Raw genomic sequence first — 71,565 nt, 5'->3', positions numbered from 1 at the left:
TAAATGAACATGGCTCATAGGTCCCTTGCGCATTTCCATACCACCACCCCCCCCCCCCTCCCTTCTATCTTAAACCTTTCCCCTTTCTCTTCAGTCTACAAACTTGTTGTGGTCGATTGCGTGCGAACAGACGACGTCCACGGGCCTGCCCACGCTCGAATGCAGAGCCGATGGCATACGATTCTATCTTCACCATTAACATGAGAGAGACAGAGCTTATACCACCCGAAAGGTGTGCATGCTTCACTCATCAGGATCTAAAGGCAAGGACAAGGCAAAAGAGACACAGAAAAAAATCCTCACGGCTACACATGTCCTCTAGACGCGTTGTCTATGCGTCTCGCTCGGTATAACAGCGGCATATGGCAGGTAAGCAGTACAAATGCTGCTACCTGATACGCACACATGTTTATCGAACACTACTATTCGGTTCGACTCGGTAAACTTCACGAGGATGTCGGAACAAAAGGGCGCAGACTTTTTCATGATTTTGTATGACTTCGGCTGTTTTGGACTACGCGTGTAGGCGCTCGCATTAGGTCCAAGAATGAAAATTTTAGTTTTTGCTTTAATAAGCACACACATTCAACTATCCCAGGCCAGGAATGTGAATACCATTTTTCGTGTGAAACAGCTGTCTGCTTTCGGCACACATCTGCCAAACAAGTATATGGGCCCCCAGACAAGCACAGGCACGTTTCATCCAAGCCAAATTGAAGAGCGCACACATCGATATCGATGGAATCGTTTCTCAAATGAAACCTCTATCCGCTGGAGCACCGTTGCTTGCTAGTCAATTTTTCCTACTAATTTTAACGGCAACGAGCCAGTGTATTGATATTGTGTTACGGGGTCTTTACATTTTTGTCTGTGTATGATGTGTGCTTGAGGCTGTTGTAACGGGTTTTCGGTGGTGGTTAGCAGCATTCTGTGCATTCGATTTTAGCAGCAAGTGTCTCTACGTGGTTTGGGTGTCTCGTGCACCGGCATCCACACCAGCAAAAAATGACGGTTTCTCGCTCTGTCCAATACTTTGCGCCAACGATGATGAGGTATTGATTTGAGCTGTGCGCGCGTGTCGCAGCGTTCTTTGCTTGCGACTTTGGTAAAAGTATTGGCAGATTTCTTAGAATGTGAATGTGTTGAATGAATTTAATGTGCTGCTTTGAGTAGTATGGGGCCCCCGGCTTTCTGCAGCTGTGGGCCCTCGACAAAATACATTGAGTGAAGCGATGGGAAAATTGATGGGGGTGGGGGTGGGCTAAAATTGAGACGAAGTCGAACATCCACAATGACGGGGCCCCCTAGATCGCCGGGGCCCCTGGCGGCCGCCCAGTCCGCCCACCGTTTAATGCGCCACTGACGCGGACGGAGGTCTTCTAAGCCTAGAAGATCGGCGTGGCGGTTGTATCGGCTGTCTGATGCTGGTCTCGGATGCAGCTGATAGAGGCTGTACGATCTGCTGCGTTGGGAACCTATCGGAAGAAAAATGTTGTGATGTGCTGGACGGATCGTTGTTCCGTTGAACGGGTATCGGTGCCTTTGGTGTCGGGGCCTTACAGGTATTTGATTGGCATGTCGACGATGAGTGCGATGTCCATCGGTGATAATCTCGTACATTAGGCTCCCGATCCGTTTAGATACCGTTCCGGTAATCCACTGCCTAGCATTGCGCGAATAATGTTTCATGTAGACAGCATCTCCAGGTTGAAACTGTCCAGCTGCTGGCGGTTGCTGATCATCACGTTGGTCGACTTCGGTATGTGTTGTTGTTGGGCGTATCAGATCTAAGGGAATTCTAATGTTTCGATTAAATAAAACTTCAGCTGGCGTGTGTTGATTCAGTGCAGGGTGCGGAGTTGAGCGATGAGTTTGAAGGAAGGTGTCGAGAGCCGTTTCAGTGGATATTTCTTCTGATTGGATTTTCTTCAGGGCTCGTTTCATAGTATTCACAAAGCGCTCTGATTGCCCATTAGACTGTGGATGAAACGGCGGTGTTTTAATATGCTCAATGCCACTTTGCTTGCAGTAATTTTTAAACGCGTCGCTAGTAAATTGGGATTCCCTATCGCTGACTAGTTTTTCAGGCATGTCAAAACGTGCAAAGATGCTTCGCAGAACCGATATACAGGCGTCCCCCGAGTTACGACCCCCTCGAGTTACGACGATTCGCAGATACGACGATTTTTATTTTGACAGTTAAAAGTTGTCATTGACAAGAAATTGATGTATTTTTTTGAATTTTTGGGCTGATAACCGTTATACACACTTTTCCAAAGATTCCACAACTCCCCTATCTTGTATATTGTAAATATTGTGTACGGCTTTTAAAATATAATTATTACATTATCGAACATTATTTTAAATAAAATACACGATTTCATAAATTCAAACTCTTAAAATTCGGTTATAAACTTTGTATTCATAGATATTCGACATACGACTTTTTCGATTTACGTCTTGCTTTGTGACATTTTTTCGGTCCCAAATACAGTTGTATCTCGGGGGACACCTGTAGTAGCTGTAGTGGTTGTGGTGACTGTCTTCGTAACTTCAGGCCACTTTGAGAATGCGTCAACCACGATACTATTTACTATTTGTTTCAGCCTGTTCAAAACAGCGGGTATAGGGAATGTTAACTGTAATACTATTCAGGATTGCTTCCATGTGGTAGGAGAGTCTCTTCTCATCGTGATCAATCAGTCGCTGGAGGAGGATATTTTTCCGGAGACTTAGAAGGAATTATTGATAATACCTATTCCTAAAGTGAGCGGAGCTGCCAGTGCGAAAGAGTTTCGTCCCATCAATATGTTGCATGTACTCGAAAAGTGCTGGAATTGGTGGTTAAGGAGCAATTGGTCCAGTTTCTAGCTCGAAATGGCCTGTTGATTAGTGAACAATCAGGATACAGTCTGTTCCCGTGTTACGCGGTTTCTGCGTTCCCGGCGAATCCGCGTAACTCGAATATCCGCGTATGTCGAATTTATCATTTTTTGAATAAAAATACTATTCAATACTCAGAGTTTTTGATTAAATTTAGTACTTTTATACACTTTATCATTTATTTGATATCGTGTGATCGGTCGATTTGTGTGAAAAATTCTAATATTTCTGGCTTTTAAGCGGTTTCAATTTGTAAGCAAAAATGAAATTTTTACGCAACTTGAAGCAAATTGTACTGTTTTGACATAAGGTCTGTCAAATTTAGAAAACCGCGTATCTCCGAATCCGCGTAAGTCGAGAACCGCGTAACTCGGGAACAGAATGTATCGGCAAGGACACTCTTGTGAAACTGCTTTCGAATCGTGGTATCGATTTTCGAAATCGATAGTTGCCGTTTTCTTGGATCTAAAACGAACATTTGAGACTATATCAAGACCGTTATTGCTGCAGACTTTAAGGCGTTTTGGTATTGTGGGGAAAGAGCTCAATTGGTTCGAAAACTATTTAAAAGACAGAAAAGAACAGAGCCTATAGAAAATACCCTTGGAGTTCCGCAAGGAAGTGTTCTTGAACCAATTTTGTTTATAATGTATATCAATGTCATGAAACAGGTTTTGAAGTCTTGTGAGATCAATCTTTTTGCCGATGATACTGTTTTGTTTATCCCGCACAAAGACATCAAGCAAGCAGAGTCTCTGATTAATTTCGATTTAAACACTCTGGATGGTTGGCTTAGGTGCAAAAAGCTAGCATTAAACGTTAAGAAGACTAGTTACATGGTAATGACTGCTGGTGTATTAGACAGTCCCCCATCCATCGTGATAAATACGGAACCAATCGAAAGATTCCATCAGGTTAAATATCTGGGGGTTATTTTAGACGACAGATTGAAGTTCAACACTCACATAGACTGGGTCATCGCTAAAGTGGCATCAAAGTAAGGGGGTTGTTAGTAGGCTGGCAAAAGATCTCGATTTTTTTGGGATAGTTAACCTCTACAAGTCACTGATTTCACCACATTTTGATTTTTGCTCGTCGATTCTGTTTCTTGGCAATAAAGGACAAATTAAAAGGCTTCAGAGATTGCAAAATCGTATTATGCGGTTAGCTTTAGGGTGTGGCCGATGTACGTCGTCTTTTGTTATGCTAGATATTCTTCAGTGGATGTCTGTAGAGCAGAGGATTGTGTATTAAACCATGACCTTTATATTTAAACTTTTGGGGGGCCTTTTGCCAGGGTATTTAGGGGAACGCATTGTTCGAGGATCTGATGTTCATCGGCACTGTACACGCAGAGCAAATGAGCCGAGGGTTTCCAACTTAAATTCACATGGTGCCAGAAACTCTTTGGTTTTCAAGGGGATCCAATTATACAACCCGGAGAAATCAAGAATGCGAGTAACTTCCCAGACTTCAAACGTAGGTGTGCGGCATATGTTAAACAAACTGTGTAATGTCATATTTGTGTAGAAGTCCTATGTCACTATGTTATGTACAACTGCACTTGTCATCATGAGCTTGATGATGATGATAAGATTTTTCTTGATATATGAAAACAAATTAGAAAAAATACATAAGAAAGAGACAACATAAGTTTGAGACACGCGCGCGTATAAGTGGACCATCGGATTTAGTTTAGGAGAGTTTGCTGTCTGCATGCCTGGGAGGTCACAGCGTGATTCACTCATTGATGATTGTAAGTGGCCAATTCCAGATACATTAGGTTCTCCATCGTTGGCACCAGCGGAACTGACCATATGCATGTTGCAGTGTGTCCTGATAATTTCCAATACATTAGGTTCTGCTGCTTCGGAAGGTAGTGCCCTGGAGCCGGTGTTGGCACCGGTGGAACTGGCCATATGCATGTCGCAGTTATGTCCTGATGTGTTCGATAGAGTTGACCCGTTTTTTCTAGATGAAACTACGTCGGTGTGTGTATGACTTAGTGGATTCTTTCGAATGACGTCCGATGCCACCACTTGCTCAAAAATTTTTTATTTTATTCAAAAACTACCTTAGAGTAATATTATCGTACAGATACTTCCGTCCTTCTGTCATCATAATCTGTGTTGGGGTAAGAGGTGTTACTTATCATCATAAAAAATAAGCTCCGTCTACTGGTCCTGCATTCTATATGCACTATTTCCCATGGTTTGGTGGTCTTTGGCCAAAACTTTGGTTCTAGTAGAGGCGGTGATTTTGCGACTGCCATGCATGATAAACAGCTGGAAACGCAGTCGGCTACATCCTCATCAATATATGGCCAGTATAAATAGCTGCGAGCGACGGACTTCATGCGTTGAATCCCTGGGTGGTCTCTATGGAGATAATGCTAACACCGCATGCGTAGTTTTCTGGGGATTCTACTCTCTCTCTCTCTCTAAAAAGATCACAATCACCTACGGTCGACAGGTCATCCTTTCTATTATAGAAGCGTGCTAACTCCATTCCATATGACGAGTCAGACGGCCAGCCTTCTTTGATGTATTTGTGCACCTTCCATAGTAGGGAATCTGTGCGTGTCCCTTCCTCTATGTCTCTGCAATTGAGAGGGAATGTATTAATCATGTTGAGAACTACGGATCTTACATCCTCTTCTAGCTGGAGGCTGGCGATGACGTATTCTGTCTCCGGTTTATCGTGATTTCTTACAGGGTTTCACACTTTATCTCAAGACCGCGGGACCCCTTCTCGAATCTGTCTTAGCCAAAGCCAAGATTGTGGTATGATGCTTGAAATTGTTGATGATACCTGAAAACGTTGATGATACCTGAATTCATCGGATGCAATGCTGAATCTGCGGCACATCTCTCGAAACACACTGGTCCGCGCCGACATGCGGTCGAATATTTTTTTACACGGATAACCTTTGTGTACATCAGTCTATTAGAAACACTCAATTATCATTTTCGTTTTTTTACCAAAAAAAAGACAATTTAATAAAATGAGTGAATGCTTGTTTGTTTAATTAAAATATTTACAAGTGTTAAGAAAGTAGTTTGAACTGTTTAAATAATCTTTTCTGGTAAAAACACGAAAAAATAATTCACTGTTTTCAGTACACTGATGTACACAAAGGTTATCCGTGTAAAAAAATATTCGACCGCATGTCCTCGGCACGGACCAGTGTGTTTCGAGAAATGTGCCGCAGATTCAGCATTGCATCCGATGAATTCAGGTATCATTAACGTTTTCAAGCATCATACCGTAGTTTTGGCTTTGGCTAAGACAGATTCGGGAAGGGGTCCCGCGGTCTTGAGATAAAGTGTGAAACCCTTTAAAATAACAAGTGCGGTGGCCGCGCACCAGCCGCACCGAGCGCCCCTGCCGAGAGCTCCTGCTCGATCGGCTCGCAAACACACTCTAATCGTGCGGCGCTCGGCACACACTAAGCCTTGCGCTGCTTAGGGCGGTGGCAACGCTTTTTCGCATGCGATTTTATCGAACGGCCTGTCAAATTTTTGTATGGGATTTGACAGATAACGTCGGACGACGAAATCGCACGTCCGACGTTATCTGTCAAATCCCATATAAATCGCGTCCGATAAAATCGCAACCGATGAGCGTTGCCACCGCCCTTAGTGTGTGCGACAGTGTGCGTGACACACTGTCGTCCCCCTGGACGTTGACCGGTGGCAGCGCAACTGCCACGGCAAGTCCAGGTGTCGGCACGGCTGCCCACAACACAAATCAAATGCAATGCCATCGTTGTGGGTATATGGGACATCTCGCCAAAGACGAGAAATGCCCTGCCAAACGAAAAACGTGTAGTAAATGCAGCGGCATGAACCATTTCGCTAAGAGGTGTCGCACTAAAAACCCAGAACAAAGGACTTTCGAGGGTACCAAGAAATATCGACGAGAGCCAACAGAAGCTGGAAATAGAGAGTACAAACATGACACAGTAAAACATATTGATAACAATACTACGGAATACGTCTTCCATCTCACGCCATATGATAACAGCAGTGAAATGTGTTGTAAAATAGGTAGTATCCCTATAAACGCTATGATCGATTCGGGATCAAAATACAACTTAATCAGCCAAACTTTCTGGGAGCAACTAATGTCCCAACATGTTGTTGCATCAAATCAACACCGTGATGCCACAATTACACTCAAAGCATTTGGCGGACAGGTACTGCCGCTCGTAGGTGTGTTTACTGCTACACTCACTTTAGGCTCAGCAGAAACTACTGCCGATTTCTATGTCGTGAAGGGTGATGGCAAAACTTTAATTGGGCGTGATACGGCTACTCTCATGGGAGCGTTGAAAATTACCGTTCCTGTAGATACGGTTGACAACGAAAACCATAAACTGTCGACCTTGAAGAATGTTGTGGTGGATATACCCATAAAATCAGGTTCAGTAGCTGTCGCTCAGCCATACCGTCGAATGACGGTTGCCCTGGAAAAACTTGTCGATAAAAAGCTGGATGAACTACTGATTCAGGGAGTTATCGAGCAAGTAAATGAGCCATCTAAGTGGGTATCACCTGTAGTAGTTGTCCCTAAAGGAAACAACGATGTTCGCATATGTGTAGATATGCGGCGCGCTAACGAGGCAGTTGAGAGAGAAAATCATGCACTACCTACTTTTGAGGACTTCTTACCACATATGGCTAAGGCAAAAGTATTTTCCCGTTTGGACATTAAAAATGCTTTCCACCAGTTGATTAATGATTGATTGCGATTTAAATACTTTTCGTTAGCCTAATCTATTTGAATTACGTTGCTTATAACTCAATCGAAATATATTATATCAGAAACTAATCCTAATGAGTTTCATTTTAGGTAGAAATTTCAAAACAATCTCGGGGGATTACTACGTTCATCACACGTAGAGGGTTGTTCCGTTACACCAGACTTATGTTTGGGATAAACTGTGCACCAGAGCTGTTCCAGAAAACTATGGAACAAATTCTTACAGGCTGTGAAGGATGCTTGAATTACATCGATGACATTATTGTATACGGATCGCATAGAGATGAACATGACAAAAGACTGACAAAGGTTCTCCAAAGGCTCAAAGAGTGGAATGTGATGCTCAATGCAAATAAATGCGTTTACTGGGTATCAGAGATGAGAATTTTAGGGCATGTTATATCTGCAGAAGGAGTAAAACCAGACAAAGATAAACTAAATGCGATACGAAACTTCAGGGCACCAAAATCAGCAGAAGAAGTTCGAAGTTTTTTAGGTTTAGTAAATTATGTAGGAAAATTTATCCCTGATATGGCCCAGATATGGCCTGACCATTACAAATCCATTACGACAGCTAACAGTTGAAAAGGAAAAATTTGTGTGGAAATCAGAGCATCATTCAGCGTTCGAGAAAGTCAAATCGTTTATGATAAGCCCATCAACACTAGGTTTTTTTGATATTGGAGATAGAACACAGTTAATTGCTGACGCAAGTCCTGTTAGGTTAAGAGCGGTATTATTACAGATAAATTCAAAGGAAATACGAGAGTAATTGCATACGCAAGCAAAAGTCTATCTAATACAGAAAAACGCCATGCACAAATTGAAAAAGAGGCCCTAGCGCTTGTTTGGGCAGTAGAACGCTTCCATTTTTATCTATATGGTCGTCAATTTAAACTTATAACAGATCATAAACCATTAGAAAAAATATTTAGTACAAAATCGAAACCATGTGCCAGGATCGAGAGATGGGTAATACGGCTGCAATCTTACAAAGCATCTGTTATTTATAGACCAGGGAAATCCAATATTGCTGATCCACTTTCATGCCTCGCGATCACGGAGACCGTAGAAGGTAAACCATTTGATGAGTTTTCTGAACAGTATGTGGCATGGATTATTTCCAATGCATCACCAGTAGCGCTAAAGCTTACAGAGATAGAAAAAGCTTCAGGAGCCGATGGAACTATTCAAGCGGCTCGTCAGGGAATCGAAAAGAATGAATGGACCGAAGATACTTCGACATTCAAAATATTTTCTACTGAACTATGCTTTGGTAACAACATACTGTTGCGAGGAAACAGAATAGTTATGCCTGCTTCATTAAGAGAAAGGACCTTACATCTAGCCCATGAAGGTCACCCAGGTATGAGCATTATGAAACAGCGATTAAGGGCCAAAGTATGGTGGCCAAAACTTGACTTACAGGTAGAACAATACGTCAGGAATTGCCGGGGATGTATGCTGGTCTCTGCAGCGCCCGCTCCAGAACCAATGAAGCGAAGAGAATTGCCATCAGCACCATGGCAACACGTAGCCATTGATTTTCTAGGACCTCTCCCATCAGGCCATTCGTTGTTAGTAGTAGTCGATTATTTCAGTCGCTATATAGAAGTAGAAATTATGAAAAAGACGGATTCTATACAGACTATAGGACGGTTAAACTCAATTTTTGCACGATTCGGACTACCTCTATCTATTACTCCAGATAATGGGCCGCAGTTCTCAAGCGAAGAGTTCATACAGTTTTGCACCACCAATAACATTATATTGATCAGTACCACCCCCTACTGGCCGCAACAAAATGGTGAAGTCGAAAGACAAAACCGATCCCTTCTTAACCCAAGAAACATTTCCCATACCTTTTACACTTAAACATGTCTTAAAGCATTCTTTACTATGAGTATACTAAGCCACATAGTTTTAACATGTCTTTTGAAGATGCTTAACAGTCTTTAAAGTTGTTAAACTTTTAAAACGTTCTGAAGTCGCTTAAAAGACTGTCTGTTAAAACTAAAATTGATGTTTTGATGGCTGGCTTTAATCAACCTGTAAACGCATTCTTAAGCACGTTTAAAGACTTGTTACTTGAGACTATGACACTTATAAGATTGTCTGTTGAAACTAAAATTGGAGTTTTGATGGCTGGTTTTAATCAACCTGTAAATGTATTCTTAAGCACGTTTCAAAACTTGTTATTTGAGACTAAGGCACCAGGATCAATTGATCTTATTAAATGCATATTAAGTCTTGGCTGAAGGGAACATGGAACAGGCTATACCGGTTTTACTTGAAATACGCTATTAACGAAAAATGTTGATAAGCTGAGTATTTCTAACTTCTTCGTAAATTGTATTCTGGGATTTTCAGCCAAACAATATTTAAATTTATTTTCCTTTTGCTTGTAGCGGGTGGTTGTATCCCCTGCAAAGATTATTCGATGTATTTCTAATTTTATTAATAAATAAAAATGGATAAAACTGTACGAGGAGATTCTTAAAACTTATTAGTCTGCACAAGCGGTTCCTATAGCTATGTACTGTTTAAAAAGATCTTAGCCACACATATTGCACTACAAATCAACTGAACTTGTGATCCGGAAAGTCCTTTTGATCTTAAGCCAATGGAATCCATTTTTATTAATATGATTGTTCATTTGTGTGTGCAATATGTGTCAGCCATGTTGATATTTTGATGAACAAATTCTTAGTTTACATGACAAATAGAAAAAAATGACAATTTCCAAAACAACCTTCACCTCATATTTATTACGACACTCCTTTTGGTGTAAATTGAGGTCGTTTAAAATGAATCTGTATTTTTTAATAATCTATTTTCAAACTAAAAAGCTGCATATTACTGAGGCGCTTTGATATTTTTCAAATTATTATAATGTATTTTAACAGTGAAATTTTCTTGGCATGTATTTCTGCTCGTACGCGAGCGAGATCATCAGAAAAAATATCAATACAACATAAAAATACGCAAATAACTCTCAACCATTATTATGACTTCATATCCAATGCTTCATTGCCATCTCAAGAACATATCCATAGCAATATGTTGTTATTTTACTAGTTTATTTGCTCCTCACGTTTTAATGGTCTAGAAATGGTTTTAACTAGTAGTCTTAACAGAGTTCTGTAGATGGGCCCTTTCAGTCTTAAGTTAGTTTTATTTTAGTCTTATGAGGTCATACACGACTTTCAAATGAAAAACGAAGGCTTAATGAAATTTCCGTAGCAACATCGTCAAAACTATGATAAGATTTAAAATGTTCCTTGGGAAACGACTTGTCATCAGTCAATCAATGAATGCAAATTGGATCGAAGAGCTTAACAAATACCTATTAATGTATCGATCTTCTCCTCATTCAGTCACTAAGAAAACACCGTCAGAGATGCTTTTTAATTATAACATAAGAGATAAATTACCATCTATATTTAATCCAATAGTTGAACATGAAGAAGTGGCAGACAGAGATAAGGAAGCTAAACACAAAGGTAAAATGTATTCAGATAAACGAAGAAACGCAAAAGTTAGCTCAATATGCTCGGGTGACGAAGTTCTGGTCAAACGAATGTGTAAAACCAACAAACTATCATCTAACTTTGGGATAAAAGTTTTTAAGATGGTTGAAAGGAAAGGAGGAGATGTATTAATAGCATCAAAAGAATCCGGTTTGAAATACCGGAGGCACGTATCTCATTTGCTTAAATTTTCTACAGAAGAAGGTAACCCCCTTGCACCAGAATCAGTAGACAACGGAATGGTAGATCCAACCCAAATAACCAAATTGTCCTTGTGGGTGTGGGGTGCCCAAATAACCAAATTGTGGGTGAAAACCCACTGTAAAACCACTTCAAACCCACGTGGGTTTGTGGTGGTCGATTCAGTCGTTAACCCACCAAATTTTAGAACAATCGGAGCTGCCAGTTCCGATCGGATGTATTTATCTTGCCCACCCTTAACCCACCTTTTCCAAAAATGCTTCAAGGGTTGGCTAAGGTCAATATGCTGAACAGGATTTTAACTCTTCGATTGATTACATTCATTCACTTACATCACTGCACTTAAACTTCCGCAATATTATTAGTCTATAAACTATGGACTGACCAACGAAATGGAAGAGTTCGATCGCAAGTAAACAAACACACATATACACATATTACACATGAATGTTTTACAACAAACCAACTTAAACATGTTGGAAGTCATGCCGAAGAACCCTGTTCCTATAAACCCTGTTCCTCTGAACGGTGTTTCCACGCCATAATATGGCTAAGACATTGAACTGTGTTTTAGCTGTCATCGAGCCGCGCTGACAGCTTCCGTGTGTGGATAAAACAGATGTGAATAAAACGTGGATTTGCGCAGCAGAACAAATTGGTTTGTCCTCTTTTGTTTTACTCAGCGAATGATTAACATTGACTGCGTTCAACAGGTTATGGGCCCAGCAAGTTGACTCAAAACAAGAGTATTACATTCAGCTGAAAGATTCGGCCGAGAAGAGCCGGATAGTGATTTCTTTTCACATTGTAAAATCAGTGCTGCTACGACGTGAAAAAATGAGTGAGACAAAATTCACAATCGATAAGCTAAATGGGAGCAACTGGCAAACATGGAGTATTCGGATAGAAATGCTTCTGAGTCGAGAAAATTTGTGGGATGTTGTAGAATCACCCATTCCCCCAGAAATCGAGCGCACCCCGTTTTGGAAGACAACAGACCGAAAAGCAAAGGCCACAATAATATTACTAATCGACGATAGCCAATTACCACTGGTGAAGAATTCCGTGTTTGCACACGACGTTTATGACAAATTGAAAACATACCACCAGAAAACGACACGATCTGTTCGAGTATCTCTTTTGAAGAAATTATGTGCGACAAACCTGGCAACACAAGGTAACGTGGAAGATCACCTGCGCATTTTCGACGATTTATTCGACCGCCTCGAAGCTGCAGGTACAGCATTAGATAAAGATACAAAAGTGTGCATGTTATTGCGCAGTTTACCAGCCTCGTATGATGGTTTAGTTACAGCGTTAGATAGTCGTTCAGACGAAGACATATCTCTTGAAGGAGTAAAATCTAAACTTATCGATGAATATAATCGTCAAATGGAAAGACGAGAAGGTGAATCTTCTAAAACTGAAAAGGCTATGCGATCTGCTGAGGGTAAGCCATTCAATAATCAATTAGGTGGTGGGGTACGCACATGCCATTTCTGCAAGAAACCAGGCCATTTCAAGCAGAATTGTAGGAAATTTTTGGCTATCAAGAAAAATGAAGAGCAATCTACTAGTGCCGGTAATAATTCCGGAAGAGCAAAAGCAGCACAAAGCGACTCGCGAACAATAGCGTTCACGGTGGGAAGAATAGAAAAGTCGCATAGCTGGGTCATCGACAGTGGCGCTAGTGCGCATATGACCAATAATCGATCATTTTTTACATCATTAGATGAATACGAAGGTGGATTCATCACCATGGCCGACGGTAACAAATCACAAATTCGTGGCGAAGGAAAAGGCATTATACAGGGCATTGACGGTTCCGGCAAAATAATGCAAATCGAAATGAATGATGTTAGATTCGTACCCGGGCTCTCGACTAATCTTCTTTCTGTCGGGAAATTAGCACAAAAGAACCTGGAAGTGACATTCAATGAAAAGGGATGTCAAATTGTGAGTGCCGGTGGTGCAGTGGTAGCTACAGGATCTATAAACTGTGGGTTATATTTTCTAGACGAGGTAGAAACCTCGATGACTGCATTACTGGTAAAACACAAAGCAGATTGTCAACATCAATGGCATAGACGGCTTGGGCATCGTGACTGGTCAGCGATTGAGAGAATGTATAGAGAAGATCTAGGAACCGGAATAAGGGTGAGTGATTGTGGTTTAAGAATAACATGTGAATGTTGCATGAAAGGTAAATCATGTAGATCTCCCTTTCCAACCGTCTCTGACAGAAAATCAAACAAAATTCTTGATTTAGTGCACACCGACGTATGGGGGCCATCGAAAACTGAAACACCCAGCGGTAACCGTTACATGATGCACATTACTGATGATTTCAGTAGATATACAGTTACATACTTAATGAAAAACAAATCTGATGCAGTAGAAAATATTAAAGAATATGTACGATGGGTAGAAAACAATTTTGGACGTAAGCCTCGGGTTATTCGTTCAGATGGTGGTGGAGAATTTAATAATACAGAGCTACGTAAATTTTATAAAGAAGAGGGTATAAAGCCACAGTACACCACACCATATTCACCTCAGTCCAATGGTGTGGCTGAACGTAAAAATAGAACTATCACTGAAATGGCTACCTGTATGTTGCTGGATGCAAACATAGACAAGCGTTTCTGGGGAGAAGCCGTTCAAACAGCTACCTATCTTATAAATCGGCTTCCGTCGAGAACTGTTCCTAAAACACCTTATGAATTGTGGTGGGGTCGAAAGCCAGATTTGAGCCATATTCGCCTTTTTGGAAGTCAAGCGTATGTACATATACCCGATGTAAAACGAAGCAAGCTCGATCATAAAGCCCGAAAACTAACGTTCGTTGGATATTCCTTAGAACATAAAGGATATCGTTTTGTTGATTTAGAAACTGATGAAATCACCATAAGCCGAGATGTTCGTTTTATTGAAGATAAAGAAGAAACTTCGGAAGAAGTTAATATTGAATCATTCTTGGAGGAGCCATCAGAAACCAGTAATGATCAAACGGTTAAGGATGATTCTAATGATGAATTCACGGATGCTGAAACTGATATTCAAACAACTAAAGAACAGTTACCACCAGAAAAGAGAAAAGTAAAACTACCTAAACATTTAAACGATTATTGATTTAGCCAAGGGAGTAGCAGCTTGCGCGAAAGAAGAACCAGTTAATTACCGCGAAGCAATGAAAGAACCAAATTGGAAAAATGCGATGGAAGAAGAAATTAACTCTCACAAACAAAACAATACTTGGGAACTCGTACCATTTCCAAAGGGTAAAACGATAATAGGTTCGAAATGGGTTTTCAAAATCAAAAAGAATCAAGATGATGAAATAGTTAAACATAAAGCCAGACTGGTCGCGCAAGGCTATAAACAACAATATGGACTGGATTATGAAGAAGTGTATGCACCAGTTACCCGTCACACTACCTTGCGAACTTTTCTCGTAATTGCTTGGAAGCAAAAGCTAACAGTACGTCATTATGATGTCAAAACCGCATACCTTAATGGAATATTAGAAGATGAAGTATATATGCATCAACCACCTGGGTTTGAAGCTCAAGGACAGGAGGAGCTAGTGTGTCGATTGAAACGTAGTATATATGGACTACATCAATCAGCTCGTTGTTGGCATAAGACGCTAAATGAAGTACTTACAAATTTAGGTTTCAAATCCTCTTTCGCAGATCAATGTTTATTTGTCAAGTCGATTCATGGTGGTCAACATATCTTCTTATTAGTCTATGTGGACGACATACTGATCGCAGCAGCAGACGAAGTAAAGGCCAAGAAGATATACGATCATTTAAGCAAGAAATTTGAAATTAATTGCTTGGGCGAAATACGTCACTTTTTAGGTATGGAAGTGATATGTACTGATGGAATATATGGAATTCGGCTTAAACAGTTTATAGAAAAATTACTAACGGATCACGGAATGCAAGAAGCTAAAGTTGCTAGATCACCAATGGACCCTGGATACCTGAAACAAAGTGCCAATGCAGAGAATTTCGAAGATGCTACAATGTATCGAAGTCTAGTGGGTGGATTGCTATATCTGTCCGTTATGACCAGACCAGATATTGCGGCGTCAGTAGCTATACTGGGCAGAAAGTTTTCATCGCCATCGCAACAAGATTGGATAGCTGCCAAACGCATACTTCGTTATCTAAAAGGAACAAAAGAGTATTTCTTGCATCTTGGTGGATTCAAAAACCAAGGCCTGATCGGATATTCCGATGCCGATTGGGCAGGCGATTCAGAAAGTAGACGTTCAACATCTGGATTTGTATTCACGTTTGAAGGTGGTACAATATCATGGTATAGCCGTCGTCAATCGTGTGTGACATTATCAACTATGGAAGCTGAATATGTTTCACTTTCGGAAGCATGCCAAGAAGCAATGTGGCTAAGGCAGCTGATTAAAGATTTTGGAGAAGATCAATTGAACGCGACTACAATCAAAGAAGATAACCAAGGTTGTATCGCCTTTGTAAAAACAGACAGAATAAGTCGGAAATCGAAGCACATCGATACCCGAGAGCGGTTTATAAGAGAACTTTGTGAGAAGAAGGAAATTGTTTTGGAATATTGCCCTACGACTGTCATGGTTGCAGATATAATGACTAAACCATTAGGTCCGCAGAAACATGACATGTTTCGTAAGATGCTGAAGTTAGAATAACTGAGGAGAGAAATTCTTCGACATGAGGAGGAGTGTTGGAAGTCATGCCGAAGAACCCTGTTCCTATAAACCCTGTTCCTCTGAACGGTGTTTCCACGCCATAATATGGCTAAGACATTGAACTGTGTTTTAGCTGTCATCGAGCCGCGCTGACAGCTTCCGTGTGTGGATAAAACAGATGTGAATAAAACGTGGATTTGCGCAGCAGAACAAATTGGTTTGTCCTCTTTTGTTTTACTCAGCGAATGATTAACATTGACTGCGTTCAACAAAACACACACGTTTAATTGCTTCCTTTGCACAATTAAATAACATTTTATTACAGGTGAAACATGTTGAGCAAATAAATTGCCCGTGCATAAAAAACTAACTTCAACAACATTGAAGTGGCTGCTTCTGTGGCCGTGTGGCTTAACCCACCAAACTGATAGTTTTTTAGCTTTGTTTGATGGAACTGGATTTTTAGTACAAGAAATTGGTGGAGTTTTCGGTATCTTGGTTATATGGGAAATAACAAAGAAAAGAATGCTACTTGCAAAGATACCACAAGCAAATAAACTGATAGAAGTCTTAGCTATAAGCCAAGTAATGAGACCACAAGATCTAAAAGAACTATTCAAAAACCAAATTACTTAAACGACTATATTAGCAGTTAGAAATCCATTAGCTAGTAAGCAATACATTATCTATAAAAACAGGAAAGTGAATGTAGTATAGCAACCTTACGGCCAAGCTACACGTACCGGACGACATCGGACGATGCCATAAATCCGTTAACGCCAACTGTCAAATCCCATACAAAATCGGCCCGCTGTGATCCGACACGGCCCGGCCCGACGCGAATCTCTTGTCTGCGTTTTATGACATCGTCCGATGTCGTCCGGTACGTGTAGCTTCCCAATTGACATTTTCGAGCATGAATAACCGGGAATTCGAGCAAATTCCCTTAAACTGGAGCCTTAAACTTCCCTTAAACTGCACCAGTTTAAGGGAATTTAGAAAAAGTTCTGTAAAATCAACTGCGATGCAGCTTTTTCGTTGCTTTCTTACAAATTCGATCGGAAACGATGTTTCCTATCGTTATAGTGGGTCATGTAGCCATTTTACACTTAAATGATATCGATTTTTTATAAAATAACGTCACACAAAATTCGATTTTATTTTTCATGAAAAATCAACGCTACGAATGTAAAATGAGCTCGACGGCATAGTCCATCGATAGAAGAAAGTCAAATTTACGAACACGCCAAATTTTAGCGCTTTCAACACATTTGATCACACACAAATCCACAATTTCAGGCGTATCGAGTACTAATCGAGCAGATATGGAAAAACATTATCGAGCAAATGTCACTTGGGTTGGCCGTTATAGATACGTTGTATATATAAACCTTGTTATGTTGCTTGACAGATGAAAGATACCCAAGTGACATTTGCTCGAAATTGTTTTACCATATCTGCTCGATTAGTACTCGATACGCCTGAAATTGTGTATTTGTGTGTGATCAAGTGTGCTGCAAGCGCCAAGATTTGGTGTGATCGTAAATTAGACGTTCCTCTATCGATGGACGATGCCGTCGAGCTCATTTTTCAAACATAGCTATGGTTTTTGATGAAAAACAAAAGATAATTTTATGTGACGTATTCTATAAAAATGGGTATTATTTAAGTATAAAATGGGTACATGACCAACTATAACGATAGGAAACATCGTTTCCGAGCGAATCTAGAAGAAAGTAACGAAAAAGTCGCATCACAGTTGATTTTAAAGGACTTTTTCTAAATTCCCTTAAACTGGTGCAGTTTAAGGATCCAGTTTAAGGGAATTTGCTCGAATTCCCGATTATTCGTGCTATAAAATGTCAGTTGGGATGGATAAACAATAAAGACCCAACTGACATTTTATAGCACGAATAATCGGAATATTTGTAATTTTGTGTGACGTTTTCTATCAAAAATGGGTATTTTTAAAATATAAAATGGGTACATGACCAACTAAAACGATAGGAAACATCATTTCCGAGCGAATGTAGAAGAAAGTAACGAAAAAGCTGCATCACAGTTGATTTTAAAGGACTTTTCTGAATTCCCTTAAACTGGCGCAGTTTAAGGGAAGTTTAAGGCTCCAGTTTAAGGGAATTTGCTCGAATTCCCGATTATTCATGCTCGAAAATGTCAATTGGGTTACATCAAACCCCAAATGACATTTTCGAGCACGAAAAATCGGGTATTCGAGCAAATTCATTTAAACTGGAGCCTTAAACTTCCCTTAAACTGCACCAGTTTAAGGGAATTTAGAAAAAGGCATTTAAAATCAACTGTGATGCGGCATTTTCGTTGTTTTCTTCTAGATTCACTCGAAAATGATGTTTCCTATTGTTATAATTGGTCAGGTAGCCATTTTATACTTAAATAATATTGATTTTTTATAAAATAACGTCACACAAAATTAGCTTTTGTTTTTCATCAAAAATCTAAGCTATGTGTGTAAAATGAGCTCGATGGCATCGTCAATCGATAGAAGCAAGTCTAATTTACCAACACACCAAGTCTTGGCGCTTGGAACACACTTGATCACACACAAACTCACAATTTTAAGCGTATCGAGTACTAATCGAGCAGATATGGGAAAACAATTTCGAGCAAATGTCACTTGGGACGTGTTCGGCACCATCGCTCCCGTTCGTTGGCCTGGCGAGCGATCATCGCCCTGTCCTGCCAAACCGCTCTCACTAACCGTAGCAATAGACGATGCGCAATCTCAGATTGCGCATATATTTATCTGTCAAACGGATCGGTTTGATATATTTATCTGCCAAAAAAAATTTATATATCTCGGACATATAATCTTGAAAATTTATGCGCAATCTTGGCGCAATCTGAAATTGTATGGAAATGACGTTTATAGCTCAGGGTTGGCTACGCGAAATGACATATGTTTTGATAAAACGAATATATGCGCAATCTGAGACTGCGCATCGTGTATTAATCAAGGTGTTATAAATGACAAGGTTAAGTTGTTTAGAGCAAAATGACATTTCTCGACTTGACATTTCTCTTCCGGGGGCTCCGGTATAAAAATCGGGGAGGGCTGGTGCGGGGTAATGAAATTTGTATGCAGAGAGTGACAGATGTCCCCCACAATGTCGCCCAGCAAAAGCGATAAAAATCAACCTTCTAAATACATTATCCTTGGGCTGGTGCGAGGTAATGACCCAAATAGCCAGCTCGTACTTTATAGCTGATTTAGGGCTGTTTAACGAAAAATCGTTCCGATGTCGTACTTTGTGGCTGATTAAAAGATAGACGGTACTTTGCGGAACTATGGAGCTTTTTAACAGGCACATGGTACTCTTTGGAACTTTGCGGCTGATTAACACTATGTGTAGGGTTCATGATGGAACTTTAAGGCTTGTTTAGAACGTGTACCGAACTTGGTGGAACTTCATAGCTTTTTAATGCATGACATCGGTACAAGGTGGGTCTTGTCAAAGTGTCAAAGACAGACGCCGCCAATCATCTCATTGCTGCTGTACAAGTTAGATTAGTTCTTTGAAGAAGGGATTTTGAAGCAAGTGATTGTGATTGTACAGTAAATTGTGATACGTTTCGTGTAATTTATGAATATTAAGGATTGAAAAATAAACACATGTACACAAACAAAATAAATCCCGTTGTTTATTTCATCGATGACGCTTGCTTGAAAATAAAACACAAAGAAAAATAATCCCCGGCACCGTAGCTTAAGGAAGCTGCTTAGGCGCTATTTAGAAGGACCGCCTGGAACTTTGATGCTGTTTATCTACTGCAAAAGGCGAATTAGAGCAGCGATCTTTAGCGTGCCAAAATGAGCTGCTTAAGCAATTCTGGTTATTTGGGGAAATTTGTATGCAGAGAGTGACAGATGTCCCACACAATGTCGCCCAGCAAAAGCGATAAAAATCAAGGTGTTATAAATGACAAGGTGAAGTTGTTCAGAGCAAAATGACATTTCTCTTCCGTGGGCTCCGGTATAAAAATCGGTAAGGGCTGGTGCGGGGTAATGAAATTTGTATGCAGAGAGTGACAGATGTCCCCTACAATGTCGCCCAGCAAAAGCGATAAAAATCAACCTTCTAAATACATTATCCTTGATAAAAATCAACCTTCTAAATACATTATCCTTGATCAACACGCTGGCAGGACTGTCAGTGGTGAGTGACTGCAGCAAGGTTATTACCGTATTAATACACGATGCGCAATCTCAGATTGCGCATACATTCGTTTTATCAAAACATATGTCATTTCGCGTAGCCAACCCTGAGCTATAAACGTCATTTCCATACAATTTCAGATTGCGCCAAGATTGCGCATAAATTTTCAAGATTGTATGTCCGAGATATATAAATATTTTTTGACAGATAAATATATCAAACCGATCCGTTTGACAGATAAATATATGCGCAATCTGAGATTGCGCATCGTCTATTGCTACGGTTAGACTCTATACAGGTTACGACAAAAGCCCGTTTTGGCCGATTTCCAATGAAAAAATGAATGAAAATTTTGACAGACAAATTGGATTGGTTTGTTTACAATTGGACTGGTTTGTTTACAATTTGACTGGATTTCAATCGTGCAATGGTATGGTGTTTGGTGTTGAAGCTTGTAATTTTTAAGTTATTTAATTATTTTGTGATTATTAATTTTATGATGAATTAATAGCTGTGGCAAGGGAGAAATCGACTAAGTGAGATTCCAGTAAAAATATGCTTTCGTTGTCGTGATCCAACATGAAAAGATCCAACATGAAGGAGTTTAAGATTGTGTCAGGGAAAAGGATTACATCGAGCAAGTGGAGGATTAATGTGAAATCATTCGCTTCTCAGCATTACCAGCATTACGGATAAGGAGATAAATAAGCGTGTGAAGTACACAGCTAGAAAGCATATGTTGGAGGGAAAATGTATGCTGTTTTTGGAACTTGCACGGTAATTTGAGTCACATTTTCATGAAATGAATATAAAAATAATTTTCATTTTTTATATACTCTCTTCTCCTAGATGTCTCAGGTGGGTGTGCAGTGCAGACACAGTTTCATCTTACGAGTTTCTTTTCCGTCCAACAACAGTAAAGTATATATGGAGAGGGAGGGGTGCAAAGTGCCGTACTTTCCCAAAGTAATCACTGTTCGTAATAGGTGAGGAATATTATCATGCCTGGCTGTTGCACAGTATCCGTTGGGATGAGGTCTAACTCCCTCGAGGCTAACGGACGATGTCCCATTCCGCCCTACTGCAACATAGTGTCCAGATGACCGAGATGGCATGTTGCTTCGGCTAGGTGAGTATCGTTGCACTAATGAACCAATGCCCCGTTGAATGTAGTTCCATTCCAGGGAACGAAATCTTTTATCGACCGGATGCAGCTGCAGCATTAGCAGAGGGAGAAGAGTTATGCCACTATGGGTATAAAATAGAGATGTACTGTCATATAGAGATATAACAGTGCCGTGCAGTGCTTTTGGATTTAACAGTGCAGCATGATGGACCCAGTACATAAATAAGCAACAATTGCAACCATAGCCTGACTCCAGCGTGTGATCTGGAGGGATAATAAGTTTTGACACGCAGACTGGATGCACGCGATCATACGTCATCTATCATCTCGGTTCATTATTTAATTTAATTTTATTTAGTTTTTATTTCATACAAATATCTGCTTCAGAAGGCTAAATATAAGGAAACATATAAACAAAAAATTGAAATAATTATAACAAACTAATAACATATTATAATTACAAACTAACAACGTAGATTGGGCCACAAGCAATTTAATAACACAGACAATATAGTAGGATGGCACAGATATGATAAGGAAACGAGTTAAAGAACTGTAGGAAGAGGGAGCGAAGAGATTGAGGGAGGATATGAAAGTCAAACTCACCAGAGGCACTGTTGAAGCGATGAAGGGATTGAATAAACGGATCGTTCGAATGATATAGCGTTCTTCTCGACGGAATTAGTATAAATTCGCGGCTTCAGAAAGTGAGCGGGTGTGTACAGTGTAATTCTATTAAGTAATGAAGGACAGTCAAAAACCCTAGAAAGTAAGGACGTCGGGTTCACCCGAATGAATAGTAGTTGTAAGGAAGCATAACTGACTCCGACCCGTTGGTGCAGCGAGTTTGGGTCAGGTCAAAGTAGGTTCAATACCCGACCCGTACTCGCTGCACCAATGGGTCGTAATCGCTTATGCTTTCTCGCATCTACTGGAATCATTGCACCTAATACTTTTATTTGCAACTTTCAGGTCGACCCGCACAACTCCGGGTTGCTTGGGATTGCTCCGACCCGGTAAGTTCTAGTTGCTCCGCCTATCACAAGTGTGTGTGTATGAAGAACGTGTGTGAGTTGTCGGATCGCTGACCAAGGAGTAGGAGAATGAGATAAAAGTGAGGGATAGCAATTAAACCACACGTGCAGAGAACTAGGGAGTTAATGTTTAACGAGTCCGTTGTAGTAATAATAATTGTAAATAAACTTCAAATATAAACTTAAAACATATTTTTGTCTAAGTTATTGTGTTATTGTCAGTAAAGTTTGCCGTGTACAGTACGGGATCATTTAAAAGTTTACGCCGCACTTCTTGTAACAATGACTACTAGTTGTTTTTCGGTAGCATTTATCAAACACGATTTTCCTCTGTAAAGTTGACTGCCGTGGAAAGCATTCGTCTGGACTCGTCTTATCTGGAGATTTGTCACTTATGATGATGTGGTATCACAAATCCTTTTAATACGGACGTCACACGAAGCGTAAACTTTGGCGTAAACTGAATTTCAGCCATACAACCCTGAAATCTTTTGACAGGAAGTTTACGCTCTCCCATACAAATCAAGCGTAAACTTTTTGAGTTTACGCCTCGTGTGACGTCCGTATAAGGTTGTAACAGTTGTTTATAACAGTTGTAGAACAGTAGAGCTGTCAAAAACTTCCGCGCCTCCAATCGCGCCTGCTGTTTCGCAGAGATACCCAACTTCGGTATTGCTGAGATTTTCGCGGTAGCGCGAATTGATTATTTTTACTTTTTCTGGCGGATTTGTGTGAAAACTCGTGTCGAGAAATGAGTTTTGTATGTTATTTTGCACAAACTACGTGAAATAGATAATTTGATTCGCAAATTGATAGTAAAATATTTCTTCTTGGCACATTCAATCGTCACTAGAACTCGGATGGTTCCATACACGAACCGCGATTATCTCGCCTATCTGTCAGATTTTATAACATAATTGACAGCTCAAGTCATACGCGATTTTCGCGGTACCGCGATGATCTCGGTTCGTCTATTTCCAGCCTAACATCCTTTTCGCTCTGCTATTGTGCTTGACGCAAGTTTGAACGTGACCCGTGTGGCATGAATGTAATAGACCCTCGCTGTTGTTTAACACTACTGCAACTGCCGGGACGACATTTATCTCCCGACCATTCGCTTTTGCACTTAAATGAAGCTGCACCCGAGGCGGCATGAATCCTTGACCCCCACATTCGTTTCCTATGAACCGGAACTGTAACAGGAGCAGCATAAACGATCACCCTGTACCCGTCGATTGTAGCGAATCGGAATGGAGCCTCGCGGCTTCCCACACATCGCAGCGATGAAATCCTTGGCAATTTAGCAGAACTTACTCAGCATTGAACAGGCCATCAAAGAAGTCGTATTCTATTAACGATGGAACGTGGTAGGATGAAGAAAACTAGAAGCGCTAGTTTCGTCTTCTGCAATCTTATTTATGTTGTTTATTCCAAGCATCAGCTGACCGGCGTCGATTTTGACAGACAAATTGTAAACAAGGTTCACAAAATGGTGACCCCCTCAATCGCTCTGTCGTAACCTGTATAGAGTCTAATAACCTTGGCTCCGGTATTAAAATCGGGGAGGGCTGTAGGGGGGTACAGGCGGTCCCCGAGATACACGGTTAATGGGGACCGAAAACGGCCGCAAAATACCGCGTATCTTGAATTTCCGCGTAAGTCGAATCTCGTGATTTCCAGCTAAAATATCACAAATTTTCGTGTAATTTTGCAAGTAGGGGGCGGTTTTAGTCACTTTATGAATTATTTGACAAGATTCTGACTGAATATAACTCTTTTAAACCTTTTGAAATAGTTTTTAACATTCGATCAAAACGGAAATTATTTGGCAATTTGCAATTGATGTGTCAAATCAGTACAATTTGCTCAAAGAATTGTCAAATTTAGAAAACCGCGTATCTCCGAATCCGCGTATAAGAGGTACCGTGTATCTCGGGGACCGCCTGTATAGAAAATTGTATGCGATTTGACATAACAATACTCAATGATGGCGCCCGGAAAACGCGCTAACAATTCACCTCTTTAATAAAGACACCTTGCGTTGAAGGCACGTATTGTCACATGCGTCGGGTGTGAAAGAGCTCTGACGACACCTGCTTTATAGTCACTTTGATCATAAACACAGCATTGTTGATATTTGGATGGTGTCTGAATTCAAGAGAAAAGGAATGGAAACTTAACGTATTATCCTAACGTTTTCCTTTCTTCTAATAAGCATAACTGTTTAGTAATTAACAACACAAAGGAAGGAAAATGTCTGATCCTCATGATGAACTTTGTCCACCGAACCAAGAGGACGATGAACTAACGTTGCCACGAGCCAGCATCAACAAAATAATCAAAGAGCTGGTATGAATTGGATTGCTTAGCCGTCTTAGTCTTAAGCGAAAAGTTTTATAATAAAACATTTTCATTTCTAAGGTACCGTCAATAAGAGTTGCGAATGAAAGTCGTGAGTTGATTCTGAATTGTTGCACTGAATTCATACATTTGATCAGCTCGGAAGCAAATGAGGTTTGTAATCAGAGAAATAAAAAAACAATTAATGCCGAGCATGTCTTAGAGGCCCTCGATCGATTGGGGTTCAAAGATTATAAGCAGGAAGCGGAAGCTGTGTTGAACGATTGCAAACAGGTGGCTGCTAAAAGAAGGCGACAAAGCACTCGACTCGAAAACCTTGGCATTCCCGAGGAGGAATTGTTACGACAACAGCAAGAACTCTTTGCTAGAGCGCGTGAGGAACAGGCAGCTGCTGAACAACAACAATGGTATAGCGTTCAGACTGCTACACTACAGAATGCCGAACTTTTTCAAAAACAAATGTCTCAAGACGAAGACGACAGCGATGAATATTAAACATAAATATTAGCCTTTCATGAAAAGTTTCGCTGAGTAGACCAGAGAGAATTGGTGAACGGAAAAACAGTGCACATAGTTAACAACGGAGCATTGAATATTTTCTAAGAAAACAAGAAAGCAGATAAAATACCGAATTTTCGAAATATAACAGAATAATCGTATCAATACAAGTTTACTTCATTTAAGGTTTATTCTCTACACCGAACTCGTATTTACCTGAACTAGAAACTTTACTGGCGGCGGTCTCGTGATACAGTCATCAATTTCGGTTCAGCTTCTTTTTTGCCTGCGTGGTGGACGATGGAACGCGACTCGGGAGATTTTTTTTGATGATTTAGTATGATCTCGGCTGTTTTGGACGTACCGTGTATACCCAGTGGCGGATTAAGCAGAACCCAAACTAAGCCGGGGCTTAGGGGCCGAAGCCCATCCCCCGCTGACAAGTAAATTTGCGTCCCATTTTTCTGGTTTAGAATTCCACTTACAACTTCTTGCTTCACACTTCAGAAAGGCCTTCATTCCTGTAACCACTTAGGACTCGTTTTAATCCGACACTGTGTATACCTGGCCATACAAATTAATATGGGCATCGTGGGTTCAATCCTCACATAAACCGTCCAGCCGAGGCAGGAACTGACTAGCAGACTGCATGGTACTTAATAATAAGTCTCACCTTGACCGCGTAGTGCGTCATGCCAATAAGATGAAAAAGAATCTTTACGCTGTTAATTGTGAATGTTAAAATTTTCTTATAACACTTCTAGCAATCGACATTGAAATTTTACTTATTATTGCGTCTGTGGCGCTTCGCTCAGGTACTTTATTAAACACTCGGCTGCGCACCATCCGTATCGTGCCCTGCTCGACTGGCTGCTCGCAACTAGTGATGGGCAAAACGGCTCCGAAGCCGGAGCCGGCTCCGCACCACCGGCTCCACAGCCGGCTGGTTTTACAGATATTTTCTAGTAGAATATGCCACCTTAAAAAGCGGTATGTAATGCATGTTTAACAAATTATGAACAAAATTGGCACTATATACAGAAGTTTCGGCTGCACCCGCGGCTCTGGAGTCGACTCCGCACCCACGGCTCCGGAGCCGGTTTTAACACAGCGGACCAAAAAACACCTTTTAATGATGTTTCAATTGAGAGAATCCGTAAATAGTCAAGTAAGTCATGTTTAAAGGAATTTATAAAAAAATAAATTGAGAAGTTTTGAACATTGTTAAGAAAGACGAGACCAACGAATGCTACACAACGTCATGCATGTCAATACTGCAATCACATCGTGCGTTAGCTTCCACACGTGCGAGAAGATCTATTCGTTTTTTATTACGCTATCATACTATGCCGTCTCTATTCAACCGTTGGTCCGATGCTGTTGATTCGCCGCCGGCTCCGGAGCCATTGAAACGGAGCCGTTGGTGCGGAGCCGGTTCCGGGTAAAAGTCGGAGCCGACTCTGGAGCCGTTGGTGAGCTCCGAAGTGCCCATTACTACTCGCAACACCCCCCCTTGCGGCCCGCGCTTAGTGTGCGGGTCACACTGTCGTCCTCTGGACACTGACCGGTGGTAGCGCAACTACAACGGCAAATCTAGGGGCGGCACGACTGCCCACAACATCTCCCCCTTTTACTTATCCGGATAGGTCGCACCGACACGCGCATATTCCATTGCGGGAATATCGGTGTAGAGACACCCTCCGGTCCTAGCTTCATTGTTCTGGGGCATTGCATCGTTTTGGGGCATTTTTACCCGGCTACCGTAAGCGCTGCTACGACGTTCTTAGAAATCTCTCCGGCGGCGACCGTAATGTCCCGCTAGCCTCATCCGGTAGGAGAGCATTTCCCAGCAACTCGTTCCGCACGCTGGTACGTCGCTGCAGGCAATCTCTCCGGCGGCAATCGTTTTGTCCCGCAAGCCTCATCCGGCTTGCAAGCCCACGGCTGCAACCGGGGCAGCATGGCACCATGCCCCCTTTTCCGTCGGCACAACGGCAGCAGCGGGGCGGCATGGAACCTCGTTCCCTCTCCGTCGAACACAACGGCAGCAGCGAGGCGGCATGGAACCTCGCCCCCTCTCCGTTGACACTACAGCTGCAGCGGGGCGGCATGGGACCTCCCCCCCTCTCCCTGGTCTACGACGGCTGGAGAATAACAATTCGCCCCTTACACTGCCGGCGTTCCTTGGGCTGCAGCCATTAATTCTCAACAGCCTATATAGGCCTGGCATGACCGCGTAGGACGTTACGCCAAATAGAACTGTTACTAATTTCCATTGCCTCCAACTTAAGACAGAGATTTATAGATCGTGCATATACTATTATTTCCGTATATCTTCTTTCAACGGGAGCAGTACTACCAGGAACGCACATAACATATTCAAAGATCAACGATTCAACAACTTCCACACTTATGATTTTCTTTAATACGCGTACTCTACGTTAAATTATTAAAAATAATTCCTTCTCTTAATCCAATAATTCAAATCTCCAATAATTAATCTCTTTTCCAATAATTCAAATCTCCAATAATTAATCTCTTTTCTCTTTTTTTTAATTAATCAGGCGTCTCCAAACTTTCCAGTTTGCGGGCCGCATTGCTTCACGAATAACATTGTAGAGGGCCATTTCAGCTTTACTACTTTTAGAATGAGTGAAAGTGCAAATCTCACAAAAAATGTTAACTAAATATATCAAATTTCTACAGCTTTCTTTTATTGATTCTCGATTTTCGTCTTTGGAAATTAAATGTCTTAATTCCGAGTAATTAGACAAACAAAGAAGCTATTTAGCTTTACAAAGTCATCACGATACGCTTTGAAAATAACATACAACATTGCCAGATAATATCATTGCAAATTCTACCTGTAAATATTGTTGAAAATTAATATGAATTCCTTCATCAAGCTATCAACCATTAGCTTTCGACTTTAATAACGATGAAAAGTGTATCAATGTGTCAATTGTAATGTTTGTAACATAGCTTATTTTATTAAATTATTCTATATAGCATGAAATCGTCTACGATTCAAATAGCCAAAACGTCTGTCTCATGGCTTAATTGAGTCTGCAAATTTGACAACTTGTTCTTCAAAACTTGAACTCCCATCAGCACAATATTTTCTGGTTTGAGGGCACCAGAAGACTCGACATTAAAGAAGAATTTGTTTGGCTTCAACTCCCAGTTATAGTCAGCTTCGTCTGGAAACACAATAATAATTGATAAATTTGGCAAAATATTACTAAAAATGCTTTTTCAGCTCACATTTGTCATCGTCCAATTCGGTATGTTCTGATTTCGGCCATTCATCAGGTTTTGGGTATAGAGTATGTCTCATTGCATTATCTGGATCGTATTCAAAGCTAACACCACATGTAGGATTCCATTTCGCATGTTCTTTCCCGAAGCCTTTTTTGGCATAAGCTTTTAGCTTTAACTCCTGTCCTTTGCGAAGCTTAATGATAAGTATTTCATCCGTTCCTTCTCCGTATTCGTTGTCTTCATCGTCTCTATGTCTGGATGTAACTGGCAATACCCTAGGGTCACTTGATTTCAGATCAGCTGTTGTAACATGTCGAGTGTGCTCCTCGTTGCATTTTACGTCCAAAGTGAATTCCACACTGCACTCGTTACAGAAGTCCAAGCACGGGCAATCACGGCTGTATTGCATACGATCTACCACTTCATCTGAAATGAGCGGTATTAACCCAACGCGATGAGCAAGAAATTCATCGGCTAGAACAGTTGTATTAGACTCCAGCTGCACCCAATCGATCGCAAGCGTCGGCGTTTCCGCAATAAATACTCGCCGTAAACTATTGGCCACACTGCAAATACATAATAAAACATAACCAAACATTCTTTCGATACATGCGATGAGCTGCATTCTAGTTTACCTTAATTCTGTGTCTTCAACGATAAATTTTACATTTTCGTCGGTTAGCTCCGAGATTGTAACTGATGGTTGGTTAGCGTAAGGCATTTTTATGCCCAATGAGCTTATGATTCAGTTTTGTAATGTTAGTTAGGTACAAGCGTTGCTTCTCATATTCAAGCTTTGATGTCACACTGTTTCTACTCAACAACTTTTCTGCGAGAGTCGCTAGGGCAAGGACCGTAAAGATATCAGGTCAAGTTATAAGCCCGTTTTGACAGCTAGGTGGAAGAAGAATCGACGAAGAAAACTGACAGTTAGTTTTCCGCGTTTGGCGAACGCTTCAAGTTCTCGAAGGAAAATTTCCATTTTAAATCGGGTGCTAATAAACTTCTCATATAAACTAAAATATTCACCCAAATTGATCTCCACCAAATATTGACCATGCAAAACGTAAACAATCCATCAATACATATACAAGCGGAAAACCATCTGTCAAAATCGGAGCCCAGGGGGGGATCGCCAAAAGCGCTATAACTACAGGCGGTCCCCGAGATACACGGTTAATGGGGACCGAAAACGGCCGCAAAATACCGCGTATCTCGAATTTCCGCGTAAGTCGAATCTCGTGATTTCCAGCTGAAATATCACTAATTTTCGTGTAATTTTGCAAGTAAGGGGTGGTTTTAGTCACTTTATGAATTATTTGATATTATTCTGACTGAATATAACTCTTTTAAACCTTTTGAAATAGTTTTTAACATTCGATCAAAACGGAAATTATTTGGCAATTTGCAATTGATGTGTCAAATCAGTACAATTTGCTCAAAGAATTGTCAAATTTAGAAAACCGCGTATCTCCGAATCCGCGTATAAGAGGTACCGTGTATCTCGGGGACCGCCTGTACACCTCATTATACATTCCACCTTGCGCTAGGGTAATTTTACTCAGAGTGACCAGAAATTCCGATTTAGGGCGGTGGCAACGCTCATCGGATGCGATTTTATCGGACGAGATCAAGGTGTTATAAATGACAAGGTGAAGTTGTTCAGAGCAAAATGACATTTCTCGAAGCGATTAAACGTGTGGGTTTAAGTTCGTTTGTTGTAAAACATATTTGTGTGTGTTTGTTTACTTGTCGAATTTTGAGACTTTCAGTCAAATTATAGCTAAGTTTCTAGTTATTTTGCTTGACGTGGTAGCTTCTAGCCACTAAATTAGTTATTTGATCTGATTTCAACTGAAGATTAAAATTGTATAGCTTTTAAATAGGTTTTAAAATTCGACCAAAAGGGAATTTATTTTGCATTTGACATTCGATGTGTCAAACTTTCATTCGAATTTGACATTCAAACTGTCAAATTTAGAAAACCGTGTGCCTCCGAATCCGCGTATGAAACCGTCCAAATAGACATACAGCGACAACGCCGCGCGCGACAAAAAGTAGCTCAATTTTGCAAACAGAGCTACTCAACTCGCGCGACATTTTTGCTTCATCCGAAATAATCGAATTATCTACTTTGTTTACAAGCCAGATTAATGCCAAACGTAAAAAAATAGATTTGAACACATTTCAACCTATTTTTGTGTGTTTTCAAATAAAAAACAAGTTGGTTGACTGAGTCAAATGAGCTACTTTGATCTACACCGAGTGAAATTTTGAGCTATTTTTCGTCGCGACGTTGTTGCTATATGTCTATTTGGACGGAAAGGTACCGTGTATCTCGGGGTTCGCCTGTATTTAACCCTTAAGTTGACAACCGGATACCCGGGTATTTTTTTCAACTTCGAACCGCTATAACTTTTGATTCATTGCTTTTATTGACCTGAAATTTTCCGTAGCCTCCCAACTTTGAATTTATGATTTTTTGGTGCATAAGTTGTAATTTTAAACAGCCTGTAAGTAAAAATTTTATTTTTTTTTTAACTTTACCATGTTAGTTGGCAACCAGCATACCCGGGTATTCCATATATTTTGTATGGAGAATGACGTTTCTCTTTTCGTACAGGCGGTCCCGAGATACACGGTTAATGGGGACCGAAAACGGCCACAAAATACCGCGTATCTCGAATTTCCGCGTAAGTCGAATCTCGTGGTTTCCAGCTAAAATATCAGTAATGTTCGTGTAATTTTGCAAGCAAGGGGAGGTTATAGTTACTTTATAAATTAGTTGATATAAATCTTACTGAATATAACAGTTTTAAACCATTTGAAATAGTTTTTTACATTCGATCAAAACGGAAATTATTTGGCAATTTAAAATTGATGTGTCAAATCAGTACAATTTGCTCAAAGAATTGTCATATTTAGAAAACCGCGTATCTCCGAATCCGCGTATAAGAGGTACCGTGTATCTCGGGGACCGCCTGTATTGTGCTTATTTTCGAGTCAAATTCAAGCGATTCCAAATTTCAATTTTACCGTTTTGTTTATAATAAAATGTAAAAATTTAATGAATAAATGAAATAGAAGAGAATATATGGTCGGCATTACTTGCTTACAGCATTAAAATATATAAAGCATTGTTTACCTATGAAAACCGTTAATTTTTTGCGTCAAAACGTGTGGAATTCCCGGGTATGTCGGTTGCCAACTTACGTGTGTAAATTTGGTTGTCAACTCTATGGTTAAGGCGTATTTCAATTGTGACCGTTCAAATAGACATAGAGCGACAACGTCGCGCGCGACAAAAAGTAGCTTATAATTTCACTCCGCATAGATCAAAGTAACTCATTTGGCCCAGTCAACCTACATGCTTTTTGTTTAAAAACATAAAAAATGACTTAAAATGTGTTCCATTCTAATTTTTTACGTTTGGCATTAATTTGGCTCGTAAAAAACTGGATAATTCTATTATTTCGGATGAAGCAGAAACATAGCGCGAGATGAGTAGCTATGTTTGCAAAATTGAGCTACTTTTTTTCGCGCGAGACGTCGTCGTGCGCGACGTTGTCGCTCTGTGTCTATTTGAACGGTGACGTGCTTCTTCATTTGGCCATAAATAATTTTCTATTCCGCCACATTCATTTTCATCACATATATGGAGTTTTTTCACAAGGAATGTTAGCTGAAGCCGTCCGCGATGTTTAATTTTTTTTCCAAAATTAAATTTTAGGGCTTTTTGTGCTAATAAAATAAGTACAGGCGGTCCCCGAGATACACGGTTAATGGGGACCGAAAACGGCCGCAAAATACCGCGTATCTCGAATTTCCGCGTAAGTCGAATCTCGTGATTTCCAGCTAAAATATCACAAATTTTCGTGTAATTTTGCAAGTAGGGGGCGGTTTTAGTCACTTTATGAATTATTTGACATGATTCTGACTGAATATAACTCTTTTAAACCTTTTGAAATAGTTTTTAACATTCGATCAAAACGGAAATTATTTGGCAATTTGCAATTGATGTGTCAAATCAGTACAATTTGCTCAAAGAATTGTCAAATTTAGAAAACCGCGTATCTCCGAATCCGCGTATAAGAGGTACCGTGTATCTCGGGGACCGCCATTGTCTATCATCTGTAGATTTTGGATGCAGCCACGGTTACCGTTCAAATAGACATAGAGCGACAACTAAGTAGCTAAATTTTACAAACAGAGCTGCTTGTCTCGTGCGGCATTTCTGCTTCATCCGAAACAATCGAATTATCTAGTTTGTTTTCAAGCCAGCTACGCAAAAAATAGGTTTGAACACATTTTAAGTGTTTTTTTTTGTGTTTTCAAACATAGAACAAGTTGGTTGACCTCCCAAGTGCCACAAATCCACTAAACGACCACTAAACGGCTTCTAAACGACTCAAGTTCTCTACCTAAACGGAATATAGAAAGACTTCGTCTAGCAGACGGCAAACGGTTCAAGCATTCTAAAAATAGCGAAAAAGCTGGTGGCGCTCTCTGTTGGTGGGATACCCCAACCAGTTGAGCTTCATCGCTTGGAGGAGAGTTTACTCATTTCCTCTGTACTGTTGTATGGTTTCGCATTGAAGTTATGCATCGCTAGAACTAGAATGGCGATACGATTGTTTAAATACTAAACTCCAACGGATACCATCTGCACTGGAGCAAGTGAGATTTGAGTAATGGTCGTTGGTGTTGATACCCACGTATCTGACCACACGACCATTCATATAGATTTTTGCTCAGAAAGTTAGAAGGCTATATAGGTCATAATAAGATGAAACTTGTCGAAACACATTACAAGAAAAGGATAGCAATATAATGATGAGTGGAGCTTTCATTTTTTTCTATGAATATTCAATTTTCCAGTCGTTTAAGCTTAATCTGTGGCGATTGCTGTGTTCGATTGCTGCTAGAGCGCCGCCTGACTGGGTCAAATGAGCTACTTTGGTCTATGCCGAGCGAAATTTTGAGCTATTTTTTGTCGTGCGAGACGTTGTCGTTGTCTATTTCAACGGTTAGTCGGGGAGCAACTTTGTGAAATATTGGTATAAAGTTTTCACGGGCAAACCTTGCAAAAAGTAAACAAATGTAGCAAGCCAAATCATGGCAAGCTCCATTTCAAGTGGTTTTCGTGAGGATTGTTCCGAATTTTTGTGTGATTTTGCAAAATTGAAAGCAACAGATTATCAAACATTTAGTCAAGAATGGAAGAGAACCAATTTCCAGTATATTTTTTTGTAAGTTCACGGCACAATTGAGCATTCTGTTGATTATAAACTTTCTATTTGTGTTTATTGCAGCGGGCGGAATACCGATGCAGAAATGGCAGAATATTTAGGAGAAATCTTTTATAAAGTGAAAAGAATGTTTATCGCCTCAAATAATCCATTCGAACGAATAGGATCGTTTTACCTACTCTATACGTTGTATTTTAAACAGCCGTTATTTATGTTCAGCAAAATACGACTGACTTTGACAGAGTGGCGTATGATGAAAACATTTGCAAAGTATCCTTACAATGAGAAAGAATTGCCGCAAATAACAGTTATCCTATGGAAAATGTTCAAATCAGATGCATTTCGTTTCGTACAAGACGAACTAGAACGTGGATTCGATCGATTTTATTTAAAAAGCTTTGGAACGAGTTATGACAGTTCAAGTTCGTACAGGACAATCAGAGATTTGGAAAAAGAGCTACAAACATTGACGGCGCCTGATGGATTGATAAATGCCATGGAAATTTTGGAAATGGGTTATAACGAAATGAAGGAAGCCCTGGACGGTAAGTAACATGCCGATTTATAACTCTTACTAAAAAATAATAATGGGGTCCTTTCAGTTTTAAGTTCGTTGGCTGAAATTTTAGCCTGTCAGTTGTTTGCATTGTATAATAGTTTTCGAACAGCTATCAAAGTGGGTATAATATATAGATGGGTTTATCTTTAAATTTATGTATTTAAAAAGGCAATTTTTATTGCTTCTGCTTCTGACTGAAGATTTAAAGAGTTTTTTTTGTACACGTCAAGCCTCCAGAAAGCCTGTTTGAGTAAAGGGAAGGACTGTCTAGGATCGAGGTCAACTATTAGCCAAAATCGGATTGGCCATCTTGGATGCCATTCGAAAGCAGAAAGCCCTTGAAAATTAATCATTCCCTCAAACATTTACTACGGTAACTGTACCAGTATTCGGCAGTGTGCCTGTTTTCGGCAAGGTAACTAAAAACGTGTAATTACGCAAAAACGCGTTGAAAATAGTCTCCACACATTTTTTTGCATATTTTTCAAAATATCCAGCACTGAGCACCACTAAGCATTTGGTTCGGATTTCGGGAGTGGGTAGAACCTGGTTGATCGTGGCGGTCTATTTCGGCTGTCACAACTGCTTTGGCAACAACGGCAAATAAAAAATCGCGTAACATACTACGATAGTTTATCAACTAGAATATCATCACTTTCATGAAAAATAATAAAAAATGTTGATATGTGAGCAGTTTTTGTAAAACTGCTGCACTAGTCTGCCGAAAACTGGTACAGTTACACTATCATCAACGTTTTCAGATATCATCAGCGTTTTTCAGCATCATACCGCAGTCTCTGCATTGGCTAAGCCAGATTCGGAAAGGGGTCCCGCGGTCTTGAGATAAAGTGTTAAACCCAGTAATACCGGAACTCGCAGTATTGTTATGTCATGTCGTGAAATGTCAATTTGCTCTGAAGCACTTCACCATTTGAAACATCATTTGTCAAATGCCAGATAATTCCCCTTTTGATTGAATGTTACTAACCATTTGAAAGGTGTAAAACTGTTATAATCAGTCATAATCATATCAAATAATTAATTAAGCGGTTATAATCACCCCATTAGACATGAGCAAAATGAATCAGAACTGAATGATTCATTCCAATCTTTACACTGAGTGAACGAGTACCGCACCGCCAGATAAATGGAAATGATTCTTCCGCACGCTAGCGGTGTGGTATTGATTCATCTCCGCACGCTAGCCGTGCGGTATTGATTCTTTGTGCGGACGTTCTCCGCGCCGACTATGAATGTGTGCGATACATCTCCGCACGGTAGAGGTGCGGTATTGGCAGGTATTATTGAATCCGTTCGTAGCGGGAACGTGCGGCGCTCACATGAAATTCTAGGGATGGCAACACATCTCATGAGCCCGGTCCTACAACGCCGCGGTGAATAACTGTAGCAACCATCTACGTACGTTAGGAAAATGAGTGTCGGGACGTACGCCGCCGCTACGAACGGATTCAATAATCAGCCGTATTGATTCTCCGTTCGGAAACTCTCCATACCGATCATGAAAGTGTGCAACAAACCACCGCACGCGGTGCGGAGTTCATTCTCCTACTCAGAAAATCAGCATGCTTTTTCGATCTGATAGTGTGACTAGAACGAGAAGGCTTCTGTTATCCATGTCTTCTTTCTCGTTCTGCAAAATAGCGATACAATCTCGCTCTAGTAGTTTTTTTTCACCAGATCGAAACTGCAGGTAATTTTCCATATGTTAGAAGCACCCCATGTCGGCTTTGAATATATGAAAAGATTCTCCTCATGGACTATAGTTAACCAGTTTTTTTTTAAACTGTACGATTAATTGAATGAGTGTTATGAATCCGTTGTTTTGAACGGCGATAAATTTACATTTTTTATAAAAATACTTTAAACGAGTAGAACACAAAATAAAAAATGATATAAGAAAATTAAGCAAATCGTGATAAATTTAAAGTTTAGTTGAGCATTAAAACAACTTTGATTTCCTTTTTCTCTGCTTGTAAATGTAACTATATAAAAATAAAAAATAAAATAGGGTGTACATTCTTGCAGCATAAAATCGATATTTAAAAACATGCTGCACCTCGGGCGTGCGAAAGAATCACCGCACGCGTTCAGTTCATTTCACTGAGCGAACTGGACCGCACCTGATCTTTAAAAAAAATCATTTTTCCCATGACTACACCCCATGCGTACAACATTATTCGAAAATTAGTGACATTTGGGCTGAAAATCACGAGATTTGGCTTAGGTAATCCGAGAATCTACAATAAATGAGTTTTCTCATTTTTTTAGTTTTTTTAAGATATTATTGTGATATTTTGTTGTTTCTTTATAAAGATAGGGTAAGTGTACCAATTATGGCCATAGCAACCAGTATTTTTGCTATAAAACAGTAAATTTACATTCTGCAACCATGGATGGATTTTTTGTATCAATTATGAACCTTTCAAAATATTAATGCTTCATTAGTTACATGTCAGACACATGCATTTATAAAATATCACTCTTTTAAAATGTGCCGCTAAGATTTTGTTCATCGCTTACCATTTTGCTAAGAGCACCACTATAGGATACAAGCATCTAAACCAATTTTTATATGAAAAAACACCATTATGATGTCAAACGCTTGTTATTTAATAGCTTCACATCAACATTTATCAATTTTGCATCGAAAATGTGCCTTTTTGCCATATGTCCATAATTGGTACAACTTAACAACGATGTACCAATTATCGCACTAGGGCAAGTGTACCAATTATGGCCATAGTACCAATTATGGCCATAAGGAGCACTTTTATTGTATAAAACAATCTATTTCATTTAAAAACTTTGGAAAGTATTTTAATATTAAATATAAACTATGTTCTGAACATTGATTCCAAAACATCGTATAGGAACTGTATCTTTTATTAATTATTCGAGTTTAAAAATGAGTCCTCAGAAGAGTTGACATTCCTTAGCGTTTTGCAAAGACCATTGCGGTTGAAAATAGGTAACTTTTAAAGCTTTTAATCACATATTCTACTCTAAACATAGCCTAGAACAACAACTCAACATTTGATCCAACCCGTCATGCGCAGCCAGATCAATTATTCGTTCTTTATGTTAAGATATACAAATTAATTTTTTTAATTTGAATTAATGTTGAAGTGAATTAAAAAAATTAAAAGAACTAAATGAAATAAAAAGATACTGTCTACGAGTTATCGCAACATCACAAGAAACTAAAACAAAAAAGCCATTTCCAAAGATAACAGGTTGGCTGATAAGTCCCCGGTCTAACAAAGAAAAACACATTTTTTTGTCAAAATTCGTTTTTATTATTCAACATAGTTCCCTTCAAGAGCGATACAACGATTATAACGACCTTCCAATTTTTTGATACCATTTTGGTAGTACTCCTTCGGTTTTGCCTCAAAATAGGCCTCAGTTTCGGCGACCACCTCTTCATTGCAGCCAAATTTTTTCCCTGCGAGCATCCTTTTGAGGTCTGAGAACAAGAAAAAGTCGCTGGGGCCAGATCTGGAGAATACGGTGGGTGGGGAAGCAATTCGAAGCCCAATTCATGAATTTTTGCCATCGTTCTCAATGATTTGTGGCACGGTGCGTTGTCTTGGTGGAACAACAAAATAACAAAAGTTGCTTGACAAAAGACGCTCTGCCTCACAAACTAATTGACATACAGACTAGTGATGGGTAGCCGGAATCGCACCCACGGCTCGGAATCGCTTCCGAGCATTGCTACTCCGGCTCCGATTCCGAAAAATTCAAACCGTCGATTCCGCCCGGAGCCGTCGGAGCCGTCCGGAGCCGTCGGAGCCGTCCGGAGCCGTCCGGAGCCGTCGGAGCCGTCCGGAGCCGTCCGGAGCCGTCCGGAGCCGTCGGAGCCGTCCGGAGCCGTCCGGAGCCGCTAGTCGGCAGCCGGAGCCGTCGGAGCCGTCCGGAGCCGTCCGGAGCCGCTAGTCGGCAGCCGGAGCCGTCGGAGCCGTCGGAGCCGTCGGAGCCGTCCGGAGCCGTCGGAGCCGGCCGGAGCCGTCGGAGCCGTCCGGAGCCGTCGGAGCCGTCCGGAGCCGTCCGGAGCCGTCGAAGCCGTCCGGAGCCGTCCGGAGCCGTCGGAGCCGTCCGGAGCCGTCCGGAGCCGCTAGTCGGCAGCTGGAGCCGTCGGAGCCGTCCGGAGCCGTCGGGGCCGTTGGAGCCGTTGGAGCCGTTTGAGCTGTCCGGAATCGTTGGAGCCGTCGGAGCCGTCCGGAGCCGTCGGAGCCGTTGGAGCCGTCGGAGCCGCTAGTCGGCAGCTGGAGCCGGTCGGAGCCGTCGTAGCAGTTGGAGCCGACGGAGCCGGTTGGAGCCGTCCGGAGCCGGTCGGAACCGTCGTAGTCGTTGGAGCCGACGGAGCCGTCGTAGTCGTTGGAGCCAACGGAACCGGTTGGAGACGTTGGGACCGTCGGGGCCGTCGAAGCCGACAGAGCCAGTTCGAGCCGTCGGAGTCGTTGTAATAGTCGGAAGTCTTCTGAAGCGCATTAATTTCCCGATATCAGCGATGATTTCATTTTAAAAAAACAGCTTACGAGTAAAAAAAGAGTCTTCTTCATTTATTGCTCTGAAGTTTTTTTTTGTATTTTTTTTAAACAATAAAGTCAAAAACAATTGTTTGCTCCGTATATATAGGGAAAAACTATGAATCAAACTATTATTGATCTTTATTTTCATAAAAGATGGACGGATGATTGATAGTTATATTCTTTGTCTTGTCCATGTGCCATCATGTTATTCGGTAAAAAACAAGTGCGGCCTAAACCATACACGTTAGTCAATGTAAACAACCGTGCAAAACTGCCATAATTACACTCGTCTGCCTCGTTCGTATTTTATCAAACCCACCTCCCGTCATAGATCTATTGCTCCTTGACCTCCTAATTTGATTCATTTTTTTTCCTATGTATATATACGGAGCAAACAATTATTTTTGGCTTTATTTTTGAAAAAAAAAACACACAAAAAAACTTCATATCAATAAATGAAGAAGACTCTTTTTTTACTCGTTAGCTGTTTTTTACAATAAAATTATCACTAATATCGGGAAATAAATGCGCTTCAGAATGCTTCCGACTATTACAACTACTCCGACGGCTCCGACGGCTCCGGACGGCTGCTGACTAATGGCTCCGGACGGCTCCGGACGGCTCCGACGACTCCGACGGCTCCGGCTGGCTCCGGACGGCTCCGACGGCTCCAACGGCTCCAACGGCTCCAACGGCTCCAACGGCTCCGACGGCTCCGGACGGCTCCGACGGCTCCGGACGGCTCCGGCTGCCGACTAGCGGCTCCGGACGGCTCCGACGGCTCCGGACGGCTCCGACGGCTCCGACGGCTCCGACCGGCTCCGGCTGCCGACTAGCGGCTCCGGACGGCTCCGAACGGCTCCGGACGGCTCCGAGGTCGGAGTTTCGCACCTACCTTCCGGAATCGCTTCCAATTTTGGCGGAGTCATCCGGAAGCGATTCCGGATTTTTGTTGAATTTACCCATCACTAATACAGACGTCAAATTTTGACACGAAGGTTGAAGACACGACATTTGAAGGTTGATACTATATAAAAATAATATGCATTTAATACTAGCGGCGCCATCTATGTGTCAGACCGGGGACTTATCAGCCAACCTGTTATGCTTTTATGTTTGATTTAAACGACATTAATCATATAATTAAATGTGTCTGAAATTATAAATACTAATTTTCGTTTCTGCCTTACTCAACCACATGCTCGTCATGGGTTCATGCAATATGGGCTATTAGGACTTAGGGCTGGCTATCCTGCTATGGGCAAAATCATTAAGTTACTGAAATCCATGTCGCAGTAGTGGTATAGGCAGGCCTTGAACGATAACGGTTGTTGTGCCGAAGAAGAATAAGAAGAATTTTTAGTTCTGGATTATTTTTCATTATTTTGTTTTAAATTCATCACATAAAGCGATTTTTTGCATGTAAAATACACGATTTTTAAGATATGGCCATAATAGGAACCCTGTTATAACCATAATAGGAACACTAGTGCCATAATTGGTACATTTTAAAGCAGCAATTATTCGATTTTTCTGTGATTAATGATTAAATCAAATCAAATTAAAAAATATGTGCAGATTTTACACATTTCAGGCTTCCAAAATCCGGATAGAAACACATGATTGTGTAAAAAATGAATTTAAACAGCGAACAAAAGTGCGAATTGGTGACAAACTATGTCCATAATTGGTACACTTACCCTAATCATTATTTGATATGATTTTAAACATTTTACAGCTGAAATAAAATTGCATGTCGCGATGCGATAGATGATTTTGATTTTGCTTCATGGCCGCATGCGGCAGATTCACAGGTGCTGTCATTAACGTCAAACCCCTTTAAAAGCTTGCGGCAGAATCGCATGCGGCGATGTTCTGAGCCTTCCCTTATGCGGAAATTCGAGATACACGGTATTTTGAGGCCGTTTCGATCCCCATTTACCATGTATTTCGGGGACCACCTGTACAGTTCTCCGGGCTCATTCTGGTTTGTTCAGTACTCGACCTTACCAATGATGATGATAAGGGTCCCACCTCCACCCCTGCAGGATCAAGAAGGACGAAGCTATCTTTCAAATAGGTAAACTGTATCAGTTTTCGGCAGGCTTGTGCAGCAGATTCACAAAAATTGCTGGTAAACTTTTAATATTTATTATTTTGAATGAAAGTGATGTTATTTTGGTTGATAAACTATTTTTATAAGATATTTTTAAAGGCATTATATTAGAAATAATTGTTAAATTGCAAACATTGTTTTTGCTCCTATTTTCGGCGGGCTGTGTTTCTATTTTCGGCAGCGCGAATACAGAAAATGTTTAAATCAATAGAAATAGGTAGATTTTTTTTAAAAGCAATTTAACACTCTTACTTTCCTATGATTGGTTTGAAAAGTACATAAATTATAAATTTTATGTTGCTCATTTTGGTCATTGTCAATTTTTTTCTTGTCACTTACAGCAACCACTGAAGAAAAGTGACTGTTTGACGGTTATACAATTATAATTGCGGTAAGATACAATTATACGTATCACTTATTGGACCTCATCTAGATTTTTGTGCCTCGATTTTATTTCTGGCGACTGAAACACAGTTTACGCGACTTCAATGGCTGCAGAATAAGGCAATGCGGGCTATCCTTGATTGTGGGCGTTATACCTCTTCTGTTACAATGCGAATGGTCTTACAATGGTTGTCCATAAAACAGAGAGTGACGTATCAGACAATGATATTCATTGATAATCTAATAAAAAGACGTCTACCTTCGTATCTTACGCAAAGAGTTGTGAGAGGAGTAGACATTCACAATTACCTCACACGGGGAGCTAATGCTCCAAGAGTGCCAAACTATATGACTGCAGGAGCCAGAAATTCTTTGTTTCACAGAGGTATCCAGTATTACAATAGAATGCCACAGGAAATTGTCAATGCTGGTTCGTTATCTGAGTTTAGAAAATTGTGCTCTGATTTTGTTAGAACTAATGTAGTCTAAATGTATTGTCAATTGTCAACTCTAGGTGATGATGATATTTTTTTTTCATTCATGTCTTTTGTCCTTTAAAATGCGATGAATATCTTTTAACTAATTTACATTCTAAATTCACCAAAGTTTTAAAACTATAAATATACAAAAAAATAAATAGAATGAGACTACATTGAATTAAGAGACGCGAGCGTACAGTAGACTCCTGGTTTGGAGCTTGGTAGATTGGTGTTGATCGGGCTAATAACTCGTCATACCTTTATGCTTTACTCAGCTCTCAAACATCTACTCGTTTGAATATTTGTAGCTTTACCAAATTCGCAAGATACCTCGAACATCTCAATCCTTTGTAGGGGTCAGAGGTGGGTCATCAACATCATCATCATAATTTTTTTATAGAGTACGGCCCCGAAAAAAATATTATTTTTCTCTTCAGATATTGCTTTATTCATTGTGATTTTTTTTATATTTTATAGAAGAAAGACCGTAGTTTATGTTGACATACGCATTGTAGTGTTCATATCAAGTTTTAAAGGAATATTCTTCCAAATCCAAGGAATGTTATTAGCCGGCAATGCAAATAAATAAACAGTCCTTTAAAGTTCATTTTGGTTTAACCAAGTTCATTTGTTGTTCATTCCTGTTAAAAAAAACGATCGTCAAAACAGTTAACGACTCCTCGATATCGCATATAGGCAAACACAGCGAAAAAAATCGAGCAATATAATTGAACGACTGTTAATTTGTATCGCATACGCTCTTCACGATCGTTTGTTTAACGACGGCATAGGACCAGTCGTTAATATTAACTCAATGCGCTCGCGATGCCAAATTCTAGCAATTTTTAACGACTCTGGTTAATTTTTAACGACTGTTAATTTTAAACCATTTCTTTCGCGATGCCAGCTAATATTACTAAAACGCATGTTTCTATATGATTTATGTACATATTTAGTACTTCTTAAATAAAATATCGATACTCGGAGATTTGAGCTTTTTGTCGTTCATGTGTAGATTTTTGATGCGCCTTGAGAAAAGCTTTTTTCAACAGTTGACAAGCAGTTTTGACAAAGTTAAAAAAAAAACAAAATTTTGTCACCTCCGTGGCGCCGCACCAAAGGATGTTATGATCAAAGTCTCTTATATGAGACCAGGTGGTGGAACAGCCCTTCTGAAAGCTAGCCATTGCAGAACCCGCGTGTCGCTTTTCCGAAGTTTTAATACGCAATTAGTGAAACTACGTTGCATCTTCATTTATCTTCGATTAAATAATAATTATAAGATGATTTTTGTTATCCAAATTAACCGTTTGTTTAGTTAAACTTGTAAAAATATTATAAACAAATGTATACGGGTTTTGAATATGTATGGGATTTGACATAGCTGCTGGATCGAGAACCCACCCCAAGTGACATTTGCTCGAAATGGTTTTCCCATACCTGCTCGATTAGTACTCGATACGCTTGAAATTGTGAATTTATGTGCGATAAAGTGTGTTGAAAGCGCCAAGACTTGGTGCGTTCGTCAATTGGACGTTTCTCTATCGATGGACGATGCCGTCAAGCTCATTTTTCATTCATAGCTATGGTTTTTGATGAAAAACAAAAGCTTTTTTATTGTGACGTTATTCTATAAAAAATGGTATTATTTAAGTATAAAATGGGTACATGACCAACTATAACGATAGGAAACATCATTTCCGAGCGAATCTAGAAGAAAGCAACGAAAATGCCGCATCACAGTTGATTTTATATGACTTTTTCTAAATTCTCTTAAACTGATGTAGTTTAAGGGAAGTTTAAGGCTCCAGTTTAAGGGAATTTGCTCGAATTCCCGATTATTCGTGCTCGAAAATGTCAATTGGGACGTCAAGTCAAGAGGCGATTTATCAAATTGCTGTGTATTCTGGTTTCTTATAACATCCTTGCTTTACATAACAATACTGTGGACCAAGGTGTTATAAATGACAAGGTGAAGTTGTTCAGAGCAGAATGACATTTCTCGACTTGACATATCTCTTCCGGGGGCTCCGGTATAAAAATCGGGGAGGGCTGGTGCGGGGTAATGAAATTTGTATGCAGAGAGTGACAGATGTCCCCCACAATGTCGCCCAGCAAAAGCGATAAAAATCAACCTTCTAAATACATTATCCTTGCTGTGGACTCCGGTCGATGACTGTGTAGGAACGAGGTAAAATATTTGCCAAAATCGGATTGACCATCCCCAACCAACATTATCGCGCGACATTTTAAAATTTTGTATGAGAAAAAACGGGCTCAAAACGTTCTCAAATCGTGCTCATTAGCAGCACTAAAGAGCACGTCTCTGCAACGGTGCGACAGCGTGTATCATACATGTGGTTTCTGTATGCTACATTATTGTTCAATTTCTTTCATTCTCTCCTCTCTCCCAAAACAAACACAGACTCTCTTTCATTTTCCCATTCCACACATTCGCTCTTTATTTTACCTCTTTACTTCTACTCACACATACACTTTTCAATACTCACATTTCACACTGCCAAAAACCGGTGCGGGATACACACGTACCCGTCTTGCCTGCCTTCTCTCCTCGTTCTTCCTTTCCTCCAGCTTTGCCTTCGTCGAATGGTGTGTACGCGTCTTGCTTGCTTCCCTGTTGCTGCTCCCACGTGCTGCACTAGCGAGGTGGATGTTCGTCTCTACCTTCCTGCCGCTTCTCCTCTACCAGGCGCTAGCACGTTGGAGGATCGAATCGTTCCTGCCTTCTTTCCTCTCCTGTTCTGTTTTCGGCACTCCTAGGGATAGAAGGAAATATTAACTATTTTGCCAACAGCTGTTCAATTTAACCTCAAGCACAATACTTACCAACCAATTGAATATTGCTTCTGTTGTGGTCCGTGCTCACTTCCGTTCGTGCGTGTGTTACGATTTCTTTAAAAAAACGAAATTGATTTTATATCACAATTATCAATACAATTCAGTTTGATACAGATTGATATAACCCTTTATTAAAAACTGTACTTACCAAATAGTTTTTCCGTACTGGTTTCACGAGAGAAAAAACGGACACACACCGACGTGTCCTACCGCTTGCAAACTTGATTTCACACTATCACATTTTCATGTGAACGCGAAGCAGCTCCTTCCTCGTGTGGCTATACAGGTATTCCCCGATATACGCCATACTCGATATACACGATTTCGCTATACGCTTTTTTTCTAAATTTGACGGTTCTTTGAACAAGTAGTACTAATTTTAGAAATCGAATGTCAAATGCAAAATATATTCCCTTTTGGTTGAATATTAAAAACCATTTCAAATGGTATAAAATTGAAAAATTCAGTTGAAATTAGATCAAATAACTAATTTAGTGGCTAAAACCTACCACTTCATGCAAAGTTATACGGATATTAGTTATAATTTGACTGAAAACCTCGAAATTCGACTTTCGCTATTGAATATTCGAGATACGCTATTGCCTCCGGTACGCATTGATAGCGTATATCGGGGAGTACCTGTACAATGATACAAAGAGCGGGCGAGAGGAGAACGCTTGCGTGAACGATTGGTGTAGCAAGCGAATTTGGACAAGTCCCAGAAAAGCGAGACGCAAGAGTTTCTCTCCAACGATGGAAAGGGATGAGCTAAATGAAACATGCGAATCGTTGATGCGACACAGCCAAGTCGCAAGCAAATACAGACCAACACCCAGAAGAGCGAGGCAGAATGAAAAATTTTGTGAATGTTAGAATGAGAAAAACGATAGATACACATAAAAATCGCGCGATAATGCTGGTTGGGTCTTGGATGCCATTTGACAGCAGAAATCCCTTGAAAATTCACCATTCCCTCAAACATTTACTATTACAACAGGCATACATGCTCTTCCTGTAAAATGTATGAACCAATTAACATTTTTCTTGTAATGACCAGACCGAAATATCATTTTAATCACAAATCAAATTTGAATCGAAAAGGGCTCTTAGATGTCAAACTGCCTGTAACGAACTTTTGGCTACTTATCAAATCGTTCTACAATACGGGACCTCGTTCATACACAGTCTTTGGGCCACGTTATTAAAATCGGGAGGGGCTGGAGGGGGGTATAGAAGATTATATGCGAATTGACATAACAATTCTCAATGGTGCGCCCGGCAAACGAGCTAAAAAATCACCTTCTTAATAAATACATCTTGCTCGCACTCGCGAAAATTGCGGTAAATAAATTAAATTGTATGGATAATGTAAAGATTATCAACAATTCAAAAAATATGCGAGCTGAATATTGTTCTCAAAATCTCACAATGTTAGCGGAATATTGCGATTATTTGGATGATTTTAGTAGTTTAACGATAAAAAAGTAATTGAGGTTGTTCTTTTAAAACACCACAAAATTAGTGTAACAGATAAAATCGCCGCATCGTCCGACGAAATCATTTTTTTTTATTCCGTCGTACGACGAAATCGCTCGTCCGGAGTTATTTGTCAAATCCCATATAAAATTTCGACATGTCTTCTTTTTTTCAATGTTATTGGACAAATGCTATTGCCAAAAGAAGAAATGATTTAACAAAATGGGAAAGAAGATAAAAAACAATAAAAGAAAAACCAAAGAGTAAATAGGGTTAAAAGTATATCTGCGATAACGTTCTGCGAAACCCGGCAACAGAAAAGAGGGAAATATATACAGGTCTAATCCTCAATGACAACATGTCCCTGATAATGGGGCCCTTTCCGTTTGAAGTTCGTAGGCTGAAATTTCAGCCTGTCAGCTGTTTGCATTGTATAGCAGTTTTCGAGCAGCTATCTAAGTGTGTATAATATACAGGTGGGCTTATCCCAAGGTGTATGAATTTAGAAGGCTGATTTTTATCGCTTTTGCTTCTGAATGAAGATTTTAAGAGTGTTTTGTGTATTCGTCAAGCCTCCAGAAAGCTCGTTGGAGCAAAAGTTTTCACTCGTTCTGTCAAAAAGTGATGCACAAAATTGATTTTAAAAAAAATCTATGAGACCACCTGGACTACATACACTTCGATTCCAGATTCCACCACTTGATCTCTTTAATGCACCTTGGGATAAATGTAAACAACACCGTGTTTTCGAGCAGGTACTCGAATCTAATTCTAGCTTTGTGGCTAGAATAATCTAGACTGAAAATAGCAGGCTAGTTTTTTGTGTTGTTTTGTATGGAGTGTTTACATGATTTCAGCCTCCAACTGTCAAACTCCATACAAAAAACTAACTAGAATCGTGAAGGCCCCCAATGACAGCAACGTCATAGGGAATGAAAGCCTGTCATATATCAGAAGAAGAAGAAGATGACATGCCTTCCGATAAAATCGCATCCTATACTGCACAGACTCTGACAAAAATACCGAATAATCAAATGTATTTTATGAAAAACATTAAATTTGACTTCCGCGAATATTCGTATAAACGTTTAAACTACGTTCTCTCTTCTCTTTTCGAAATATCTCGCAGGTTTTCTATGAAAAAAATCTATGGGATGAGTTTCCGATTGATTGTGTTAAAAAACTTCACATTGTGTTTATTAAAGTAGCTCAATTCACTTGGTCAACCTGTATCGTTTTTGTGTATAAACATAAACAAAACTAGTTGAGTCTAACTTTTTGAGTTCAGTTTAAAAAAAACACAAGCATGACATTCTGGCTTGTAAACAATCTGGATGATTGGCCTATTCCGTTTGAATCAGAAATTTCACGCGGGACAAGCACCTGTGCGTGGAAAATTGAGCTACTTTTGGACATTTCGCGCAGAGAAGTCTCGCTCTACATGTATTTGCACGGTAACCGTTCAAATAGACATACAGCGACAACGTCGCGCCGCAATAATCGAATTACAGTGGAGCGCCGTTTATCCGGGCTTCTCGGGACTTGACCTCGCCCGGATAAGCGAAAAACACGGATATTGAGTCAAATGATATATTTTATGACCAATTCCTGCTTATTTTTTGGATTTTTTTCTTATTTTTTGATAAAAATAACCCAGTGTTTATTTACTTCATGTTTTTCGAAAGAGAATTTTTAAAATTTGCCATGAATTATAGCGTTTTTTTGTGATGACAATGTGCTCTTATAACCGCTTTTGCAAATATCCTCCACATAACGCAATGTCACTTTTGTATTGAACTGTCATTTCTCAACAGCACGGATAAACGGAAAGCCGGATAAAAGGTACCCGGATAAACGGCGCTCCACTGTATCTATTTTTTTTACAAGCCAGATTAATGCCAAACGCAAAAAAATAGATTTGAACACATTTTAACCTATTTTGTTGTGTTTTCAAATAGCGCGTGGCCACGGAGGTAACAAAATGTTGCAAAAAATTTCAACTTTGTCAAAATTGGTTGTCAACTGCAAAAAAGATCTTTTCTCGTGGCCGCACCAATAATATAAACAAACACGACAAAAAGCTTTAACATCTGAATATCATCGATATTTTGTTTGAGAAGTACTAAATAGGTACATAAATCAATTAGAAACATGCATGCATATAGCATTGTTATCGTAGCAATGGGTCACTTACTTACTTACTTATCCGGCGCTACAATCGCTTTGCGGTCTTGGCCTGCCTCAGGAGTGTCCGAAACCGCTCACGGTCTCGCGCCTTCGTCTGCCAGTCCGTTATCCTGGCCTTAATGGCGGACGCCTCCAAGCCATCTTGCCACCTCAATTTGGGCCTACCACGCCTCCTCTGTCCTTGTGGACGGCCTAAAAAGACTTTACGGGCTGGGTCGTCCGTTTCCATGCGTATAACATGGCCAGCCCACCGGAGCCTGGCGAGCTTTATACGCTGTACGACAGTGAGGTTGCCGTACATCTCGTATAGCTCGTCATTATAGCGGCTCCTCCATTGTCCTTCCACACAAACGGGGCCAAGCATCCTTCTGAGCATCTTCCTCTCGAACGCGGCTAAGAGGGTTTCGTCAGATTTGGACAGTGTCCATGTCTCAGAGGCGTATGTGAGTACTGGTACTATATAGGTACTATATAGTCCCAGCTTCGTCCGTCGCGACAGGTTCTTTAAGGTGAACTGATTTTTCAGGCTGTAGAATGACCGGTTGGCAGCCAGCATCCTTGCGCGCAACTCAGCTTCCATGCTATTGTCGTTGCTGACCTTTGACCCAAGATAGGTGAATTGTGGGACGTTTTCAAAAGTGCGTTCACATATCTGCACGTCACGCCTACGTAGATTCTGATTATTTATTGGTAGGCCCGCTGATGTTGCCACCTTCAGTTTGGTCTTTGGCTCGTTTATCTGCAATCCAAGGTTCTCTGCCGCCTGCTCGATCCCTTGGTAGGCTTCTGCTACATAGGAGAGCCGCAGACCAATGATGTCTATATCATCAGCGTATGCCAGGATCTGGGTTGACTTATAGAAGATGGTTCCCGTAGTCTCCACCCTCGAGTCGCGGATGGACCTCTCTAGCGCCAGGTTGAATAGGAGACAAGCAAACGACGTTGGTCATAGTCATTCTAACTAGCCTTATCAGTTTGGCCGGGATTCCAAATGAGCTCATAGCGTCGTACAGTTTAACCCTGGCTATCATATGCGGCTTTGAAGTCTATGAAGAGATGGTATGTGTCGTGTCTGTATTCAGCCATCTTCTCCAAGATCTGCCGCATAGTGATCTGATCAGTGGTTGATTTTCCGTTTCGGAATCCTCTTTGATAGTTTCCGACTATCTCTACGACGTGCGGGACAAGGCGATCCTGAAGGATCAGGGAGAATATTTTATAGGCGGTATTCAACACCGTAATACCCCTGTAGTTATTGCAGTCCAACCTGTCTCCTTTCTTGTATATGGGGTAGATGATGCCGAGATTCCAGTCACAAGGCATCGATTCGCTATCCCACACCTCAGTAACAATTTGATGGATTTCGTTTTCTAGTCGTGCACCTCTATTTTTGAGCAGTTCAGCTGCAATTCCGTCGGTTCCGGGTGCCTTGTTATTTTTCAGCCGAAGGATAGCATTTCGTGTTTCTTCTTTGCTAGGTGGCAGTAGCATGACACTATCTGCTAGTGGCGCTTCTAGCTGTTCGTTAAACTTGTCGTTGAGTAATTCATCAAAGTACTGAGCCCACCGCGAGAGGACCTCTGGCTGGTTACTGATCAGATCTCCATCCTTGATGCGACAGCAGGTTACCTTAGGTACAACATTGTTTCGGTGACCTGCTATCGCTTGGTAAAACTTTCGTGTCGGTCCGTACGCCTCTCTGGTTTGCTCGAGTTCCCGCATGTTTTGCTCTTCCAAAGCATGCTTCTTGAAGCGGTGAACTCGTTTCTCTTCGCGCCTGAGACATGAATATTCTTCTGCGCATGCCCGCGTTTGGCAGACGAAGGCGCGAGACCGTGAGCGGTTTCGGACACTCCTGAGGCAGGCCAAGACCGCAAAGCGATTGTAGCGCCGGATAAGTAAGTAAGTAAGTGACCCATTGCTACGATAACAATGCTATATGCATGCATGTTTCTAATTGATTTATGTACCTATTTAGTACTTCTCAAACAAAATGCGTATGCCGTTGCTGCATTGCACGGTATGCAGTATTCTTTCGTTCGGTCACTTGTCTGCATTCATCGTCGAACCAGCCAGATTTGGTGTTGCCACGACGTGGTGGGAGTATATTTCTTGCACAGTTTATTATTTTTGTTTTTAGAGCGTTCCACCTCTCGCTCGTAGTTTCATACCTGTTTTCTGGTAGCAGAGACTCGTCTAAAGCGGCTTTGAATTCCTGTTGGACACTAATGTCCCTTAGAGAGTCCGTGTTGAGCCGAGGCTGCGTGTTTTCTCCGCCCCCATTGGCGCGTATGGCAATCGGTCACAACTGAGCCAAATAGCTGTTTGTTTACGCTTTTTCGCGAACGTCAAATTTTGTCACTTTTGACAACTTTATTTCCTGGCTGCTCCAGGTTACAAAATTTTGATAAAAGTACAAAAAAGTGACAAAAGCTCACGTTTTGAAAAATTTGTCAGCATTTTGTAACTCTCATAGCCTTTCGCCTAAATATAATACAAGTTGGTTGACCAAGTCAAATGAGCTACTTTGATCTACACGGAGTGAAATTTTGAGCTATTTTTCGTCGCGCGCACCGTTGTAGCTTTATGTCTATTTGCACGGTTACCGTCCAAATAGACATACAGCGACAACGCCGCGCGCGACAAAAAGTAGCTCAATTTTGCAAACAGAGCTACTCGTCTCGCGCGACATTTTTGCTTCATCCGAAATAATCGAATTATCTACTTTGTTTACAAGCCAGATTAATGCCAAACACAAAAAAATAGATTTGAACACATTTCAACCTATTTTTGTGTGTTTTCAAATAAAAAACAAGTTGGTTGACTGAGAAATAAGCTACTTTGATCTACACCGAGTGAAATTTTGCGTTATTTTTCGTCGCGCGCGACGTTGTCGCTCTATGTCTATTTGGACGGTTACTGGAACTACAAATAGGGTAACTGTACCAGTTTTCGGCAGTGTACCTATTTTCGGCAGGGTAGCTAAAAACGTGAAATTCTGCACAAATGCGGTAAAAAATTTCACAAAATACAATTTTGCAGTGAAAGTGTACTCATTTGATATTCACATACGAAGTTTCACACCATTTCATTACGTATTTTCCAAAATATCAAATAAATTGTGCTTTTTTTCGGCAGCTTTGCTGTCAGCCAATCGTTCGGCAGGTTTTGTGATTAAGAGAATCAGAACAGTAAAACTATGAAGTGGTGTATATTAAAGATTTTATGCTTATTTAATTTATTCTAACTTGTTCGGAATTTTAAAATCACGATAAACAGGTTATTTTTTACTTTAAATGCTGCCGAAAATAGGTACACAGTAAATGTTCATTTTTGACAGCTCAATGTTGTGGGCTCCTGCCGAAACTCGGAACAATAACACACTTTGAATTTGGCTGAATATTCCTTTTAAAATTGATCAGAACACTACAATGCTTATGTCGACACATAATATGACCTTTCTTGTACCAAATATCACCAATTTTATGACAAAAAATGCACTAACTTAAGAGAAAAATAAATATTTATAAGCCAGTTCGCACCGTACGCTATAACCATCAAACTGTCAATGGCTGCTCTGTTTAAACGTCGCATCAAAATGGTTGTCAAAACTGGCCAAAAAAAGCAACATAAAATTAATAATTAACGTGCTTTTTAACACCAATCTTAGGAAAGTAAGAGTGTTAAATTGCTTTAAACATTTTTTTGTACATATTCACATTGATACAAACATTTTCTGACCCGTATTCGCGCTGCCGAAAATAGGAACACAGCCTGCCGAAAATAGGAACAAACTGCCGAAAATAGGAGCAAAATCAATGTTTGCTTTTTCACGAATATTTATGAAAAAGGGCTTTGAACCGGCAAATAAAAAATATTGTAACATACTTTGATAGTTTATCAACCAGAATAACAAGACTTTCAAGAAAAATAATGAAAAATATTGATGTGTGAGCAATTTTTGTGAAACTGCTGCACTAGCCTGCCGAAAACTGGTACGGTTACCCTATCTGGCCAAAATAAAACAATATCCCTTAGTGCGAATATTTTACGTTTTTTCATAGGGGCGACTATTGTCACGTATCTGTCTCGCATATGTCTAAGCAGATAAAAACAATTATTTGTGTTTTGCAAAACTCTTACGATTTACCAAAAATGTCGGAAATAATGTTCGATCCCCGTGCGTTTTGTAAAATTATGCTTCATGCAGCAAAGTATCCTCATCTAGCGGTGAATGGGATACTTTTGGCTGAAAATGGTAAAACAAGTACGATTGCGGACGCGGTGCCCCTCTTTCATCAGTGCCTTCATGTGTCGCCCATGGCAGAGGTGGCTCTGGTTCAGGTATGTCACATTTTAAAATTTATCAGAATGATTAAATATTAAAGCATTTATTGATATTTTTAGGTAGAAGCCAAAGCATTGCAAAAGGGACAACATATCGTCGGTTATTATGTAGGCTGTGAAAATTTCTACGATAACCGTTTTGAGCGGGCGCCCGGAATACGAATTGCGGATAAAATAGCTGAAAGTTGTTCCAATGCTTGCATTGCAGTTATTGATAACTGTTCGATTTCGATTAATATGCGTTATCCAGCTTTGAAAATGTGGCAATATCGCGATAATCGTTGGTCCAAAGCTAAATGTGTAGTCGAAAATGACAGCGTTACATTCGACGCTGTATCGTGTCTGTTGCAGCGTGGCGCTGCAAAGGAGTTGCACGATTACGATAATTATCTGGATAATACCCAGAATGATTGGGACAACGTGCATTTAAATGGAGATTTAAAACAAATACTTGCTATGTACTAACTAATATGATAATGTTCGTTTGTCGTCTACGATAAAATACATTTATGATGAAATACAAAAGTGTTTTTTTTACGTAGCGGTGAAATTACATTAATTAAAGGTGATGTTACAGAGAAATTACACTACATACATCCGACGGATATAATTTTTCTCCCTTTGTTATTATTATAAGTATTTTGCTGAACTCCATGCGACTTCGAATGAGAGTATGCAGAGCAGATGCATGCGAGTGCCTTATCATTTTACTAAACTAATTCACATTTATTTATATTATTAAAAGTATCAACAAAATAATAAAATTATAAATTGTTTTGAAAAATGTATGACTTTAATAATAGATAATGGTGTAACCACGGCTGAGACAATAATTGATGATAAAATTCCACAATCATCGTTGATAAGAACAATGCATCAGGATTTAGACTTGTTTAAGCGCATGCTTTACAATAACGAAACCCAGGGTTCATCTCGCATAGATGCAAATGTGGTAAAAAACGACAATGACCCCGTGGGAGCCAAACGTTATGCATTAAGAAGGAAGGCTTACAAACGAGAAATTAAAAAGAAGATGTTTCGCATTGCCGGCAAGGTCAGTCCTCTCTTTTCTGAGGAATCGGATGATCAAATTTCATCTTCTACATTAGAGAAATTAACAACAAGAAATCACCAGAAGGAAGATGATTTCGAAACTAGCGCAATTCGAAACATTCGTCACAGCATGTTGAAATTAAGGTAAGATTAAAATGTAACTTTAATCTAAACAATACATACAATATATTTTTGTTTTGTTTGTAGTGATCATAAAACGGAAAATAGCTAGTGGAGTCATAAAGCGCGTGGCCACGGAGTTGACAAAATGTTGAAAAAAATTTCAACTTTGTTGTCAATGTTGTTAATTGGTTGTCAACTACAAAAAAGAGCTTTTCTCGTGGTCGCAACAAAAATATACACAACAACGATAAAAAGCTCAAACATCCGAATATCATCGATATTTTGTTTAAGAAGTACTAAATAGGTACATAAATCAATCAGAAACATGCATTTTAGCATCATTATGATAGCAATGGGCTCAGTTAGTTAGTTAGTTCTTTTATTTCCATTTTTAAATTTCATTAGTATGAACAATTGTTTGAAATCTTACGCGATAATGGGTACGAAACTATTGTCTCTTCTCATTGAATTCTATGCTTAATGGCAATCTTGGCCGGAAGAACTTAGTAGATTTCTAACAATTGCAAAATTAAGGAACAATTTAATTAAGGGGAAAATACAATTTGAATTGAAACCCCCTTGGATAAATACAAGACTTAAATTAATTTTCACTGCTTATGATACTATGTACAGGCATTAACATAAAAATAAAAATAATCAGCCGTACAGGCGAACTCTTTCGTTGCTGGAAACGTTCGCCGCGACGCTCATTTTCACTCCTTTCCTAGCCCTCTAGATCAAAAATTAGAAAACCGTATAGATTTTGTACTGGCCAACCTAGTGGTACAACCCTGTCCACTCATGAGCGACGAATGTTTCTCGTCGAACGAGTTCGCCGGTACGGCTGAATTATAGTAATTGTAAACCTTAAACTATGTTTTTAAGAGTTCAATTCTCTTACTATTTGTAGTGGGCTAGATGTGCACTTTGTGTTGTAGTTTAATTTCAACCTGGCTAATATTTCTACTATTGTGGGAATGTTACATTCGATGTGTAATGCAGCTGTGTTGTACCACCGAGGGACTCTAAGATTGGCTTTCAAGAATTTATTTTGAGCTCTTTGCAATTTTAATTTGTGTGAGTGGGCACAATTTGACCAAATGGGTACTACAGCATTTTGGTTTTGAAATTTAATTTCGATTTCCTATTAAGAAAACTACAGAATTCTAAAAAGTTTTTCACATTTAACAGTAACATTTTCTGTATGATGTCGTATGTATCTGTATGTCAGTCGTTTATCTAGCGTTAGTCCTAGATATTTAGTATGATCTTTCCGAGAAATTTCACAGTCGTTAATTATTGGTCTAGTACTTGGAAGCATCCGAGAACAGGTATACCTTGTGAAGAAGATAGCTTCAGATTTGCTGCCATTTAATTTAAGTTTCCATTTTGTGGAATATTTACTCTATTTGTTAAGTGCAGTATTTAGATTTATAACAATCCTTTTTGGATTTTTCGCTGAGGATGAAAGCGCAACATCGTCAGCATAAAAGTATTGCTCACAGCTCTTTATGTAAGGCTGGAAATAGACGAACCGAGATCGTCGCGGTACCGCGAAATTCGCGCCTTGTTTATAACAGTTGTATAACAGTAGAGCTGTCAAATCTTCCGCGCCTCCAATCACGCCTGCTGTTTCGCAGAGATACCCAACTTCGGTATTGCTGAGATTTTCGCGGTAGCGCGAACCGATTATTTTTACTTTTTCTGGCGATTTGTGTGAAAACTCGTGTCGAGAAATGAGTTTTGTATTTTATTTTGCACAAACTATGTGAAATAAACAATTTGATTCGCAAATTGATAGAAAAATATTTGTTCTTGGTACATTCAATCGTCACCAGACCTCGGATGGTTCCATACACGAACCGCGATTATCTCGCCTATCTGTCAGATTTTATAACAGAATTGACAGCTCAAGTCATACGCGATTTTCGCGGTACCGCGATGATCTCGGTTCGTCTATTTCCAGCCTAAGGTATGTCTGAGGTATATACAGGTGTCCCCCGAGATACGACTGTATTTGGGACCGAAAATATGTCCCAAATCAAGGCGTAAGTCGAAAAAGTCGTATGTCAAATATCTATGAATGGAGTTGGAATCTATCATATCGTGTTCGATAATGTAATAATGATATTCCAAAAACCGTACACAATCAGCCGTACCGGCGAACTCGTTCGTCGAAAAACATTCGTCCCTCATGAGTGGACAGGGTTGTACTACTAGGTTGGACAGTACAAAATCTATTTGATTATCATATTTTTTATCTAGAGGGCTATGAAATGAGTGAAAATGAGCGTCGTGGCGAACGTTCACAGGAGCGAACGAGTTCGCCGGTACGGCTGAATATAGATATTCAAGATCGGGTAGTTTTGGAATCTTTGGAAATGTGTGTATATCGATAGCAGCCCAGAAATTAAAAAAAAATACATCAATTTCTTGTCAATGACAACTTTTAACTGTCAAAATCAAAATCATTGTATCTGCGAATCGTCGTAAGGTCCGTGTCCGTGTAATCGCTCCATCGCATGCGATTTTATCGCACGTGCTGTCAAACGCTTTTTCGTATAATATTGCGATTATTTGGATAATTTTAATAATGTAACGACTATGAAAAATTAAGTTGAGATTGTTCCTACAAAACACCACGCATTTAGTTTGACAGATAAAATCGGATGCGGCGTCCGACGAAATCACAAATTTTTGATTCCGTCGTACGACGAAATCGCACGTCCGACGTTATCTGTCAAATCTCATATAAAATTTTGACAGGCCTTCCGATAAAATGGCATCCAATGGAGCACAGACACGGGCCTAACTCGAGGGGATCGTAACTCGGGGCACGCCTGTATGTTAAAAAGTAAAGGTGACAGAAAGCTGCCTTGGGGTATATATGCTTGATGTACTGTTTAAAATATGTACTTTGTTTTAGCGATCTTAAGTGAATGAATTTACTTATATTGATTAAGTAGTTCGGAAAATTTAGTTTGATGTGTTTGGAAAGTAAACCTTGATTCCAGATGGAGTCAAATGCTTTCTCAGTACAGTCAAACGTCGATTATACGGGCAGCTGACCTGACGGTTGCCGGTTATTCAATTTGCACGGATAATGGTCCAAGAAATGTCAAATTCATATACAAATTACAAAATCTAATGAATATTAGTAGAATATTATTTAATCAATAACTATAGGTTTAATAACTGTTCATGAACAAAAATGAATTCCGAAAATACCATTAGACACTACAGAGCTGCACAAAAATTTGGTTGCCCTCTTGGCTATCGCTGCAAATGTTCGCTGTACGCTTGAACAGCTATCACATTTATGCGCACGGTTAAACTGCCCGCCGGTTAATCCGTCCCCGGATAATCGACGTTCTACTGTATCTAGAAGAGATCTGCTCGATTTTGTTGTGTGGGACGCAAAGCGATCGAAAACTCAGCGTCTCCCGCTGCGCAAAGCGATCGAAAACTTCTCAGCCTCTCGCTCAATGTAGCTAGAGAGCAAGAACCAATAATGATAAAGCAAGGTGAAGGGATGGGAGTAGAGGAAGGAGGAGAGAAAGAGAACGTGGGTGTGAAGTATTTTTCTGCCATTATCATTTTTGCGCCAACACGGTCGCGTGCCAGAGCCTTTTTGTCAGAAAGAGATAAACACATACAACGCGCACTCTTGAACGAACGTAAAAGCTTCAATTGATGAAGAGGTTCGATCGGTTCTTCGGACGTTTCTGTTCGTTTTCACGATCGGTTTCGGAGGAAAGCGAGTTAGAAAGTGAGCTAAAAAACTGCTCGAATTTGTTGTGCGGGATTGAGCGAAACGCTGAGTTTTCGATCGCTTTGCGCAGCGGGAAGCTTCGATTTCAAGCATGCATGTCGCGCGACATTTTGTCAAGCGGGTTTTACCGGGCCTTCTTGTCTCTATTAACCGTAGAGTTGGCAACCAGATTTACACACGTAAGTTGGCAACTGGCATACCCGGATATTCCACACGTTTTGATGCAAAAAATTAACGATTTTCATAGGTAAACAATGCTTTCTATATTTTAATGCTGTAAGCAAGTAATGCCGACCATATATTCTCTTCTATTTCATTTATTCATTAAGTTTTTTCATTTTATTATAAACAAAACGGTCAAATTGAAATTTGGAATCGCTTGAATTTGACTCGAAAATAACCACAATACGAAAAGAGGAAGAAGAGAAACGTCATTCTCCATACAAAATGTATGGAATACCCGGGTATGCTGGTTGCCAACTTACATGGTAAAGTTTAAAAAAAATCAAAATAAAATACTTACAGGCTGTTTAAAATTACAACTACGACGATTCGCAGATACGACGATTTTAATTTTGACAGTTTAAAGTTGTCATTGAGAAGAATTTGATATATTTTTTAAATTTCTGTGCTGATAACCGTTACAAACACATTTCCAAAGATTCCACAACTACGCGATCTTGAATGTCTATATCGTGTAAACGGGTTATGGAGTGAAATTAATACATTATCAAACATTATTTTGAATAAAATACACGATTTCATAGATTCCGACTCTTCAATTTCAAGTTATAAACTTTATATTCACAGATATTCGACATACGACTATTTCGACTTACGCCTTGCTTTTGGACAGTTTTTTGGTCCCAAATACAGTCGTATCTCGGGGGACACCTGTACAGTCTGTTCCCGAGTTACACGGTTCTCGACTTACGCGGATTCGGAGATACGCGGTTTTCTAAATTTGACAGATTAAATGTCAAATTAGTACAATTTGCTTCAATTTCGGTATAAATTGCATTTTTACTAACAAATTGAAACCGCTTAAAAGCCAGTATTTAGGTAAAAAAACCTGAAATTCGACTTACGCGGATATTCGAGTTACGCGGATTCGTCGGGAACGCACAAACCGCGTAACTCGGGAACAGACTGTATTTGAACGTTTTTCCGTGGTCTTCCACGACGTAAGTGTAAAGTTTTCCAATAAGTAGTCCAAAGATAGGTGGCTTACTTTAGGTGCTACTGTGTAGCATATCCGCTAATTAGAACTTATTGTAAACCACACTATCAGCTATAGACACATTGTAACACACTTCGGAAAGCCAATTCACACTATTGCAACACATTCATTATATTACATCAGCAAATCAATCCACACCATAGCAACATACCCAGACCATACCGTCTATAGAAAAAACCATTGAGACACATTTATGGAAAACAACCGAAACGCGCAACATAAGCAATTCAAGCGTTTCTGCAGCAAAGTGGACAAACAGAGAACGCATAGCAACTTATTGCTAAAAGCGCAGTGTAGGCAAAGATCGACGAACGCACCCGTTCTTTAGCTAGAACAGTTTATACTTTCCAGAATGTTCGTAAAAACACTAAAAACGCAGCATACGCACATAATGACAGACACCTCACTCCAATACAATGTTTTAATTGCACCTCATATCAATAACCATTAATAAGGACAAAAACACATTCCAAAACCAAATGTACGAAACTTATTGAGTATAAATAAAACCAATTCCGACCGTGGCAAGTCAGATTCGTTCGGACTGTCAGGATAGGACTATGCCCATCCAACACCTATCGACTTCTCATTTAAAGAGTTTAGTTAAGTCCCCCTACCCAAGGTAAGGCCTCTAAACTCCAACGTTTCCAGTAAGAGAAACCTCCTAAAGGTTTCTATGATCGCCTGGACGATCAAGTGTCGAAAAGTCCGCTTCGAACAAAGTATTATTCTACTTCGATACATGTCAACGAAACACTGACCTACCGCGATAAGATGTCCGAGTTGGCGATAGTACCACGGGATTCCTCGATGCAACAAGAAATAAAAATAGGAAAACTAGACTGGATGGTTCCATTAGTGAGTCAGATTCAGGTACTATTCAGGTCCCGAAATATAGAAGGGAGAAGTATCAGGGCTCAGAATCAGGATCTGTTCCATGACTGACATGAAATTTTATCAGTTCAACGATCAGTATGGGATTCAGTTCCAGTACCGCAAGGTATATGTTGCAGGATCTGCATTAGGTCAGGATCAGTTCCAGGACCGTTATGGGCTCAGTGTAAGATCTGGTGTGGGTTCGGGATCAATTCCAAGGCCGGTATGCTTTTTGGAGCCGTTTTGCCGGTATATATACAATTTCAGTGCCGGTAGGCTATCAATAGTTGTGCAATTTGTAGGTGTACAGATGTGCTTTAATATATTTAAAATGTCAGGAAGGTACATTTATAAATATTATAACTCATAACAATTAGAATATGTTTTATCTTCACAATCACAACCATTTTTACCATAAAATTTACGACAAAAGATATATTTTTTTAACGACTTCGTTGTACCTATAATGGTGGTATGGTTCCTGAAGTCGTTGTATTGTGTTACTATCAGTGTTGTTAATTGTCGACATTTTTTTATGATATTCGCAGTAAGCGGGTGTCAAAATCATTTTTTGATCATGATATTCATGGTTACCATGACACGACTTTCCAAAAGCGACAATCATTTGTGCATTAACAATCAATGCTTTTGCGATGACATGATTGCAAAAAATGTAGAATGAATGCCATTTGACATTTTTCAGTGAGAATCCAGAACTGCTTAATCGTGCGTTTACCGATACTAAGCCATTAGACCACTTGATATTTTCACTCAGTGAACCAGGAAAATGGTATTCTCTTACAGGAGTATAGAAATTCACGCGAAAACACGAAAAAAGGACCCATTTTCGATGAAGATCTAGTTCACTTGAGGTACGGCAAAATCAAAAGGTCAAATGATTGTAGCAGAAAAAATATCATCATGTCAAATGATATTTTTTTCCATGATTGTCGAATGAATGCGTGGATCTAGAATGCGATGCTTCAAAAAGTATCATTTTGAAAAATTTTATGTCGACGACTATCACCGTTCGCAACACTGGTTACTATAGTGTTGGAAACCAAAGATACCTCAAAAACTGTGAACAGTCTGTTCCCGAGTTACGCGGTTTGTGCGTTCCCGACGAATCCGCGTAACTCGAATATCCGCGTATGTCGAATTTCAGGTTTTTTACCTAAATACTATTGATTACTCAGAGTTTCTGGTTTAATTCAGTACTTTTAAACACTTTATCATTTATTTGATATGATTCGTGCAGAAAATTCTAATATTTCTGGCTTTTGAGCGGTTTCAATTTGTTAGCAAAAATGCAATTTATACGGAACTTGAAGCAAATTGTACTAATATGTCATTTAATCTGTCCAATTTAGAAAACTGCGTATCTCCGAATCCGCGTAAGTCAAGAACCGTGTAACTCGGGAATAGACTGTATAATATACATGAAACTTAATTTTAAAACTGTTTTCTTATAAATAGTAAGAATCACATCCATAATATTGATTTCTTACATAATTTGACCGTAAAAATGTATACTAAAAAACTGTATTGAGACTGACGTCTACCCAAGCCAGGAAGAGCGTGCTTGATTCGAAGCCGATTTTTGACTCAGTTGGATATGCGAATTTTGGCCTTTGTTTGGTAAACTACTAACAGGAAACTCATTTCTGTTATGGGTCAACCTGATGGTCCCATAGATCGCCACCGACGACACTCATCGGGCGTAGATCGAAGTGTGTGTGCGATCTATCGGGAAGTCAGCGAACGTGCACTCGGCACGATGCGAGAGTGCCGATCGGGAGAAGAGAAAGATATGGCGCGCGCTTGAGCAAGGTCGTGAAACAAAGTGGTAGCAAATTGTTTACAAGTAAGTATAAATAAACAAGGACTTTCCAATCACATCGTTTTAAAGGAAGTAACGCGTTAACGTTTCTTTAGCGTTCTTCGAAAGAAAACGAAAATATAACAGTAGCGACGAGTTGAAAAAAACAAATAAGACTTTTTTCAGTGCAGTGAAGTTAGTACGAAAGGCATTGTTAAAGTGTTCGCGTGTGAAGTGCATCCTTATCCGGAAAAGAGAGACAATTTCATCGAAGCGGCATTAAAATGTTTAATCCTGAAGGCGATGCCGAGATCGAAGAGCAACGACGTTTGTCTCTGAACGGTGCAAGGGCTCTGAACCCGGGCTTTGTTCAGCCAACGCAAAGTGCACCGATGCAACCAGCACAACCGCCATCGCAAAATCCCGTTGCTTCATCGGCACAATCAGGACTGGTCATGAACGGCTCTGAAACGGGAATGTTTTTGCAAATGCTGAATCTTATGCAGCAGCAAATGCAGCAGCAGCAGCAACAGCTATCTCAGCAGCAACAAATGATGGCACACATGATGCAACAAACACCACACACGACAGCGCAGCCCCAACAACAAGCCCAGCAGGCTCAACAGTATGTACAGCAGCCCGCAGCGCCAAGGAATCCAGAGCTGATTATAGATGCTTTGGCAGGAAGCATTAACAAGTTTCGGTTCGAGGCAGAATCCGGCGTGACGTTCCCTGCATGGTATGCACGTTACGAGGATTTGTTCGTGCAAGACGCCTCCCGACTAGAGGATTCAGCGAAAGTGCGGCTGCTCATTCGCAAATTGGGCACAGCGGAACACGCGCGGTACTGCAACTTCATCCTTCCCCGTGTTCCCCGCGACCTCACGTTCGACGATACAGTTAGCAAACTGAAGGCCCTATTTGGAAGCGCGGAGTACCTGCTTAGCAAGCGATGCAAGTGTTTGCAAATTATGAAGGCGCATAACGAAGACCTGATGACATTCGCATGTCGGGTTAATCGCGCTTGTGTTGATTTCCAAATCAGCGCTATGACCGAGGAGCAGTTCAAATGCTTAATGCTTGTTTGTGGGTTGAGAGGGGAAGGAGATGCTGAAATCCGCACACGGCTTCTTGCTCGCATCGAGGACAAGACAGACCTTACGCTGGAGCAGCTTTCTGCCGAAGCTCAGCGCATCAAAAGCTTGAAGGTGAACAGCGCGATGATAGCCACCGAGGGAAACGAGCGAGTTTTCGCTATGCGCGGTGACTACAAGCAGCGGTACACGCAGCAGACACAACGCAGCTTCAGCAACCAGCAACATCCTCAGCAAGCATACCGAAACGCACCAGCAGCGAAACCACCGGGTCCATGCTGGTTATGCGGCGATCATCATTGGATACGAGATTGTTCCTACCGGTCGCATAAGTGCGAGGATTGTGGCAAGTATGGGCACCGCGAAGGGCATTGTAACACTGCAGGGCGAAAGAAAAGAAAAAATAATTTCTACAAGCGCTCTTCAGTAGCGACAAGGGTAGTTTCCCTTAATATTTTTAGCGTACAACAAAACCGAAAATACGTGACTATCCACATTGGGCAGAAATCGGCCAGGTTACAGCTCGACACTGGCTCGGACATTACGATCATAGGACGAAAGACCTGGAAACAGCTCGGCATGCCAACTCTATCTCCAGCGCAAGTGCACGCGAAAACGGCAACTGGTGCACACATTCAGCTGGATGGCGAATTTGAAGCAAATATTATGATTAACGGAAGGACTGAAACGGCGATAATAAGAGTTATTCCATCCGATTTGCAGCTATTAGGAGCCGATCTAATCGATATTTTTTTCGCTTGCAGCCATGCCGATGAACCAGTTTTACAACAGAATAGAGAGCGATTCTGCAAAATGGGAGAAGCGATTTCCAGCTGTTTTCCACGGTACAGGTTTATGCACAAAGGCCAACATAAAGCTGCAATTGAAGGAAAATGTCCGTCCTATTTTCTGTCCGAAGCGTCCCGTAGCTTACGCTATGCAGGCAACAGTCGAGAAAGAGCTAGATAGGCTACAAGCTCTCAAAGTCATTACGCCAGTTGACTATTCCGAGTGGGCCGCGCCGATTGTCGTCGTTAGAAAGGGGAACGGTAGTATTCGCATTTGTGGGGACTACTCCACCGGACTGAATTCGGTTCTTCGGTCATACGAATACCCATTACCGCTCCCAGACGATATTTGTGCTAAGCTAGCTCAATGCACATTCTTTAGCATAATCGACCTTTCAGACGCCTTTTTACAGGTCAAAATTGATGCCAGATACCGACCCTTGCTAACCATAAATACACATCGCGGCTTATATTATTACAATCGCCTGCCGCCCGGCATCAAAATAGCTCCTGCAGCATTCCAGCAACTAAAAGACACCATGCTTGCAGGACTAAAAGGAACAACCGGATATATGGACGAAGTAATCGTTGGTGGCAAAACGGAACGCGAGCACGATGAAAATCTGCTGAATCTATTCCGCCGAATACAGGAATTCGGATTCACTATCCGTGCAGACAAATGTGCGTTCAAAATGCAGCAGATAGAGTATCTGGGTTTCATCGTCGATAGTCGTGGCCTTAGACCAAACCGAGCAAAAATCGACATAATTCAGAAGCTGCCAACACCAACAAATATCAGCGAGGTAAATTCATTTCTAGGCGCGATCAACTACTATGGAAAGTTCGTTTCGAAAATGCGCGACCTACGATACCCGCTAGATATGCTATTGAAAGACGAGAGCAAATTTTTATGGACTCGGGAATGTGATCGAGCCTTCAGCAAATTTAAGGAAATTCTCTCCTTCGATTTACTGCTGACACATTATGACCCGAACGCTGAAATTGTGGTATCTGCAGATGCATCAGCAGTTGGACTTGGTGCAACAATTAGCCATAAATACGCCGATGGCTCGATAAAGGTTGTACAACATGCATCAAGGTCGCTAACGCAAGCCGAAACAAGGTACAGCCAAATAGACCGCGAAGGTTTTGCCATTATTTTTGCAATCACTAAGTTCCACAAGGTTGCTGTACATGCAACCTCATATAGGACATGCTGTATGGTCGTCATTTTTGCCTGCAGACAGACCACCGTCCACTAGTGAGAATCTTCGGCAGTAAAAAAGGTATTCCGGTTTACACGGCAAACAGGCTGCAACGATTCGCGCTGACCTTGCAGCTGTATGACTTCAGCATCGAGTATGTTCCCACTACTAAGTTCGGTAATGCCGACATACTATCGAGACTGATAAGGGAACATGCCAAACCGGAACCGGAGTACATCATAGCCAACGCTGAACTCGAGGAGGATGTAAGTTTTGTAGCAACAAATTCTATTAATGCATTTCCTCTTAATTTTAGAGACGTTGCGAGAGCTACAAATACTGACGCAGTTTTGAAGAAGGTTCACCAGTACGTCATGGAAGGTTGGCCTCGAAACCTGAGCTACGGTGTAGACCTGGCACGCTTTTTCAATCGAAGCGAAGCCCTTTCTTCGGTTCGAGGATGCATTTTGCTCGGGGAGAGGGTAGTGATCCCTACCAGATTACGCGAGAAATGTCTGAAGCAGCTACACGAAGGCCACCCCGGGATGCAAAGGATGAAGGCACTTGCCCGGAGTTATGTATACTGGCCAAGCTTGGATGAGGACATTTCCGAGTGCATTAAGACTTGCCATGCATGTGCGGTAGTCGCAAAATCGCCTCCTCATGCGAAACCATTATCCTGGCCAGCCACTTAACAGCCCTGGGAAAGAATTCACATCGATTATGCAGGGCCCATTAACGGCGAATTTTATTTGGTGATAGTCGACGCAAATACTAAATGGCCAGAGGTTATAAAGGCAAATTCAACATCGACCGCTGGAACAATTGCTATTTTGAGAGGCGTATTTGCTCGTTTTGGGTTCCCCATTACACTCGTGAGCGATAACGGGCCGCAGTTTTCGAGTACTGCATTTACCGATTACTGTTGTAGCAAAGGCATACAACAAGCCCACCGTTTCATCCACAGTCGAATGGGCAAGCAGAACGTTTCGTCGACACCTTTAAACGGTCGGTCAAAAAGATAGAAGAAGGTGGAGCGTCCCATGGAGAAGCTCTCGATATTTTCCTCCAAGCGTACCGATCAACGCCCAACGCCGCTCTCGAAAACCATTGCTCACCTGCAGAGGCAATGTTTAATCGAAAAATAAGAACAGCGATGGAACTGCTGAAGCCTCCGCCGACCACTGAAACGCTGCCTGAGGAACATGGTCGGGGCTTCAAGAGTGGTGATTGTGTTTACGCGAAGTGGTATTCGCGCAACTCTTGGAAATGGGTTCCCGCGCAGGTTGTTCGCATGATGGGGAATGTGCTATATGAGGTTAAGACGGATGACGGCCGTATGCATCGCCGTCACGTAAACCAGCTGCGGAAACGGGACACCGGCAGTTCAGAGCAGTCAACCAATCTCGCAGCTCTTACGCAATTGCCGCTAGATCTGCTCATCGAAGGGCCAAGAGATGTCGTGCCAGTTGTGGACCCTACAGTGATATCCTCACCGCTCCTACCATCATCATCCGACGAGGTCCGTGGTATGACCTCCTCACCGCCGTTACCATCTCCACGACCAGTACCTGTCCAACGAAGAAGACGTCAGCAGCCGGTACAATCGCCACGCCGGTCCAACAGGTCCAGACGATTCCCGCGTAGGCTTGATGGGTACCTGCTGCAATAAGAAGGGGGAGATGTTATGGGCCAACCTGATGGTCCCGTAGATCGCCACCGAGGACACTCATCGGGCGTAGATCGAAGTGTGTGTGCGATCTATCGGGAGGTCAGCGAACGCGCGCTCGGCACGATGCGTGAGTGCCGATCGGGAGAAGAGAACCCAACAGTCAAAAGCCGAAGATTTTATATTGACCTTTCGTTTTTTCTATCTGTCTCTCGCTCTAATTTGAGTGATTTTCCCTTCGTGAGTATCCACGAGCTCCCTCGTGTGGTTGTTGTTGTTGGAAGTTGAAACCGAACCCCCTTCGTGCGCTGCCAAAATCAGCGAAGAACGAAATCGAGTGGCTCAAGCGAAAAAACGAAAAAAAAATGACGAACGAGTGTGCTGTGACAATAACACACACACGCACAAGGCGACACCCGAAATCTGGTGCGATACCGGCTTTCAGTGGAGCAAGTACACACATGCACACATTTGGCCACACCACGGTGATACAACACACAGCCACGCACTTGGCGATACACGGTGTGTGGTGCGGTGCGGCGGACGTTCAGAATTCAGTGGTGCAAATACACACATGCATACACTTGGCGACACACGCTCTGCTGTGCGGTGAGATTTGTGTTCTGTGTCCAGTGGTGCAAATATACACACACACGCACTTGGCTACACACGCAGTACGGCGCGGTTGGCTTGGCAGAAGCGCATACACACATTCACGCAGTAGGCTTTACTTTCAGTCCAGTGAGGTTGGTGCTTGTGTGGTGTTTCAGCGCTTGGTAGTCAGCGGATAAACCCCGTAAAAAATGGAGTTTTGTTTAATTTGAGGTAAGTAAAAGTGATTAAAATTATCAACCAACATCCCCCCTTCTAATTAATATCATTTTTTTTCATTTCATGCGTGTTTCACGGCGAACGGAGACAACAAAAACCTGTGGCTGTGTCGTAGTGTTGGAGCAGTGGCCCGTACAGTGCAGCGAGAAAAACCAGGAGCAACAGCGATGAGGAGCAGAAAGTGCTGTGCTGAATTTGTTTTTTTTTTCACTGTGCGAGTGTAAAAAGTGTTTTTTTTTTAAATTATGTGCGTTGATTTATAATTAAGTGCAGTGATTATTGTGCAAGTGTTGTGTTTTTTTTTTGTATTGTTGGTTCGATATTCAATAAATCGATTTAAGATAGTTTAATGGTGTGCACTGTATCATTTCGGAAAGAAATCCTGGCAAAAAAGGGGGAGGGGGCTAATTAAACGAAGGTTCGTGCAGACCCCCTTTCGGGTTTTGCTTCGGCTTCGGGTTTGCTTCGGCTTCGGGACCCGACGGATCGGTTGAATAATTTCGCCAACTCAGCTTCAAAGCCAGCTTCAATCTCAGCGGATCTCTGAGTGCTGGTGACCGGTGGGAAAGATATGGCGCGCGCTTGAGCAACCCAGATAGCAAAGCCGAAGGCCTTTGTATGGGAGCCATCGCGCTGATCAAGGCTCACTTTTTCGCGCGCATAAAGCAAAATGTGCGCGAAGGCGAAAAAAACCCGAAAGCGCTTCGTGTCCTCTCTCGTGTTTCTAGTTTTATTCTCTCTCGCATGTCATCACTCTCTCCCAGTTTTTCGGAATGAAATGAGAATTCACTCTCTTGATTTGGTTGCGGCAGTCTAGCTGCTTCACACTCTTTATTCTCTTCTTTTTGCAGTTCTCACAAGAGGATTCACACATGTGTTCTCACATACTTACATACACACACGGTGGTTGGAAGCTTGGTGCGGCTGTTTCCAATTCTGTCTTTTCTTCTTCCCTCTTCACACCGCGCTGGAGCCCGTGGTGGTGCGCGTGTTCAGCCTGCTTGGTTCAGGAAAAATGTCATCAGATTTGGCGCGCCTCAACCGCGGTGTTGTATGAAGGCTGTTGATGAAAATACACAATTAATAGACACGCTTTGTTAAAAAGATTACACTTCATTTAAAGATGTGACAAACTTACCTGTGTCACACACAGTGTCACACTTTTTAAGTAGTTTGAGGAACAGCTAGTGGTAGCAGCACACATCTGAAATTTGTAATGTGCAAAACATTGCATATTAGAATAATATTAGAATTAGAATAAATGTCACATAGCACTAGACACTTAGAAAAGGACACTTACCCAAACAATTAGATGATAAAAATTCGTCCTCCGAAGCAGAAAGAACACCGCGGATGGTGCAGTATGGAAAGTGTTTCACGCAGGAAAAATAGTTCACGCAGCACACAAACACACACTATCACACTATCACGGTTCAGAGCACACTGAAGTCGCTCTTTGGCTTGGATGGAAAAGAGCAAACACCCTGATGAGTGTGATGGAAGAAAATGACGTGTGTTCAACAGGGATGGGTAGAATCCAACACACGAAGTGTGCAGGAGAATTCTCTTCGTGTGGCAAGAGAGAATTGACTAACACCCTGATGAGCGAGAACGCAACAAACGTTGTGGAATGTAGAAACGGGATAGGAATAGTAAGCGAAGGCAGTTTGTGGACATGAGGGGGTTGAAACTGGGAGAAAAAAGCTTCGGTTGCTACTTGGGAAGGTCGTGAAACAAAGTAGTAGCAAATTGTTTACGAGTAAATATAAATAAACAAGGACTTTCCCACATCGTTTTAAAGGAAGTAACGCGTTAACGTTTCTTTAGCGTTCTTCAAAAGAAAACGAAAATATAACAACTTCTGTTGCTGATTTTCATGAAAACAATACAAAATGTTAACAATATTCCAGAAAAAAATCTAAAATGTTTTGTTTTTACTAATTTTATAACTATGGCCACTATAGAAACATCTCTTTTTCGCGTACCTTTAATTGCTTTATTGTAAAAAAACCCATAAAAATGCAAAAATACGGTCAAAAAGCAATGAATAACATTTCATGAATGCCATGTTAAAAATTATGTTGTAAGCCATAATTGCGTTGTTATGTTGTCATTTAAAACGTTAACAAAAATGTGAATTTTATTATGAAATCCTAAGGATTTTGGAAAATGTTAACACATTTCACAAAATATGGAGTGTTTCTGTCACTATAACGGAATGGCCCAATTTTAAAACTTTTATAGCCTTTTTAAAAGACCAGACCGAGAACATTTCACAAGCGCATTTTAGAGCGCAGTTTAGAGCCATACCACCACTATTGGTACTACAACCACTACATGAACGTTTACTCGATAGGGTCTAGATATATTTCAGATCCAGTATGTGAATGGGATTAACTTCACGACCGGTATGGTATCAGGATTAGTTACAGGACCAGTAAGGGGTTATTATCAATTCCAGGATCTCATGACTAGTGATGAGTCAAGTAGCACTGTGCCACCACGCACACACAGCACAGTAAAATGTGCGAGCACAGTTGCACATTTTATAAAACTGTGGTGCCACATTTCGCACATTTTTTGTGTTCCGCACGATTTTTGTGCTCCGCACAGTTTGTGTGCTCCGCACGATTTTTGTGCTCCGCACAGTTTGTGTGCTCCGCACAGTTTGTGTGCTCCGCACAGTTTGTGTGCTCCGCACAGTTATTGTGTGCTCCGCACAGTTATTGTATGCAACTGTGCGGATTGTACACAAACTGTGCGGAGCACACAAACTGTGCGGAGCACACAAACTGTGCGGAGCACACAAACTGTGCGGATTGTACACAAACTGTGCGGAGCACACAAACTGTGCGGAGCACACAAACTGTGCAAGTGAATAAATCGAGGTTTTCTTTGTTATTTTTGCAATCTAAAGTGTTAATATGTTAATATGTATACTTAAAACATCATTTATTTGTAAAGTAAGATTAAATCGAATAAGTTTCATCAAAATGAAACTTAAATGACTTTCATTAGACATTCAAAATCTGAAATCCGCTCGTGTCGTCCTGCGGAGCACACAAACTGTGCAAACTGTGTGGTAGCTGTGCGGAGCACAAAAAGTGTGCAAAGCACACTAATTGTGCGATAACACAGGAACTGTGCGATAACACAGGAACTGTGCGATAACACAGTAACTGTGCGGTCGCACAGTAGCTGTGTGCGTGCACAAAAACTGTGCAGGAACACAGCTACTGTGCGACCACACATTAAGTGTGCTACCACGCACACACAGCACAGTATACTGTGCGTGGTACCACAGCACCACACAGTGAAAAGTGGTACTTGACTCATCACTACTCATGACTAATTCTAACTCCTATACGGGAATGGAATCAGTTCCAGCACCAGAATAAGTTCTATATTTTTTTTTCTTTTAATCACTTGGAATTAAAACTACATGGAATTTGCGTTCTCTTTAAAAAATCCGTTGCACGCATTCTTAGGCTATTATATACAGGCGTCCCCCGAGTTACGACCCCTTCAAGTTACGACGATTCGCAGATACAACGATTTTGATTTTGACAGTTAAAAGTTGTCATTGACAAGAAATTGATGTATTTTTTTGAATATCTGGGCTGATAACCGTTATAAACACATTTCCAAAGATTCCACAACTACCCTATCTTGAATATCTATATTGTGTACGGTTTTTAAAACATAATTATTTCATTATCAAACATTATTTTAAATAAAATACATGATATCATAAATTCCAACTCTTCAACTTCGGTTATAAACTTAATATTGCGGCCCTTTCCGTTGTAAGTTCGTAGGCTGAAATTTTAGTCTGTCAGCTGTTTGCATTGTATAGCAGTTTTTGAGCAACTAGCTAAGTGGGTATAAGATACAAGTGGGCTTTTCCCAAGATGTATGAATTTAGAAGGGTGATTTTTATGGCTTCTGCTTCTGAATGAAGATTTTAAGAGTGTTTTGAGTATTCGTCAAGCCTCAAGCAAGCTTATTTGAACAAAAGTTTTCACCCATCCTGTCAAAAAGTGATATTCAAATTTGGTTTTAAAAAAACATACTATGATACCACCTGGAGTACATACACTTTGATTCTAGATTCCACCACGTGATCTCTTTAATGCACCTTGGGGTAAATGTAAACAACACCGTGTTTTCGAGCAGGTACTCGAATCTAATTCTAGCTTTGAGGCTAGAATAATCTAGACTGAAAATAGCAGGCTAGTTTTTTGTGTGGTTTTGTATGGAATGTTTAACTGATTTCAGCCTCCAACTGTCAAACTCCATACAAAAAACTGACTAGAATCGTGAAGGGCCCCATTCATAG

At 40.7% G+C, this 71,565-nt stretch overlaps 4 protein-coding genes and 4 long non-coding RNA genes across 11 annotated transcripts; 4 read left to right on the top strand and 4 right to left on the bottom strand.

The window, feature by feature from the left end:
- Positions 1 to 20,553: 20,553 nt before the first annotated feature.
- On the top strand, positions 20,554 to 22,627 carry LOC4397774 (uncharacterized). The gene is made up of 3 exons (XR_009766224.1): positions 20,554 to 20,694; positions 20,776 to 21,041; positions 21,114 to 22,627. It is a non-coding gene; the product is annotated as an uncharacterized LOC4397774 (long non-coding RNA).
- LOC133393518 (uncharacterized) lies at positions 22,615 to 24,365 on the bottom strand. Its single transcript, XR_009766228.1, has 2 exons — positions 23,739 to 24,365; positions 22,615 to 23,617 (listed from the first exon to the last, which is right to left on the bottom strand). It is a non-coding gene; the product is annotated as an uncharacterized LOC133393518 (long non-coding RNA).
- A 155-nt stretch (positions 24,366 to 24,520) lies between these two features.
- On the top strand, positions 24,521 to 25,453 carry LOC1278624 (protein Dr1). Its single transcript, XM_318244.4, has 2 exons — positions 24,521 to 24,773; positions 24,846 to 25,453. The coding sequence occupies exons 1-2, from the start codon at positions 24,678 to 24,680 to the stop codon at positions 25,278 to 25,280; spliced, it is 531 nt and encodes a 176-aa protein (XP_318244.2). The 5' UTR covers positions 24,521 to 24,677; the 3' UTR covers positions 25,281 to 25,453.
- Positions 25,454 to 28,245: 2,792 nt separating this feature from the next.
- LOC1278625 (DNA-directed RNA polymerase II subunit RPB3) lies at positions 28,246 to 29,649 on the bottom strand. 2 transcript variants are annotated; one of them, XM_061658749.1, is made up of 4 exons: positions 29,574 to 29,649; positions 29,180 to 29,438; positions 28,548 to 29,110; positions 28,246 to 28,483 (listed from the first exon to the last, which is right to left on the bottom strand). In XM_061658749.1, the coding sequence occupies exons 2-4, from the start codon at positions 29,263 to 29,265 to the stop codon at positions 28,311 to 28,313; spliced, it is 822 nt and encodes a 273-aa protein (XP_061514733.1). In that variant the 5' UTR covers positions 29,266 to 29,438; positions 29,574 to 29,649; the 3' UTR covers positions 28,246 to 28,310. The 2 variants fall into 2 exon arrangements, with proteins under 2 accessions (XP_061514733.1, XP_318245.2); XM_318245.5 differs by having other exon boundaries at positions 29,180 to 29,640.
- Positions 29,650 to 33,631: 3,982 nt separating this feature from the next.
- On the top strand, positions 33,632 to 54,537 carry LOC5668043 (uncharacterized). Of its 2 annotated transcripts, none has more exons than XM_061658747.1 (4): positions 33,632 to 33,781; positions 33,857 to 34,338; positions 53,560 to 53,953; positions 54,017 to 54,537. In XM_061658747.1, the coding sequence occupies exons 1-4, from the start codon at positions 33,660 to 33,662 to the stop codon at positions 54,039 to 54,041; spliced, it is 1,023 nt and encodes a 340-aa protein (XP_061514731.1). In that variant the 5' UTR covers positions 33,632 to 33,659; the 3' UTR covers positions 54,042 to 54,537. The 2 variants fall into 2 exon arrangements, with proteins under 2 accessions (XP_061514731.1, XP_001689111.2); XM_001689059.2 differs by having other exon boundaries at positions 33,632 to 33,793.
- LOC133393517 (uncharacterized) lies at positions 44,267 to 45,656 on the bottom strand. Its single transcript, XR_009766227.1, has 3 exons — positions 44,895 to 45,656; positions 44,735 to 44,800; positions 44,267 to 44,664 (listed from the first exon to the last, which is right to left on the bottom strand). It is a non-coding gene; the product is annotated as an uncharacterized LOC133393517 (long non-coding RNA).
- Positions 52,475 to 53,281, top strand: LOC3292446 (ER membrane protein complex subunit 8/9 homolog). The gene is made up of 2 exons (XM_554509.3): positions 52,475 to 52,753; positions 52,817 to 53,281. Exons 1-2 carry the CDS (start codon positions 52,505 to 52,507, stop codon positions 53,219 to 53,221), a joined length of 654 nt encoding a protein of 217 aa, XP_554509.3. The 5' UTR covers positions 52,475 to 52,504; the 3' UTR covers positions 53,222 to 53,281.
- A 13,487-nt stretch (positions 54,538 to 68,024) lies between the features above and the next one.
- Positions 68,025 to 68,900, bottom strand: LOC133393516 (uncharacterized). Of its 2 annotated transcripts, XR_009766226.1 has the most exons (3): positions 68,527 to 68,900; positions 68,365 to 68,430; positions 68,025 to 68,286 (listed from the first exon to the last, which is right to left on the bottom strand). It is a non-coding gene; the product is annotated as an uncharacterized LOC133393516 (long non-coding RNA). The 2 variants fall into 2 exon arrangements; XR_009766225.1 differs by having other exon boundaries at positions 68,025 to 68,430.
- Positions 68,901 to 71,565: the final 2,665 nt, after the last annotated feature.

Source organism: Anopheles gambiae, chromosome 3 (assembly GCF_943734735.2).
Source record: "Anopheles gambiae chromosome 3, idAnoGambNW_F1_1, whole genome shotgun sequence".
In the NCBI taxonomy this organism is placed as follows: Eukaryota; Metazoa; Arthropoda; class Insecta; order Diptera; family Culicidae; genus Anopheles; species Anopheles gambiae.
Note: the sequence above shows the minus strand (reverse complement) of the source record. Positions and strands in the feature narration are given on the sequence as shown.

Coding starts and splice junctions, on each gene's coding strand:
- LOC1278624 (XM_318244.4), top strand. CDS start 24,678: ATGTCTGATCCTCATGATGAACTTTGTCCACCGAACCAAGAGGACGAT. Junction 24,774..24,845: donor ACAAAATAATCAAAGAGCTG/GTATGAATTGGA, acceptor TTCATTTCTAAG/GTACCGTCAATAAGAGTTGC.
- LOC1278625 (XM_061658749.1), bottom strand. CDS start 29,265: ATGCCTTACGCTAACCAACCATCAGTTACAATCTCGGAGCTAACCGAC. Junction 29,111..29,179: donor GTTGAAGACACAGAATTAAG/GTAAACTAGAAT, acceptor ATGTATTTGCAG/TGTGGCCAATAGTTTACGGC. Junction 28,484..28,547: donor CGAATTGGACGATGACAAAT/GTGAGCTGAAAA, acceptor TTGTGTTTCCAG/ACGAAGCTGACTATAACTGG.
- LOC5668043 (XM_001689059.2), top strand. CDS start 33,660: ATGGCAAGCTCCATTTCAAGTGGTTTTCGTGAGGATTGTTCCGAATTT. Junction 33,794..33,856: donor AATTTCCAGTATATTTTTTT/GTAAGTTCACGG, acceptor TGTTTATTGCAG/CGGGCGGAATACCGATGCAG. Junction 53,954..54,016: donor CACAGCATGTTGAAATTAAG/GTAAGATTAAAA, acceptor TTTTGTTTGTAG/TGATCATAAAACGGAAAATA.
- LOC3292446 (XM_554509.3), top strand. CDS start 52,505: ATGTCTAAGCAGATAAAAACAATTATTTGTGTTTTGCAAAACTCTTAC. Junction 52,754..52,816: donor CAGAGGTGGCTCTGGTTCAG/GTATGTCACATT, acceptor TGATATTTTTAG/GTAGAAGCCAAAGCATTGCA.